The sequence below is a fragment of the Mixophyes fleayi genome, chromosome 6 (genome assembly GCF_038048845.1).
Source record: "Mixophyes fleayi isolate aMixFle1 chromosome 6, aMixFle1.hap1, whole genome shotgun sequence".
Classification (NCBI taxonomy): Eukaryota; Metazoa; Chordata; class Amphibia; order Anura; family Limnodynastidae; genus Mixophyes; species Mixophyes fleayi.
Window position 1 is genome coordinate 85,874,583 of NC_134407.1, and position 72,089 is coordinate 85,946,671.

Sequence of the window (72,089 nt, forward strand, 5' to 3'; positions counted from 1 at the left end):
ACAAATATACGATAGTATACATCTTTAAAATAGATATAATCCTCTAATCTAAACATTGTTTACATTGTCATACATAATAATAAGTGTAAAACATTGCCTCGTCGAACCTATTACCATTTCATGCAAAATCTGTCTTTTCCACCATATGCGGAAAACTATACTATTGTCAGTCGCTTATCTACAAATTCACTTACAGGTCCTTCAAGCAGTCAAACTCCCTTTTTTTAATATTTCTACGAATTCGCATTAGTCTCCGTTGTTCTTTATTTTTTAGGTCTGACCAACGCTTCTGTACTTCAAATGTTTTTATTTTCTTTCCAAGTTTCTCCTTAATTTATTTTAGTAATTTCTGCATTATTAGTTCCTTTCTGGTATTAACTCTTCGGTGTTTTCTCTTTTGGCAGTCGTAGTCATACTGGCGCAGTACTTTTACCATCATCTCAACCTCTTTTAGGCTCATTTTCACTTTTGCTATTTTCACGCTCATTAATTGTATCTCTTCTTTTCCTCCATCCTCCTCCACTACTTCTACAATTTTTTTCTATACATCTCGCACCCCCACCGACACCTGCTCCTCATCCGCCATCTTCTTACATCCCTCGGCGCCAGACAGGCTCCTCACTAATTTTATACACTCAGACATGGGCGTTCGTTTTAGTTGTGGACCTGTACAGAATGGTGCATTGTGGGTGAAGGTCATTCGTGTTTAATAATCTCATGTTTGGCGAATATATCAATATATTTAACCCTTAGTGGTCTGAGAAATACAAACGGATACTAGAAGCGTTTTACACCTTATATCCATTGCCACACAAGGTAAGTTGTGATTATTCATTTTTTTCTTGTACCAGTGTGCTTATTGTAACAACTGCATAAATATATATTTTGTGAATGTTGATATGTGTATATGCAAAATACTTTGGTTATACTTATTAGTATTATTTATGATACACTAATACTAGGACATAAAATGATACTGAAAATATTTTATAAATATAGTACCATGTATTGTAGAGTTTATTTGAAATTATCATTGGACAAAAGAAAACCATGACTCTTTCTTTTCATTTTTAAACAGAACCTGAAAATGTCATATGACCGCAATGCGGACCTCATGAGGGATTTCATTGAGACGTATAGGGCGCAGCCCTGTTTGTAGAAAATTAAATCAAAGGAATATTGTAATAGAATGTTATGTAATGTGGCTATGCAAGAACTTGTGAAAGCATGCCTGCTACATTACCCTGGAGCAAATCTGGAGTGGGCAAAGAGCAAAATAAAGAATCTTCGGACTATATACAAAATAGAACTAAATAATAATTTCTCTGGATCCACCTCTGCTCCGCTTTCTTTATCAGTTGGAGTATACCACAAGGCTCAGTCCTAGGTCCTCTGCTATTCTCTATCTACACCACTTCTCTTGGAAAACTAATAAGCTCCTTTGGATTTCAGTATTATCTCTATGCGGATGATACACAAATTTATCTATCCTCTCCTGATCTTTCACCATCTGTGTTGTCTTGCGTTACCGACTGTCTTTCTGCCATTTCATCTTGGATGTCTTCTCACCTACTCAAACTCAATCTTTCAAAAACTGAATTAATATTCCCACCCAAAAACAGAAGCTTCTTGCCTGACATTTCAATTTCTGTTGATAGCATGACCATAAATCCCACCCCGCCTAGGTGTAATCCTTGATTCACAACTGTCATTTATCCCCCACATCAACTCTATATCTAAATCATGTTACATACACCTAAAGAACATTTCCAGAATACGCACATATCTGACACAAGACACCGCAAAAAGTCAGACTTGAACCCCTACAATCTATTTTGCATGCAGCGGCTAGATTGATTTTTCTTACTAACCGCTTTTCCTCTGCTGAGCCACTCTGTCAGTCTCTACATTGGCAGCCTGTATTTCAACGAATCCAATATACAATTCTTCTACTAACATACAAGGCCATCAACAAAATTGCACCGACATACATTTCCTCACTGGTCTCGAAATATCTCCCCACTCGACACCTCCGTTCTGCACAAGATCTACGTCTCTCCTTCACTCTCATCACATCCTCCCATTCTCGGTTACAGGATTTTTTCCGGGCTGCACCCACGTTGTGGAATTCCCTCCCTTGCACAGTAAGACTTTCCTCTAGTCTTCAAACCTTCAAGCATTCACTGAAACCCCACCTCTTCAGACAAGGTTATGATATTCCTCAACCACCATCTTAATTTCCCTAGATTACCCTATTACCATCCTCTACACAGCTAACGCAAGACAACAACCCTCTGACCAACACTGCAACACACACCCACCACTCAATACTTTTACCTTTGCGTTATAGCTGGTCCATTGTGCAATATGATGTAGCACATGCCCTTGTGTTTCTCCCATTGTCCTATAGATTGTAAGCTTGTGAGCAGGGTTCTCTTACCTCTCTGTCTGTATGTATTACCCAGTATTGTTTTATCAATGTTTGTTCCCAATTGTAAAGCGCTACGGAATTTGCTGGCGCTATATAAATAAATGTTGATGATGATGATGATGATGATGAAGTTTGAGGCCTCAAAAAATCAGGGGCAGGTGCAGATGATGTTTATGTGCCAAAGCTGTGGTACTTTGACCTTCTGCACTTCATCCGTGAAAATGAAATTACACGCCAGTCCACCTGCAGCCTGGATACGGACAGTAGTTCTCCTACTGATGTGGTCCAAGCAGATGACATACCTCTTAGTGGAACTGTAAGTAAAATATATTATGGTGTTGCTGTGTAGCAGGTTTATTAAAGTAGAAATACATAACAATAAAGTTAACACACATAACATGCTTATGCACAATTGTTACATACACTCATTCTGACATGGCACTGCACCCTCCACGTTAAAATATTGAAGGTATGCCCCCCTGTTTAATTTAGCACTGGCACTTGCATTCCTAAGGTGGCACGACTCTAGAGGTGTCAAGCCAATTACCTGTTTCCTCAACATTGTTGTCCTCATAAGTATGTGAGCTGCGTACACAGATAGTTTTACGTCTTAAAAATTAATGCAGAACACAATAGGACATCGCCACTTTGTCTATCTTGTCCAAATGCAGATTAATAGCAGAATGAAAAACTCTGATTCTGTTACTGAGAACGCATTTTCAGCAACACACCTAGCTCATGACAGTCTATAATTAAATATCTTTCTGTAGACAGATTTCGTTACGGCTAAGTTTTCAATACATTGTTGTGCAATGCAAATGCTTCATCCGCCACAAACACAAAATTTAGTCCATATTTTGTATTACTTGCAGTACGAAGTTCATAGTTTGCTAATTTTGCATGAAAGGGAATCTGCTCCAATGCACCGCCATCAGACACTTTCCCATTTTTTCAATGTCCACAAATAATAATTCATAATTCCCATCCACTATGGCAATTAGAATGATGCTGAAAAATCCATTATAATTATAATAAAAAGATCCACTGTTGGATAGAGGCATAATTCAAACATTTTTCCCATCAATGACAGTACCACAGTTTGGAAAATTCCAGTGCTTCTCAAATTTGTTCGCAATAACTTGCCATTGTACCACCGTTGCAGGAAATTGAAACATAAAGATGAGTGAAAGATTTTAATTACATACATTTAATATTGTACTCTTTCGTTTTCTCTTCTTTTCAATACTCTGCCAGCTGTCCTATCACAAGAACTCATGATGGAATTTGATGACAAAGAAGAGACAACTACAACTATTGTATAGAGAACCCAGGTGACAGTCAATAGCCAGGATGTACCTGAGGTTGTAATTCCACCACAAATGCAACAGAAGAGGAAAAAAAAGGCTCTGTGAGGTTGATGAAAGTGATGAGCTAACTACATAGATGGTGGAATGCGCAAACACTTTGATGGCCAAAAAACTTGAACCACACACTCTTGACCTACTTGGACAAACACTAGCAAGCAAAATGAAAAGTGCTAGTAGACCGATACAAGAGAAAATGGAGCGTTTGGTGTGAGACCTCTTGTGTAGGGCTACCAAGGAAGATTTGTACCCGCATACAATTCTAACACCAGCAAACCACAGCCAGACACTTTCGTACACATTTCAGCATACACAGATGCAGCATGGCAGTATAGGAGGACAATATTTATTGCCAAAACCATTCCTGACTTCTACCCCTATACCCAGCTCAAACATGCAACACTTCAGTGGAAGGTCATCACAAATGGATAATAGAGAACTGTTGCAATATGAACAACTTTAAACTCTATATTTTTATTGGTTTGTACTTTATAAATTTAATATATAATGTAAATTTTATGTATGTAAATAAAATTATACATTTATATATAAAAAAGACTATTTATGTTTACCAACCTTCATATACTGTTCATGGAGAACTTCAATGATAGCATCACAGGTCTCAGGTATTATCAAACCCAGAGCTTGCGGTGAAATTGCTGTATTTTAGATCAGCCAGTGTCTTTCCTGTTGCCAGAAATCTTAGGGTAGCAACCAGTCTCTGCTCAGCAGATATGGATCTCCTTAAACTGGTGTCTTCCTTCTGGACAGCAAAATGGGCAAGTGGTTAGCACTTCTGCCTCACAGCACTGGGGTCATGAGTTCGATCCCCGACCATGGCCTTACCTATGTGGAGTTTGTATGTTCTCCCTATGTTTGCGTGGGTTTCCTCCGGGTACTCTGGTTTTCTCCCTCACTCCAAAAACATACCGGTAGGTTAATTGGCTGCTATCAAAATTGTACATGGTAGTAAATGTATGAAGAAAATGTGTTGCCTTCGCTTTTTATGAGGTTTGGGGTGGTTACTATTGAACATGCTCTGCCCCTTATTTATATTTCTTGGGGATATCGTTACATAGTCGTTTAAGTGTGTACAAATTTCTAACCTTTGCTCATGACAATATGGCGGTGAAAAGTCACTTACCGGACTATCGGTCTTTCGTTAATCGTCTAAAACGTGACTAGTGTCTATGCATTAATCGTCCGAGCGATCGGACCTCTTGTCGAAAAGACTGTCATTGTAGATAACACATCGGTCTGAAAATTCTTCAGTGTGTACCTAGCCTTAGTCTAGCCCTGCAGCTGGGGCAAGTGATACAGCAGAAAAACAAGTAACTTTGAGATGCTCAGAGCTTGATTCGGATGTGGTTGCGTTTACTTGAGATTGGCACACCCATACTGTACTTTCACTATGGCAAAATACCCTTTCATGCTCCGTTCACTCCCCAAAATCGTAGGCTGAAGTAAGTGTCTTTTGTGTTTGAAGACGGAATGGACAGGGCTGTGTTTACTGGTGTATGTGCCGGTTCTGGGCATCCGTAGAGTGATTTTGTGTACAATGGGCCTGATTCATTAAGGAAAGTTAAGCAAAAAAATTGAGGAAGTTTTCTTACTCAAGTTATCTGGACAAAACCATGTTGCAATGCAAGGGGTGAAAATTAGTTTATTATTTTGTACATAAGGAAAATACTGCCTGTTTTTTCAAGTACAACACAAATACTTGATAGCTTATTTGTACACTGAAATTTAAAGTTGATCTAGAACATGCCCTACCCCAAATATAAATGTCATCACATTTTAAATTTACCCCCCCCCCTCCAATGCAACATGGTTTTGCCTTACTTAATTACTTTTGCTTAACTTTCCTTAATGAATCAGGCCCAATATGCTCAAATTGGCAGATACGTGCTTTGAAGAATCAGACCCACTATGTTTATTATTTAACTGTATAACATATGTTATATAGTGTGTGCATTGAAGTGATGTAATGTATTTGCTGGGGGAGGTGAGGTAAGCATAAAAGGAAGAAATTAATGTTAAGTAGTAAGATATGAAAAATATTGTCACGGTTCTCAAACAGAAGTACAGCTAGGAGTCATGAATTCGGTGAAAAACACTGTGTTTATTTGCAGAGAGGTGATAACAGGTAATAAGGAGCAGTGATAAATACCAGGTTCCAGCTGATGCAGCAAGTAGCATGAAATGTCCAGAAACAATCAGGTAAGGACAACAGGAAATGACATCAGGATTAGGACAACAGGAAAGGACATCACAGGATGGGACAACAATAACCAGCAATGACTGCTGGGAGGAACAGGTATATATAAGGGGAATGAGACACACCCAGGTGCATGAGATAATTAGTGAACATACAGGTTAACTCCTTAAGCACAAGAATAATGCACAATAGCAGCACCTCTGGGGAAAAGAGGTACTGCTGGAACACAAAATAGAAATACAAATAATAGAATGACAAAAAGGCAGGAGCTGCCATGCAAAGCAGCATGTAATGCATACGCTGTAGGCAGATCATGACAAATATATATAATTTTGTTTTAAAGTAGAAAACAATTAAAAATAAATAACTATTAAAGAAAGGAAACTGCTTTATTTTAATAATAAAGCAATTTTCTGGTGGTAAGAATGCCATTCTGAGATGGAGGTATTTGTATGGCTGCTTTCTTTGTTAAATAGGTTTCCCATATTTTGCATGATTAAGCTTCGCCAGACAGACCCGGTGATAGCAATGGCCAGCAAATGCCTGTGAGTGCTACCAAGAGCAGGAAGACCTTGTTAAATAGGGAGAAGCCCTAAATTTGCCATAAAAAAAACAAAACATTTTCGACATATTAAGAACATACTTGCCTACTCTCCCGGAATTCCCGCCATTGAATTTCGGCATTTTATAGTGGGGGGCTATGCTGACGTCACACCTCCTCCTACCCTGTCACATGACTTCTCCCCGGGATCTCCAGGGTGAGAAGTTTTTAAAGTTGGCATGTATGATGAAGAGCTTTTCCTTATTTGATAAATAGACCACTAATATGTACCATCTGACATTTCTGTAAACTCAGACAATTCCCATGAGAATACAAATGTTTTCTTTATCTTAATACAACATTATAGAAAAATGCAAAAATATTGGGCCTGATTCATTAAGGAAAGTAAAGCAAAAATTTTTTAGTAACTTTGCACCTTGGCAAAACCATGTTGCATTGGAGGGGGAACAGATTTAAAATGTGATGGCAGATTTATAGATGGGGTAAGGCATAGCATATCCTAGATCAATAAAACTTACTCATTTTTTCCCCTTACTTTCCTTAATGAATCGGGCCCATTGTCCATATACACAAACATTTCTAGAAATCCATATGGGAAATGAGAACACCAACAAAGGTATGGCCAGAATCTGCAAAGTATGTTTGTGTTAACACTTTTGCTAACACCTTTTGTGTGTACAATTGAAAATCTGTTCTAATATTGGAATCATTTCATAAGTAATCATGCTCTAATATTTAATATTTAAAGCAACTAACGAAGACAGATTTAAATATTTGACACCAACAAAAAGTGCTAAAAATTCACAGCAATGAACATTTTGCTTATGCCACTAAATAGGTTATAGATAGAATTGACTCTGCTTCACTGTGAACAAAGCTAATTCCAACAGTTGTAGCTACTGCTTCACTACCCCTCCTCCAAAGCACCTGCTTATATAGTATTGGTTCATTGACAATCACATGATTGTCACACCCCTTTCACGCCTTCGCAGTTGATGCTCACATCAGCAAAACAATCTGGTACAGTAAGGGGAAGTTCCCAAAGCCCTTGAAGCATTTGGTGACAATGCTGAATTCCTCGCTGTCTAAAAACTTGTCAGACCCACTATGCACAATCTGCACGTACATGTTCCATATGTGAAAAAGACTAAATAAGTAAACAAAAAAACTCTGGTTTTGCCATGTGTGGCTCCTGTGAATCGGTTTGAAAAGTAGATTGAGAAAGCAATCCTGGAAGACATCAAAATGCTTGCAATAAGTAACACTGTTTTGACTTTGGATAAGTAAATTAGTGCTGAATTTCTTTGGCAATTCCTAAGATGTGGCTTTTGCTGGAGATACTTTTTTTTTTAACAAGTACTAAACCAAAGTAAATTACATTTGAATAGAAATATGATTCAACAGAATTTTAAAGCAGCATAAATATTTCAGAACTGAAAAAACAAATAAAATCAGTGCAACAGATCATCTGAAAAATCAAATTTTATGTCTAGACATTTTTTTAGTTAGCTTATCACATGGTTACCTCAACCAATGCTACATTAACACCTAGGGGTATATTTACTAAACGGCGGGTTTGAAAAAGTGGAGGTGTTGCCTATAGCAACCAATCAGATTCTAGCTTTCATTTATTTAGTGCATTCTACAGAATGACAGCTAGAATATGATTGGTTGCTATAGGCAACATCTCCACTTTTTCAAACTCGCAGTTTAGTAAATCTAGCCCCTAGGGTAAATTTATGAACTTCCAATTTTTTCAACTGAACGCTATTTGCTGAGTTTGCAATTAAACATTTAAAGCGGCAATGGCTTTAAAGGCATTGTTTTGCGGGTTTATAAAATAAAAAAAATGGATTAATAGTTAATTATTATTATTTGAGGTTTGAATGTAAAACCTGCGGTGATGTGTGGCGGTTTCAAATTGCCTAAAACGCCGGCGGCTTATTTAGAGCTGTCAGAAAATCGCCAGTAAAAAAACAGTTTTATAGCAAATACCTGCTTCTGATAGGCTAGTTAACGCAAACATGCTGTTCGTGCTATCTTGCCATTCATAACATAAGAGAAGGCACTGTTGAGTTACGAATTATTGTGGCAATCATTATTTATTGATATTATAATTAACTTATAGCAAATTTGTATCTTTCATTACATTATGGGGCAATATGAATATACAATTATATTAAGGATAAATAATATTTGATTTCCAATGTGACATTAATTATTTATGATGGGGACACTTATTATTTCATGATGGGAGCACCATTTTGATTGCACACATTTGGCGCTACAAGTGCCTAACTGTACATTGGCACAAGTGCACGCTGGCACTTGTAGTGCCATATAAGTGTTACTCCATGATAAAAAGAATATTTCTCGTTAGCAACCAAATATCATGATGTGAGTTCTCTGTACAGCGCTGCGTAATTAGTGACACTATATAAATGATGATGATGATATTGCCCCTTTAATATAATGAAATATAAAATTTGCCCCATAAGTTAATTATAAATTAATTTTGTGTCCATAATCAATAAATATAGATTATCCCCATAATTGTTAAGTCAACAGTGCATTATCTAATGTTATGATTGGGAAGATAGCTCCTAGTAAAGCAGGATGGGGTTTATGATGATAGTGTGACACTATGTCGCTGTGAGGAATATGCAAGGGACAAATAGCAGAGTAGTAGCTGTGCAAAAAAACGTGAATGTTTATATTAATCTACTACATTTATTTTTAAATGTATTGTGCACCCAGTGTTGCAGGCTGAAGTGGCAGAAAATAAGTGGTAAGTGGCACCTTGGTAGCTCTAGGATTGGGGTCTAGATTTAGGACTAGAGTTAACATTAAACAAAATTTAGGATAAATAATTAGCATTTGTTTTATGTCCAGAGATGATCAGTATTAAATAAACTAGAGAATAGAAGCGCAAAAAATATATTCTCCTCGACAATTATATATATACCACCAACACAATATTCTATTAAAACATTTTATTAAAAAACAATTATATATAACCATAAATCAAATTATAGATTACTCATAGGATGATGGAGGAATAAGCAGTAATAAAATTCAGAGCTCAAATACACAAAAGAGAAAAAAAGCAGGTATTAAATATAACAGTCTCTGATTGTAAAACTCGATGGTGCACATGGGATAAAATAGTCCATTAAACAGTGGATAGCAAAGAGGTTTCTTTAACTATATCAGCAGTCCAATAGAGATTAACTCTTAATCTGTGCCGTATAACAATTTATAACTCATGGACAAAACGATGGTTTCCAATAATTGTGGAACTATAAATCTCTCCAACACTTGTATGTGTGAGATGACAATCCAGAATTAGCAGTCAACAGATTGTCTCCTATTTAGAATTATACTCACTAAAGCTGGGTACACACTACAAAAATTTCGACCAACTTTGTATGCCGAGCGATTTTGCATTCGACCGATGGTCCGATCGCTCGGTCCATGGACTGCATACACACTAGCCTTGTTTAGGACGATAAAGGGAAGAGCGGACGTCCCGTTAGCGACTTTTTACAGCCATGTTGTCGTGATCAATGATTTCAATTTCATACACACTGCAGCGACATTTGCGGAAAATGTACGAGATACCAAAGACATTAGCATAAAGGGGCAGAGCTTTCGCTATAGTTAACTCCCAAAGCTGCCTAAAAAGAGAAGGCAACACTGTCTCTTCATTCATTTCTATAAAATAGAAGTTTAGTAAAATACATTAAATTTAGAAAAACATTTAACTGCTAAAGTGGAATGCAATGAATATTCCCTAAAAATAAAATCCCTTCGTAAGTAATGGAATGCTCCATTCTCGGCGTGCATCATCTCTGATTGGTCCACAGCAGAAAGAAATGCCCATGTCAGAGTGTATTAAATGACAGAGGAACCTGTTTGGCGCCGAGGAACGTCAGAAGATGGCGAGTGAGCAAGTGGCAGTGGGGGTTAAGGTTGAGAAGGTGGCAGTGGGGGTTAAGGTTGAGGAGAAGATGTCAGTGGGGGTTGCAGCTATGGAGACGGAGACGAAGACAGAGTCAGAGATGGTGCAGGAAGGGCCAAAAAATGTTGGAAAAGTTAAGGTGGGGGATGGAGATACTCAAGAAGAGCAAAGAGCAAATCCAATGAGCCCAAGATAGGTGGAGATGATGGTCAAAGTACTGGACCAGTACGACAACGACATTAAAAAAGGTCAGTAGCACATGTAGTGTACCTGTAGTGTAGATGTAGTGTCACATAAAGCAATGTAAAAGGCTAATTTATAGCCTATTTTTTTTTATGTCAGAACGAAGAATTAACGGTGAGAAGGCCTGTTTAGATACCACTGATACCACTAATGTTACACCTGTTAGCAAACAAGGAAAAATTTAAAAAGAAAAGAAAAAAGAAAAATATACTAAATAAGTTCTACACAAAGGTATTTCAGTGAACATTTGTAGACATGTAAATGCTTTGGGCACATACCTGTACTGTTATAATAACCAAAATGGCGCCTGTTTTCCAGAATGCTCAGAGGTTAAGCCCGCTATTATTGCGATTTCGCCACAGGGACCAAAATATAAACTGATCTCGAACAGTGTGCAAGGTGAGAAAATGAGAGTATTTATGTCGTTGAAAATAAATTACAAATATTGAAGTTAAATGTTAAACATTTTTTATTTCCTTGTTTCGTAGATAAAGAAATCAAAGGGAATAGAAACCACATCAAGACCTGTTCTGCCCCAAACCAGTAGCACCTTTAAAAATACTAAATACTAAAAATAATACTCTGCAGTATTCAGCTCTTTGATTGGTATGGGCGCGCTCACTTTTCATGCGGATCTCTCTGTGTGTGTTAAAATTTTTGCACTTTTTCCAGCAATAAAAATGTTGCTTGAACACTGTGTGGTTTATTCTGGGTACTTCACAATTATAAGTTAATAAAGGTTAGTATAACTTTAATAGGTTATAAAGGTATAAGTGTATAAAGACGCAAAGGGTAATAACACACGTGCTTTACACAAGTGTAATGGTCTTCAGCCAGACAGGTGCAATATACATCGATACAAAACACAGTGATGTGCGGATTCCGCACCAGGTGGGACTGGGATTGACAAATTTACATACACACGCCCCCCAGGTCGAGGAAGTATCGGAGGATTGACGTGGATCAGTCGGAAGTTTATACACACTACACAGCGGAAACGAGATTGGACCGGAAATATTAAACGGTATGACCAACCAAATGAGGCAATAATAGTCCATTTGGGCAGACTTTCGACCATCGTGTCACTGTACACACTGACCCGACTATTGAACAAGCTGTCGTATGTCGGCTGTTTGAGCCGATTATTGGACGAAAACAGTGTAGTGTGTACCCAGCTTAAGACAGCCATCTCATTACCCAGTTCTGTGGGTGATGTATGCTCCAAGCTCACCTCCAACGGCGACAGCGGTTAGCTATATTCTTTCCTCGGTCTACAGCACCTGGTATTCCCAGGTGGTCTCCCTTCCAAGTACTAACCAGGCCCTGCCCTGCTTTGCTTCCAAGATCAGACGAGATAGGTCTTGTTCAGGGTGGTGTGGCTGTAGATGGTAATAAAGGGTATATGATGAAAGCCTCAATCAGATGTCCATAGCATAAGTAGTTGATATTGATAGGGCACAGCAATCAAGTTTGAATAGCTGGATCAAAATTAATCTCTCTTATGCCACGAAAAAAAGACAGTGAGCACAAGAGCGCTTGTACCTCCAAACAATAACTTGTGGTTTCCTCAGAGATCAGTATTACCTGGTCAACAACTCACTTGAAAGATGAGAATCTGTGGAAGAAAGCTGACTTATCACTACAGAACTGTGATAAAAACCTTCTTATGTCTCTTCTGGCTCATTAGTAGGAAGTTTAATTGTGGGCCTTCTATCCTGGTGCCCTGTATAATATAAAAGCATTACCTATTAGAAGAATTCATCATGGCTCATTCAAGATTGTAAGTTTCCGAGGAGGGCCTTCTTACCTCTCTGTCTGTTTGTATTGCCCAGTATTGTTTTATTACTGTGGCCAGTGGCAGGCTGCCCCGGGGGGCAGGGGGGCATCGGCCCCCCGGGCCGCTCGGTCAGGCCGCTATTAGGGCCGGGGGGTAGGCCGACCGGCCGCCCCCCCCCGGCTACAAAATACAATTCTTTCCCCCTGATGACATCAGAGGCGGCCGCGTCAGCACACAGGCGGCCGCATCACATGACAGGGGATGCGGCCGCGTCATCAATGACGCGGCCGCATCCCTTTTCATGAGATGCGGCCGCCTGTGTGCCCCCCGGCCACGCCTCTCCCAGCCCGCGTCTGTCTGTGGCTGTTCCCAATTCTAAAGTGCTATGGAATTTGCTGGTTCTATATAAGTAAATGTTGTTGATGATGATTATGAAGTCAGCAAAGGCTTGTAGAAGTAATGCAAACCTAAGGTCACTGCAGTTTAATGCTAGCAACACACATCAAATGTTAAAAAAAAAATCAATGTAGGTATTACTGATATGTTTATCAATAAATACACTACTGGAATGCTATGCAAAAATAAAATGCCAGAGAGAACAATGGATTCTAGAAGCAGACTTAATTAACAGCTGTCACCGCTGGATGTTTATTGTTAAAATGTTCCACCTCATAGGTGCAAGCAAAAGTGAGCAAAAATTTCAGTATCGTAAATTCCATTATTGTGGACAGAAACACCTAACTGAATCTAACTCCTAGGGGCATACTCAATTAGGATTCACAGCTGCGCCTATAAAGTGCCATTATGGTACCGCAACATCGCGGATTTCTGTGCGCAGCCCTAAGGAGTGAGCACAGAAAGCCGCAATGTTGCAGTACCGGAACCCATGCAGCCACGCATAATAGCGGCTGCGAATCCTACTTGAATATGCCCCTTAGGGGGAATTTAATTAGAAAGTATCTTGCGGTCATTCTGGAGACACTTTATGGCAATGATTTTAACAGAAATCTCAGCTCATTTTTCAGATTCAATTAGCAGCACTATTCTTTAAAACAACATGGCTGCAGGATTTGACAGAAAATCTCTGCTGTGAGCAAAAATCAGCGGAGAAATTACCATGCTAACGGTAATAATGCGCAGCTACGTTATTCTTTAGAACGTAGCTAATTGAATCTGCCCTCTAGTGTCTTAACCATTTATATGCATTTTACAAGCATATAAAACAAATTTTAAAATTGGCAATGGGTTTTATCTCTAATTGACACAGAGGACACATTATATAGAGGCTTATTCAAGTCATTGTGATATGCGGCCAAACACCACCACAATGTTCAGTCACACACAATTCTGGGTACTATGGAACCTAACATTGAGGATTTCCTTCACAAACACATAAATCATTCCAACATGTGGCATTAATAAAATTGCATATATTAAATGCAAAATCAATGTGTTCTTTATGTACAATTTAACAAAAAACAGCAGACACTACTGAACCTTCACAATACACCAGTGAGCGCCAATGTGTCCTGGTTTTTCTAGGCCATCTCCAGTTCTCCAACTGAAAATCCCTTTATCCAAATATCAATTATCAGGAATAGCACTACTGATGTACCAAAACTAAAACTATTAAGAACTTGGACAATTGTTTTACTGTATTTGGCACCAAAAATTGAGGAAAGAGTAACTTATAAAAAGCAAGCAAACAACAGGTCACACAGGTGAGCCATACTACTTGCACTACACACTACTGTTGCATATTAAAAATAATAATGCACAAGTCCTGAGTCTCTTGGACAAGTGTTTATATGACCTTTAGAGACAGTCTGTGTGAGGAGTCTGCGCAGTACGGAGGGTGTGGAAATCCACATGCTCGTGCTTGTCACCGCCCCCTCCGGCCTCGCGCTCGGGGCATACCCTATATAGGCGGCTGCTCTGACGTCTCTCCTCTACCACCCGGCTCCTCTCCTGTATCAGTGTCCCGGCTTCAGTCAGACTCCGCCAGCCCGTAGCCATGTATCGCTATCTGGGAGAACTCGTGTCCCGGAGCGGCGGGGCTCTGGCCTCCTGCACAGTCGATACGGCCCTGCCGGCCGCTGCTACCCCGCTCCTCCGCCGCTACAGCCAGGCTGTGGACCAGGAGGACGACCCGAACTTCTTTAAGATGGTGGAGGGTTTCTTCGACCGGGGCGCCGGTATCGTGGAGGACAAGCTGGTGGAGGACTTGCGCACCCGTGAGACGGAGGAGCAGAAACGGAAGCGGGTGAAGGGCATCTTGCGTATCATCAAGCCCTGTAACCACGTCCTGAGTGTCAGCTTCCCCATCAAGCGGGATAACGGTGACTGGGAGGTGATAGAGGGCTACCGGGCCCAGCACAGCCAGCACCGCACACCCTGCAAGGGAGGTGAGTGTAACCTCGGTACCGGAATGTATTCTGCTATTCGTGCTCGGTGGCTGCTGGTGTCTCATAAGTCCAGTAATCACAACACCCCCCCAGATGTTCTGGAGCTGACCCACACGCCAATGACCTAAAGCTGTGCACGTAGATGGTCCGCTCTAAAGCCTAACGTTATACGTCAGATCGCCTACACCCTGGCACTAGAATTTTGTAAGACAAGGATCATCCAGATAGTATGGTTACTCCATAGTGGCTGTGTAGTAGAATACATTCTTTGTTGTGTGCTTTTCTAACCTTACTACCCTTTTGTTCCTTTGGTCCCAATCCGATGTAGCGTACCCTAAATGATCTTCCTTCATGTGTGCTTTCAACCTGGAATTCCTATTACTTAATGGTGTTTGATAGTATGCTGTTTAGCCTATCCAGCAGTGCTCAGCTGCTGGGGTCATAATATGTAGGTTGAGTTGCTGTGACTGTTATTTAATGTATATGGCAAATGGTTGCTAAGTATACCACTGTCTCCACACAATAGTGTAATGTGAAGGGTAATTGAAGGTTTATTGGCCCCTTTTGGGTTTGCAAGAATAGTTGTGGTTTCCTTGGTTTTTTTTTTTTTTTTTTTTGTGCTTCCCAAATTCTTTATTGTTGCCACATCTGTTCTAGTTTTTAATGTGTTTGAGTAAAGCTCCCTAATAGAGGAAATCTGTAAATGAATGATGTGTGGTATGCTGGGATTGAGATAAGGTTGGAATACCAGTGTACTAATATGAACAGGCTGGTATAGCACCTGACCTTCCAATGTGACCAGTTTCACCTGGAATAAAATGCGCTCATTAGTTTGCAGTTTCTCCATTTTTTTTTTTTATTTTTTTTTAATAAATGTTTAAAAATACAATGTGTATGAAAAACCTTTAAAATAAGTAAAAGCAATAGAGAAGCATGTATAGCAAAATGTTTTGTGCTCATGTACTAGACAGGAACCCAAGGATGCATAATATACTGGTCACCTGCTTTGATTCCTGACCAGGTTCTTATCTGTGTAAAGTTTGTATGGTCTCCCTGTGTCTGTGTGGGTTTCCTCCCACACTCCAAAAACATACTAGTAGGTTAATTGGCTGCTAATAAATTTACCTTCCTCTCTGTTATGGAATTAAGACTAAGCTCCAATGGGGCAGGGACCGATGTGAGTTTTCTGTACAGCACTGTGGAATTAGTGGCGCTATATCAATCGCTGTTGACTCTGCCCCTGTGTCTAAAGTCTATCACTCATACACTAGCATTAACCTACCGCATGTTTTCAGACTCTAGCACCTGGAAGAAACCCATGGAAACAGGAGGTGGAAGTAGAAACTCCAACCAGATAGTACAGCAGTCAATTAGACACTGGCTCCAGCACTTTTAACCTTTAATAGCAACTTCAACTTTATGCATGAGGTGCTATGTTGCATGCAGGACAATAAATTTATTTTGCCTAGCTGCGACTCAAGTTGAATTGCTCACCATACTTTTTTGTGCATGGTTCATTTTCGTTACTGCTCCTAATGTTTGGCCCTGGTTTATGCTAACCTCACACTGTTTAACATGAAGTGCATACCTAAAGGTTGCACATATATTTTTGTATGTTTTCTGCAAGCCAGGTGTTTTCTTACAAAATGTTGTTGCTGCAAGGCAGAGTTTCAAAAGAAGCAACATTTCTGAAGGTATAAGATAAGGATATGGTGTAAACATCTGGCTAACAAATGTTGCACAAGATTTACAGAAACCATTGATGGGTATAACTGAATCTTTCCTTGTCTTGTATATTTAAATCCTGAAACTTACATTTTCAAAAATTATCAGTCTTATCCTGATATTTTACTGCAATTCTGTTGCAGTAAAGCTATTCTCTCCAGCCTCATTAGATGGCTTAAGCTCTCTACACCCCTTTTAGGGCAGTGTCCTGATTGTATTTCACACAGGTCAAAAATCTGTGTGCAGTTTGAGTTGCTAGGACATAACTTCCTCTGTGTATGAATCCAGACAGTACTTGTTACTACAACTCTGCAAAGCTATCGTTTGAACCTTCCCTGCCCCTAACATGATGACCAAGTCTATGCTTTTTGGCCTTACTCAGACGCCATCTAGACGCTGTCGTAAAGATGAGTGAAGAGTTGTAGTTGTGTTAACAAACCGCTTAAACCTTCCATTACAGAGGTGCAATTGATTGTCATATTAACATTGAGTAATGTATTTTACCTTCCTAGCTCATATGTGAAAACTAAAAAATTGCGTTTTTTTTTTTTTTTTCCATTTATGTTCACTTTGGCTTAACTTTTATTTCTGAGTTCAGAAAGCTTTTGGTTTATAGCCAATGGAATATTTTACTATTGAAACTAGCAAAGTAGTGAGTCATACAATTCAGTTTTTTCTTTTTTTCTTTTTCCATTTCTTTAAGAATGTATATGGATTTGCAACCAAAAACCAGCACATCTGCAGTGTTGAGAGGCTTGGTGTATTTGAAGTCAAGATGTAGCTTATTTTTATTACATATAGCAGCTAGGGGTGTTTTTTTTTTTTTTTTTTTTTTTTAATCAAGACAGAGCCTTGTGAGCAGAGGGCTAAACATCAGTAGGCTATTGGTGCAAAGTTTAGATCCATAAACTTGTCCTCTAATTTGTTCATTTTCTTTTTTCAGGTATTCGTTACAGCACAGATGTCAGTGTTGATGAAGTAAAAGCTTTAGCATCTTTAATGACCTACAAATGTGCAGTAGTAGGTAAGGTTTTTTTCATTCCATTTGATTACCCATTAATGTCTGGAGGGTATACGCAGATATTTGTTTTTTTTTTTTTTTTGCAGTCAAATTTTGAAAGTTTTATACACTTTTTGAAACTGATAAGGCTTTCTTTTTCTAGTATATTGTAACAAATATAGTTTGTGGAGGACAGTTAGCCACAATTCAAAAATATATTTTTGCATAACTGTTCCTGAAGCTACTTTTTGGCAATAGGTGCAATCCAAAAAAACCTGCAAATTTCAACTAACAAACATTCCTTTATGTGAGGAGGGGTGAAAAGTCAGGAAGCTTTGAATTCTGATGCTGGGTAACAATACATTTTTGAAATGGTGAAGTGCATTCCTAAATGGAGTACATACCTTTTTGTAAGCCAGGTGTACAAGATGCCAGCTTCTTGTCTCCTCTGTAGCACTCGTACAGCAACTGTTGAAATTTAAGCTATTCTGCATTAGCAGGCTGCATGGATGTCTGCATAGCAAGGACTGCCCTCATTTTCTTCACAAGATCTGCTTGTGCCATCTACTTTTTCTTACGTTCTGGAAGTGGATGATGGAGAATGCTGGTTATAAAAAGGATTCCTTTATATGACAAGCATGTACTCGTAACACACTTGCACGTAACTGCAATCAAGCAGAACACTGCACAAATCTAAGAGCAGAGGCTTTAACATCAATCATGTATAATTTACATGGGAAGTGAACTTTCTCTAGTAAATGCTTGCTAAAAAGTTAGAACACATTTAAAACAGAAGGTTCATTTTTTTTTTTTCTTTTAGCCCACCTCATTGCCAGTAGTTAAGTGATCTGATTCAACATGGAGTATTCTGCTGTGCTTGCATCTCTGGTGTACTTCCATTGCATGCCGTTGCCAAAAATTCTGGTGTGCAGTCTTCACTGGTTTCTAGGAAGGGGAAGCTGTTAATGGTACGCTTTTAAAGTTCTGGAACGAAAGTTGAACCAGCTTCCTTCATTCTGTCAGTGAACAGGAAGAGAAATGAGATGGATGAAGTAGTTAGTTTAGTAAAGTGTCTTTGTACTAATTGCTATTCAGCATGACTTGCGTTACTGATGTTCTTAGCCTTGTCATGTCCAATCTGTATTTTGGCTATATTCGAAACTGCTTCTCTTGCTGTTATGGAAATATAGGTAGCATGTGGGCATTTCCTTCCAGTTTTCTGGACAGATACTTATAAGATTGTTTATATGCAACATTTCAATTAAACTTTTTCAGATGTGCCCTTTGGTGGAGCTAAAGCTGGTGTGAAAATCAACACTAAGAATTACTCTGTAAGTCTTTGTATCCCTTCTCCCCCACTATTTGTGCATATTTTTACAATAGGACCCAAGTAGACTTGTAAAAGCTTTTAAAAATGAAATTAAAATCTAAGCAAACTTGATGCCACATGCTTGCACTCTTGTGTTTCAAAACTGCTTAAAACTCATTTAAAGTAAATTGTTCTTGGTCTTTAAATGAATAAACCCACAGTGGCTAATCACTAAAAGATCATTTTGGGTGCTATTATCTAAAGTAAAATCTGGTCCCAAAAGATTACTAACCTGGGGACTGGCATACAGGTGATTCAGTGAGTCCCCTTATACGGTGCCCTTGCTCAGTGCTCGCTACAATACTTTCATAGATGTTTCCTGTGGACATGTCTATAGTGTTCTGTTTTTCTTATTGCAAATGGCAACTAGTGCCCAACAGTTTCCTTCATCAAAAGGAAGACTTTGGATATAGTGGAAAATGAATTGTCAACAAAGCTTTGTTTCTGTTCAGAGTAAGTCATTTTAAACACTGTTGTAAATCCTGTGTCAATACAATGCTAAGTCTTTATTTTTATACATTATTCTAATAACCTCTGCAGGGTGGGAGTAGCTAATCGTTTCTTAACTCTAGGTTAAGCTCAGCGCTAAAGACTCCTATCTTCTGTTAACTTTCCAAACAGGCAGTATGCTCTCCAGCGAGCTGCGCATGCACAAAGCATTGTACATATTGAATCTCACAAACACTAGACCCACCTGGTAATTAATCCTTTTGGACCATGTTTAGTGATATTCTACCCAAAACTGAATTTAAAATGGTTAGTGGTTAGCACTTCTGCCTCACAGCACTGGGGTCTTGAGTTTGATTACCAACCATGGCCTTATTCCTAAGGAGTTTGTATGTTCTCCCTGTGTTTGCATGGGTTTCCTCTGGGTGCTCCAGTTACCTTCCACACTCCAAAAACATACTAGTAGGTAAATTGGCTGCTATCAGATTGAACCTAGGCTCTCTGTCTGTGTGTATGTTAGGGAATTTAAACTAAACTCCAACGGGGCAGAGACTGATGTGAGTGTCTGTACAGTGCTGCAGAATTAGTGGCGCTATATAAATAGATGAAGTCTCATTTATCTGTTGTGTAGTTTTGTTCCCTGTAGTGTAATGATCCTGGCTTTTTTTTTCTATGTAAAACAGGATGCAGAACTTGAAAAGATAACCAGAAGGTTTACTATCGAGCTTGCAAAGAAAGGCTTTATTGGTAAGTCGGTGCTGCAGTTGTATATTAAAAGTGCTCCGGTATGTTGAATGTAGATGATAAAACAATAATTTTAATTATTAAAAATGATAGTGTAGATAGTGAACTAATGATTTTAAACTTTAATACCCAAAGCTACGTCCCATGCAAAGTTTAATCCCCCCCCCCCCCCCCTCCAGTAATGCTCTGTCATCTGTCAATATTAATGTGAGCACTTTCTACCTCAATATTAATGAAGCTTCTAGTGCTTAAATGACCATAATCTTTAAACTTCTAAGCCTGATCTTATCTACCCAACTTGACTGAAACTCTTATATTTTTATATCGGTCCAATTATAATACTTGTCTGTCTTCACCTGATTAAAGTGGTCACAGTTGCAGTCAGACCACAGTCCACATATCCTACATCTTTGGTATTCTCAGTATTTAAGCTTATCTGCTCAATAAAGATCTATAGTTCCTTTGGGGAAAGGTGATGATCCCAAAGCAATATATAAAATGGGTATTCATCAGCCCATTATAAACTAGAAATATTGTTGGCTACTTACATTTATGTAATGGTTGGGGACCCATATATCCTGTGTGGCTGTTACTTTCACATGGCTCCAGCAAAGAACACACCCATTAATGTTTTGATTTTGTAACGTCGCCATGATACTCATGCCTTGCCAGTGTCGTCCTTAAGGGGATTACGCAAATGTAAATTTGCTGGTTTTCAGCCATGTGGTAATACATCTAGGTTGGCTATAAATTAGATTTTAATATAACTTAAATGACTTCTTTTCTTCCACATAGGACCCGGTATTGATGTCCCTGCACCTGATATGAGTACCGGGGAGAGGGAGATGTCATGGATAGCAGACACATATGCTAACACAATTGGACATACAGTGAGTTTGTTGATGCAGTTTCTTCTATATGCTTTGTATTTAGTGGTGGAGGGGTGTTTAAATCTCCAGTTTGTCTATGAAAATTTGACCTACATCTTGCTCTTGGATAGCAGCATGAGATGATGAACATTATGCTCGGTTAGTGATTAGGCTAAATATCCATGTAGCCCATGGTTAGGTGGATTTTGGGAAGTTGCTGTGCAGCAGTGGAGTTGTCAAATAGTGAGTTGATCTCTGGAGTTATGGGAAGTGCATGAGATGTAGTTGAGTGACCACAAGAAAATACTACTTGTGTTTTTTTCCTTTTTGCCTTCAGTGCTCTTTCTAGTGTTCAAAGTGTAACAGGTCACTCATTTGATCAAAAGTCTGCTGCATTCAGCATGTGACTAAAATCTAACTTTAGCATGCCTTGGATGTGGTGGTACATTCTTAATGGTACATAGTTTGTTAAAAAAAAACATGGGGAAACCATGAACACTGTAGAACTTGTTTGAGATATCTTTGGTATTGAGACAATTCTACACATCTACTGGCAAAGTGGCCAGCACGTTATTGTTAGGCGCCACAAGATTTCCGCAGCGTCTTACACTGTACAAACAGTAGTCTATACAGGGTGAAACAGTACAGAACAATAAACAAAAATACCAATAATTCAGAAACTCCAGGCAGGCTGTTGCAATAAGCACGGAGCAGAAGAACAGGTGAGGATACAGGAGGGAAGAGGGCCCTGCTCATGTGAGCTTACATCCTAAAGGAGGGTAGACAGAATCAGGCACAAGGGGAGCCAGAAGGGAGAGCGAGTAGCGGAGGTGAGGGGTTAAGTAGATGGTTGGTAGGCTATGCAGAAGAGGTGCATTTTTAGTGCATGTTTGAAGCAGCACAAAGTAGGAGACATTAAACAACTTTAATTGTTCTAAGTTGGTGGCAAAGCTCTGAAAAGGGAGTGTTCAGTAGCATATATGGTGCATACAATTTTTGGCACTGCTCCCAGAAAAGCAGTGTTCTTGTGCTGTTCTGCCAATGAATCTGCCTTCTCTCTTCAGAGCTCTCCAAATGGGTCTGACTGTTACATTGGGTGGAGGTTCTATAATGCTTTTAACAGTTCTGGTTTTACTGTGTGCATGGGTTACTGCACTTGAGTGGGTGGGCTATTTTTACAGTTTTTTTCCTTTACACCTTTCTGAGATTAGAAATGTGAGTGTTTAACTGGCTAACCATATTTCACTCTTCTTGCAGGATATCAATGCACATGCATGTGTTACTGGAAAGCCTATCAGTCAAGGAGGTATCCATGGGCGTGTGTCTGCTACAGGTCGAGGTGTTTTCCATGGCATTGAGAATTTCATCAACGAGGCTTCATATATGAGCCAACTGGGAATGACTCCTGGGTTTGGTGACAAAACATTTGCCATTCAGGTGACTAATTTGTTTGATATAGTACTGGTTAAGTTTTTGGATAGAGTATTTTAAACACAACCTATGATAGTTTCCATATTCAAGACCTTTGGGCAATAATCCTAAAGAAATTGTATTCTTGTCTAGTCTTTTATATGTAAAGCATGAATGCAAAAACCCAATCGTTTCATCATCTTGCTATGGGGCATGCTCCTTCGTGTGCTTTTGCCTTATAATATATACGCACACGCACACACGATTTGCCTTCCAATACAGCTGTGGACTTTGCCTGTGTGCCTCAGACTACACTAAAGTTTTCTCCCCAAGAAGTATTAATATAAGCTGCACCTGTTATTTATTCCTATTATAACATTAGTGTCCATGGGGCATACTACCATAATGAAGTGTGGCCTAACTCTCTTGTAACTTGTTTACTTTGGAATCTGCAATCAATTGCCACTAGTAAAATAAAAAAGTTGGGTCTTTAATACAATGTTTATACTTCACAGGGATTTGGTAATGTGGGTCTACATTCTATGCGTTACCTTCATCGCTTTGGTGCCAAGTGTGTTGCCATTGGTGAAATAGATGGGACTATTTGGAATCCAGATGGTATTGACCCTAAAGAGCTTGAGGACTATAAACTGGTGAGTTTCTTTTGTTTAGATGTAAAATGTTCTTATACTCTTACTGTCACGCTTATATACTATAGATAAACTTAGACATGGGTAACATAGCATAAAAGAACAATGACAATTACTTGGAACACTTTGATCATACCAGTGGTGGAAATGGTATATTAACCTTGTGCTTTGTCTAATCCGTATCACTATTTTACTGGATTGGTTTGTAATGTGATAAACAAATTTCCCCCAAAAATTGAAGTGAATACATTTATGCTGAATAGACCCAGTGTCTGTTTAGTGAATGTAGTTACTTGCTTAACTCATGGTTGGTTAATATCTTGTCTGTATGTGAAGTAGATCTTCAATTTGTCATCAAGGCAGGTGTGTGAGTAGGCATCCTATCAGTCCTTCAGAAGACTAGAATGTATAATTGCAGGTGATATTTGATACACTCTACTACAGTGAATCTAAAAGGTTAAAACATTGGGTAGGCTACTGTTCTAAAACTAATGTTTTGGTATGCAACCGTTAAGGCCCTTGTAAGTATAACTATCTCAAGTAAAAATGTTTAAGCTCATTTCCAAAGAATGAGCAGAGAACTAGTAATACACCATGCTTTGGATGAACAAAAATATTAGTTTACTATTCGTACTTTAATTAAATTAAACCATGTCTTTTGGGGTTTTTTATTGGAAAGGTTCCAACTTGCAGTGGTGTAAGAGTGCAAATATAAAACTTGGACTAATGAAATTACAGTGAAGCTTATAAAAAACAAGTACAAATACTAGTTACAAATGTTAATAGTACACTGCAGACTTAAAAATTCAATTCACACCTTGCCATTTTATTTATTTTGGGACAAGTGGGAGAGGGATGAAATAATGCAGGGGGTAGAATGTTAAAGGTTGGATAAAGTATTATAAGATATAAGGGCAGTGAGAGAAAGTATAGGGAAAGTAAGAGCAAAGTATCTTGATAGGTGTCTAGGCTGCTATTGATCGATGGTGCAAGAGTTTAAGCTACTTTAAGATGAGACCTGAATTAATAAAGGGTAAATGAAAGCTGAAATAGCAACCGTTCCAAAACTTATAGAAAGTCTGAAGAACATTTTTTTCATTGCCATGCGATGAGCGTGTAAATTGTGTTCAAGGCTTCCAAGTAAGCTGACTGAAGGAGACTTTCAGACTCTAACTATCTGACAGGTGGCAGCTGAAATGCTTTCAAAGTTTGAAGTTGTGGATGACATTATTTTCACTTTACCTTTGCACTTTCCCACCAAACCTGTAAAAGATGACCTGTGAACAAGATCTCCAGCATCTAAAACCCAAAGTTATAGCAATAATGGTTTATTTGGGAACACTTGCACTGCTGACAGCTTTCTTTGACAACCTGGGTGAATATTTGACTAGTTCACTATCTCTAACAGCAACACGGGACAATTGTTGGATTCCCGAAGGCTCGGCCATATGATGGAAACATCCTAGAAGCAGACTGTGACATCCTTATACCAGCAGCCAGTGAGAAACAACTTACAAAGTCTAATGCACACAAAATAAAGGCAAAGGTATAGTAAATGTCGTATTCTATTACCATCTGCATGGTTCCATAATCAGTCTGACAATCTTTGTTGTTTTGTCAGATTATTGCAGAAGGTGCTAATGGTCCTACAACTCCTGAAGCTGATAAAATCTTCCTGGAGAGAAATATCATGGTCATTCCAGTAAGTAATCTTACTGTATGTAAAGATACTAAAGATTGGTTTACATTTGTGCACTCAATATGTCTAGATGTTTCACACAACTTGGATTAGGTATTTTATTTATTGCAATCATGATAGAAAACTAAATCTTACAGTAGTCAAATCAATATTCAAGCTCCATGTGAACTATTAATAGCAGGGAAGTCTATCTAGTAACACACCTACTGGAAACTAAAAGTGGTCCTTTGGACCTTGCCATTTTTAAGAAGTGGAAACATAATTTCAGAAAGTCTTCTCCTGCTATGGGATATGGGTACATTTTTATTTCAAAAGGACTTTAAATACTGAAGTGTCTGCTATTGCTGACTGGTTAAAGGGGATATTTTTTCTGGAGTTTCTAAGGTTGGCTGCATGTAAGTGTATGTAGAGGCTATAGAACTCTTAACAATGAAGGACTCCATATTGTTTTCTGCTGTACAATATTAGTCACAACAGCCCCATAATTACCTGAAACATGGTAAAGATGACCCTGGAGCAGAGCTAGAGTCGAGATTTACAGTAACTTAAAACATTATTCAAGAAGTTGTAACACTTCCTGGAACTGCCATTTCTTTCATTTAATAATGCTGTCTTAAAGAGTACTTTTATCTGAACTAACATTAAACTTGTTTTGTAGGACTTGTATTTGAATGCTGGCGGTGTAACAGTGTCTTATTTTGAATGGCTGAAGAACCTCAACCATGTGAGCTATGGCCGGTTAACCTTCAAATATGAGCGGGACTCAAACTACCATTTACTCAGTATGTATTAGTTCTCAGAAATTGAATTTATTTCTCCCCCTGAGCCCCTTCCTGTGACTTTAACTAACTTTTTATTTAAATCTTAGTGTCTGTCCAGGAAAGCTTGGAAAGAAAGTTTGGAAAACATGGTGGATCTATTCCAGTAGTGCCAACTGCAGAGTTCCAGGCTAGAATATCTGTAAGTGACTCTTCATTACCAAACTAACAAAGGGATCCTTTTAGGAATCTTTACCCCTGGTCATGTTTTATAGCTTTGGTTTTCATATTGGAACATTGCATTTTGACATTCATGCAAGTTGCAGGTTTGTTTTTTTAATAAACTGCTAGACAGGCTCACTTCAGACTTGTAATCAACCATTCTTAACTTTCAGAATAAAATAATGGTTTAGTGTAATGGTAATTTGATAATTAGAGTGGTTTTTCTATGGGGATATTTTGTTACTCCCACATGGGTGAGGGTTTGTGAAATCCTTTAGTGCAACACTTTATCCAGTAGATTTAGTTGGTGAGTCATAAAGATTACTTTAACAGTGTATTCTTTAAAAGGGCAAATGTAAGTTTCTTTTGTACTTGACAAACTCATCTGATGTGAAAAAAATCTGTGATTATGCATAATGCTTTATTGCCTAAATATGCACAATACATGTTTGTTAAACTTGTGGACAATAGAAGATTACTTCTGAAGGGGAAATCTGAAAATTAGAGCATACTGCAATGGGAGCTAGGTGACTCCTATTTGGGGAGAATGGGAGTGGTTAATGCAAAGGTAATGGTCTCTGGATCAAGCAAATTAGTGTATTGGGGTTGCTTAACATGTAAAAGGTAAATCGAAAGTGTAAGAGCCTAGAATGGAAGCTCAAAGAGCAAGACTAAAAAGTACATGCTTTTCATTGTACTTTTACACTGAAATGCCAAATGTTTGATATTTGCAATGTTTATGCACATTGGACCCATGTGTGCATCTTATGCATGCTACCCTATGATATTGAATTGTACAATAGTTTCAGTTCTCCATTGACACTTAGTTTTAGTCTGATATGTTTAGTGTCTTTTCCACAATGTCAGTGAGCAGTAAATGTGTTCTCTTTACAGGGTGCTTCTGAAAAAGATATTGTTCACTCCGGCTTGGCCTACACCATGGAACGATCAGCAAGGGTAAGCTTTCAAACATTACATTTTATTTCCCAGACCCACCACTTCCCCATCCCATTTTTTTTTTTTTTTTTTTTTTTTTTTTAAATGCTCTCTGTAGCAGATGTTGAACCCTTTGATTTTCTTTAAATAAGTTCTACATGACAGTTGATTATTGCTGTCTTGGGTTAAGTTGATGTATTTGTTGCAATCGCAAAACACAGATCCTGAAAGTGCTAAATCACCTAATGGTTTTTATTCCTAGATGTATGTCCAGCATTTTACTGGCTTTCACTGAACTAGTTTGCTAAATGCCATAACTTTCTAATCTGCATTATACTGTCTAAAATCAGCAATTTGTAATTCTTACATTATATTGCAGCAAATCATGCGCACAGCAATGAAGTACAACCTGGGCTTGGACCTCAGAACTGCTGCCTATGTGAATGCCATTGAGAAAGTATTCAAAGTGTACAATGAGGCCGGCCTGACCTTCACCTAAACAAGGACGCATGCTGGATGATCATCCTTTACCCTCATCATGAAAGATATCCTATATAAGTTTACATATAACCACAAGACTTCAATTGTTTTCCTCATAGAGGATCCTACTTCCGAATGCTTCCGTCCATGTTGTCTTTATTTTGTAAGCATTACACTATTGGTGTATACATCAAGTTATTCTAAAAGCATAGGAAAGTCATGTGACTACATCTAGTGGCCTTGTTGGTACATAATGGGGCTAATATACACTAGACACGGTTAGGCTCTCCCCAGGACTACTCTGAAGCCCAAGCTTGATTGGGAAGTTGGAGTAAATCTGCCACAAAGCAATGTTTAAATGTCTGATTTTACTAATATGTAAAATAGGTTAACATTGTTAATCCCCCCCCCCCCCCCCCTTCCTTCCTAAGCATATAGCTGTTGCAATGTAATTTAACTTTGCCTGTGTCATGTGGAACTTCAAATGTTTTGAGAAAAAATTTCGGGGAAAACCTTGCATAAATGCACTTGACAATGGGACAGGCCCTGTGTGGAGTGTTTCAGGAGAGTCCTTCGATGACTTGTTTGCACATTGACCTCTGCTGGCCACCTTTTTTTAACATATTGCTGCTCTTATGGTTTATTTTATCATGTTTCAAACTTAATGATCAGCCTGATCTGACTTGCTTCCTTTAAATATATTCTGATATTAGCCATTCTTTTCACAGTAAAACTCGATGCATTTTTTTGCATTTTTTTTTTTTCTATTAACCTTGTGCTAGAGATCTTATGCCATTGTTGCTATTGGTGCATCTTGCCTCCTGTAGTGATATTCAGAGGATAACTTTATAACAGTTTGAAGCTTATATATTTTGTTACCATTTATCATTTTTATAAAGAATTTAGTCTGGTCACACAGGAATCTTATTTTGCATTAGTAGCCATGGCCATGTATAGGTTTAACTTTTCCATAAGCGACCAAAATCGTCTGCTTAAATTTATTTCTCTTTTATTTTTTTTCTGAGGCCTTTCATTTATGTGAACGATTTTTACAATGTACTGCCACTGTAGTTCCAAAGATGCTTTTCACAGACTTTAGAATTTTGTAACAGCATGACCGATGAACAAATACTATATATTAAAAGTCCTTCTTTACAAAATCTGGATTGTGTTTTTTATGGTTTCAGTTATTTAAATGGTGGTAGTTGCTAGAAGAAGTCCAGTCCTAATTTTATATAAAACCAGGCTTGGCTTCAAATATGTTCTATTAACTCACCTATGCGTGATATGAAGAAATCCAGAAAGCATGAACTGTTGGTATCCCTTGAGGACTGAGTTTGGACACCTGTTCTCAGTCTGTTCTCCTTTATCCACTTTGGAAATGCTTATTGCACCAGCAGAAGGTTTCATGTGAAATATCCCATTATGTTTGACATCTGCAGAATGCTTCTTGACACTGCATTATTTCTCATAGGTTCATACTTTAAAGTTTAAAGGGTGAAATGACTACATTTATGCTCTACTTATGGAATTGGGAATCTGCACACCACATCATAATAGTGGAAACCTTTAAAGCAATTTAAACACCACGCACGCTTGGAAGGCTTTTTGGATTCAGCCAAACCCCTCCCCTGGAAGGTACATAATAACTCCTCCTTTCCTTGCTTATTGGGTTTTTATCTTTCCTGTTTTGTTTCTTTAGAAGCTAGGCAGACCAGCTAGCTTTATTTCTTTTGCTCGATTATAGTTTACCTTTGTCCCCAGAGAGCATTCATTTGTATTGGCACACCAGGACAATTGGTGGATCCCCTGGGCCACTTTACTAAAGTACTAAATGCAGAAGGTAAGATTTGGAATTTGAAAACCACATGCTGAGGTGACTGATGTAATATCAGGGGTTGGCACTCAAGTAGAAAGGGGTCTGCACACTTTTGCTTCAGTGTCCCAAACACAGCTTGCAGGTTGGAACCTGCCCCTTAAACCTCTAAAGAACATCTGTTCTAGGTAAGCATTGGTAAGGGGTTTCTTAGTCTAATTCCTCCTTTTATTGGGCCGATGAACTGAAAGATGCTCTGGAAATTACATAAGTGTGTTGTGGGTCTGTTGATCATTATTCAGTGATTTATAGGGAGGCCTTTTAGGCTTTAGAATGCAACTTTAATGAAAATAGTCTGTTGCAAACCACAGACCAATTTAAGGTATTAATGAATTGGCTAAAAAAAATTGAAGGCAGGCATCCTAAGGGGTTAAAAGGACAGGATATCACATGGGCTTGGACTGGGATTATGTACAGATTATTGTAGATGTTCATGTGAGGCAAGATCATTTCATACTGTAGGGCAGGGTTTCCCAAACCCAGTCCTCAGGGCTCCCCAACAGTGCAGGTTTTCCATATCTCCTTGCTGGAGCAAAGGTGTATTCATTACTGACTGACACATTGTAACAGATCCACAGGTAGTCCTAATTATGTCATGTGATCCAGAAAATCTGCACTGTTGGGGAGGACTGGGTTTGGGAAACCCTGCTGTAGGGGCTAAAGAGGAAAGTGACATATGTCCACAAGAACATTTGGGCTAAATAGCTCTGCTGTGGATAGACTTCTTTTAAAGGGGTTTCATTAACTGTTTGCTTATGATGTATTGTTTGAAATGTTTATGATATTGGGGACTAGAATTGTATTCAGACTTGTTGCTTATTCTTTGCTCACAAATATTTTAATGATGCATTGTGACTGCATAATCAGATGTCACTTCATTCATTTGGTGTCCTTGTATTGGACTGGGGGGTTTGTCCTGTGACCGAGAGAAGAGTATCTAGAGACTATCTGCACCTCATTCTACCAACTCCCACCTCTAGGGGTGGTACATAATTTTCTTTTTCTTGAACTGCATGGTACACCTCCAATACTTCCCTCCATATTTATTAGTGTATATTTAAGACCCTGCTTATGAAGCCATGTAAATGCCTCTAAAGTCTGCTTAAAGACCTTAATGGAGCTATTTAAAAGAAATAATCATGTAAACATAATTTTCATACTTAACCAGCCACTTGTTTTTCTGACTGCAGGAGTTCAAATGGGGGCAAAAAACAAACAAGACCTCCACTGCTACTTACTGCTGGGGAGGGGTTTGATGAGGTCATGAAGCACTACCCCTTTCCATCCACTACACACCAGCCAACTCTAAAAAGGGGCTAGGGCAGTGGATCCCAAACTTTTTCAGTTCAAGGCACCCCTAAGCCAAAATAATAACCAAGTAATCCCCTGCCTTGCTTACCAGTGGCCCTGGCCTAGGAACCCCTGTGAGATCACTGAGGCACCCCAGGGAGTCTAGGCACAGTTTGGGAACCACTGGGCTTAGGGTACTGCCACAGAATCAGGTGACTGTTCTGTTGAAAAAGGAGTCTCCTGAGAAGGTATTCTGATTGTGTGATTACCAGAGAATAATCCCAACACTGCAGGAATCATTAGGTCCAGGGATGGGGAGGGTCTTGCAACCATCACCATATTCTGGCCTCAATAAATTAAGTAGTAGCAAACCTTTCTTTCAAAGAATATGATCCCTTATTTGTTGTTGTGCTCACTAACAAGAATACACTGCAGAATAACTGAGGAGCCCAGTATGTGGGAGGGTTTTTATAATACTCATCCATGCTCCAAGAAACTATGGGACCTCATTTAAAAGCTGATACTCCTCTTTTTATTGTCTGATCACCATGGCATAACACCGTACACTACAGAGGAAGTTTATAGGTTCAGAGAGCCAGAGCTGCCAAGAGAATTTTTGGGCCCCAGTACAGAAAATTCCCCTAGTATTAAAATGGTGTTGCTCTCATCTACCTGTTTAATGCAGCTTTTGCACCCTGATACTGGATTCTTGCATGGATTCTAGAATGTTGTGACCTGTAGGAAAATGTAAATATGGAAAACTGAGCAATAAGTGAACACCATACATAACACATCATGCATTGCAATAAAATATTACAAGTATTTTGTACCTGACCCCTTCCCCTCATCAGCACCCCTGGGAGGAGGGGTGTAATAATGTCCAGCTCTCCTATTGTTACTTCAGTAAACACAGGTACCCTTATTTGATGTTTCCCATTTTTAAATATGGGCCAAATGTTCTTTCCACACATTTTATGCATTTCATTCAAGTCATGCTAAATAGGGGGAAATGCATTTCCACTTGAAGTGTTCATTTTATTCTGAAAACATGTTCGTCCTCTTTGTGCTTTTGGAAAGGTGGATTGACGTTAACGCAAGAACTACAAATACTCTTGATGGTGTTTATATTTTCTTTGCTTATACACACTGTTGCAACAATCTAATGCGATCTGCTGAAAGTTCAAAGTCTTCTGGAAATAAAAACCAAGGTATAATTTGTGTGGGTACTGCATCAACAAATTATTGATGCTGAATTGTGACCAATTCAAAATAAACTCCGCACAGGGGTGAGAGCCTCAGTGAAGAAGGGGTTAAAATTAGCTGGACATGGGTGAGATCTCCATTATGACTTTACATCAATCTCTACAGCATCAGTAGATGTTTCATTTCTAAACAGAATGAGGAACACGTACTTAAATATGGGAATCCTTCCTTCATGTTAGTGATGAGGTGAAAATGTATTTTATGGTAGTTGGCATTAAATCGAGTAATGTTTCTTACAAACTTGAAACTGGGCTTAATTTGTTAAAAGAACCTGTTGTGAGCTGTGCTTTGAATACTATATACATAATCATGTACAGCCCTTCTGCTGTTTACAGAAGTAACATTTAATTGCAAGGCAGAATTTTTTGAAAATGCCTCCAAGCTTAAAGTTATTTTAGAAGTCTAAACTCACAAAAGTAAAAAATCACAAACCCTTGATGCTTGTCATTATAACATTAGCGCAGCTGAAAAAATTTCCTCTCCCAAACTTAAAAAAATACATAAACAAACCTGCAACTTTCTGTCTAAGTAGACAACTCGCGTTTTTGAATCGGTTGTCCCGTCAAGTAAGCAGTTACCTCTTTTAGAAAAACACTTAAGGTTAAGCAACATAAGTCTTTATTATCGGTTTCGGAAAATAGCAGACTGAGTTATGTTGATAACACCCCCCCTATTTAACTTTATAGTATAAGAGTCTTGATCACTTCTTCCAAACACCAGGGACCTTGTCTTTGACCTGCCCGCTCACTTGGTCACATGTATTTTGAACAGCTTCACATCCTTGGTCGATCACTATTGAATAAAAGCAAACTGGTTACATAATCTCTCAAATATGAAAGGAAAAAACTTAGTGGATGCTATAATCTGATGCTTGCTTCCAGTGAGTATCTGCTACGTGGGACCTGCATTGAAGGGCTACATATGTAACATTGTTACTACCAGAGGGGGTACATATTTAGAAGGAGAAGATGGTACCTCATTGAATGCTATAACCGCCTGAACACAGATTGCTATCTTTTGGTGTCGACTTAATGTATATGACTTATGTGAATTGAAGCATGTCTTCACTTGGTTGTGAGTGATAGGGGCCATTGTTTAATGTTCTTGGCCACCTGAATACTGTACATAGTATTCAAATAGAATATTTTACACCAGGTTTTCCATTTTTGACAGGAAATACTGTGGCATTAACAAAAGCTCCCTTTTATGTACAGGGAAGCCTTGGCAGGGAAGAGACATCTGCCCTCTTACCTCTCTGTATGTATTACACAGTATTGTTTTATTACTGTTTGTTCCCAATTGTAAAGCGCTATGAGATCTGCTGGTGCTATATAATAAAATGAGGATGATCTGCAGGGTCTGGCTGGTCCCATAGAGGGCTAACTTGGGCCAGGTCACTGGATCACCTGCATTTATTTCCCTCTAAAATGTTCCTAATAGGCTGCTGAGTCGACCTTGCCCAAATTCCCCCCCCCCCCCCCCTGCCCACGTGCTAAAATTTTCCAGCCCTCCGCTGAACATCTGTAATAAAGAGTGCCTTGCACCTGGGCTCTATAAATCCATCATAATGTACACATATTTGGTATCTCTAGACTCTGAATTTGATGAATCATGTTGGGGGCCAACCTATTTTTTCAGAGGAAATACCGATCATGGAAAAAATGTGAATCTTACTAAGGAACACAAGAGTTTAGCTTAATCAACACATATCAAGTGTAGTCCGATTACTGTCCTGAAGCCCCATGATAACTAGCACTGATGCCAGACTCCAGTAGTTTAACAATTGCATTTTATAAGTCAAGTAAAATACAGAAGTTCTTTATACTTGCTAAGTTAAAGAGATGGGAGGTGACTTTTTAATTACCATTTGCTGTTTATAAGGCGTTGTTTCAGAAAACATACATGCTTGCCTTTTTATACATTTAATTGTGTTTGACGTTGCCTAAGGTGGTAAGCTGTGGAAATATGGGTGTCTAGATAGATTACCTCTTCCAAACAAATAGGTCTTGATAATTTAACATTTTGCTTGAACAATATTTTTACATTTGGAAGCACTCTGGTATTGCTAAAACTATGCAGCTTACCAGCATTCTCTCATTTAGGATATCTACATATATAGAAAATGTTGGTATAAACCTACCTTGTTGACCTACATCTTTGCCTTTATCAACACAGTCCTGGACTACTTGTTCTCCTTGCTTAACTGGGGAGACAAAAGAAAAAAAAATGTTTCTTTTTGTTCTGAGTAATACAGACACTGCTTCAATCTATGAAGGCAGCAGCAGTGCTAGTGCTTTATCCTGTAATAATGTATCACCTGGACAAATTGCACAGGATATGCCTACTTCCCTTCTGTTTGGGAATCGGTGACCACCAGCCACTGGCCTGAGTTTGGGAAAATGAAAAGCTGTAGTGTATAAAGAAGTACCTTAGATATTCAATGGTTGCTTTAAAAATGTTGTGATGCAGGTAAAAAGGTGGTCGGGGGAGATACTTCGTACAGCTGCATTTTTACAATGTACTTATGAAATAGTGAGGCACAAGCAGTAAGCAAAACCTCTACTGTTTTAAAAGACTTTGTTGTAGAAGCTTATGAACTTAAATAGAGACTTACTCCCAGGTGCATGGTTCATTTTCATTCCCTAAACACTGCTTCTGAGAGCACATAAGTAAAGCTATGCAAACTAGTTTTTAATGTATTGCATTCTTGCCTATTTCTTTGCAGCAAACGTTTTACTAACCATAGAAGTTATACATTTTTCTTCTACTATGCACACATTGGGTGTATAAGTCAACAATTATTTGGTTTTTGACAATTTCCCTCTAGGTTAGTACAAATGTGGGCTGCATGGACACTTGAATATGGCAACCATAACTAATGATGATGGCGTGGGCAGCATTTTCATGTGCTACATACAAATGTGAAAGAACAAATAACACAAATGGTAACTACTGGTCACCACTGCAACTGGCCCAACAAAGCCAAAAACCCAATTTGTTTAGAACAAAAGCCCTCACAAGCTTACAATGTCTATGGAATAGCCAGTAAAAGGGAAGGCATCTACTTCGTACAAGGTCTACAAAGGAGCTGGCATCATTTTTCATCTGCTAAGCTGCGTGTGCATTGCTGTGAAAACAACAAAGTTGTTCATCAGGGCTAATGCTGCAGAAAAACAGAATGTTAAAGTATAGAACAGACTTCTTTTGTCTGAATTTAAAATGGACGTGGGATACATAGTCCACCTTTGAAAATCATAACTTCATTGTATTACCTGGCTACATTTTTTTTCTTTCAAGGTTATATTGTTACTTCTTTCAAAGTGAATAAACAATTATTTGCACACTGCTGGGGCAAATCTTACCTGTTTCCTGGGTTTTCTGCTGGGCTTTATTTAAAAAGCTAGACATGGTTCAGCTGTGTGGTTTCTGGCAGTAACACGATGAATTTCCCTGTAATATTGTTAGTACAGCAGTGTGCGCTCCTTTATAACTCGGAGGGCTCCTCCCAATAACAGCTAGGTACAACATTTCTCATAGTCATTTCAGACAAGCATTGCTCATACAGCAGGCATGCTCTAATTGGTGATTACAGTGAAAAGTAATAGCTGTGTTTCTTGAGTACCTCCCAAAGAATTAACTTTATGATTTTGTACTTTTCCACATCAAACTTGCTAATATTTCCAGAATTTGTTTTTTTCTAAGCAGCTCCATTTGAATTTTAGAAGAGTAACCCAATATGCAATAAGTTATTGCATGGCAAAATCCATTTTTCATAGTAACTTGGCCATTTGGAGAAAGTGACTACACAATGCTTGAAATGGGAGAAACGTCCTCTGCATACTGTATGGATTGATCTTTTCTGCCTAAGATACATAGAAATGTAAATTGAGAATAGCTTCATTTCATGTCCTTATGGCTTGTTTTATAGTTTATTTTTATTTGTATCTGTAAAATATTCCTCTAGAGTTTGCCAAGTGTGTTTTGGCCCTTGTACTCCCCTTCCCCCGAATAATGCTAAATTACTTCTCAGCTTGCACAACACAATATGCCTGTCCTTAGGGGCAGCAGTGGCTCTTTCCTTGCATAGCATGTATGTTTCAACTTGAAACAGTGAGAAAAACATTAGCTCAATTTATCGGGTTGAGACGTGTACAGTAGTGATACTGTATCGTATGTTCTGCTATGGCCGGGCCAGTGAGGCTAGAGAATATTGGCTTCTGGTCTAACTAGGGGCTCTAATGATGTCATTCTAGCCCTGACCTGATCCATTTTGGAATTTTGTAGACATCAGCATGAAGAGGCTTGGATGGTTCTACTCTGGCTTCTATTTTTTTTTAGGTCTCTCTTCTTTAATTTAAGCTTTTGGGTTTTTGTCTATTAGTTAAGATTTTTCTTGACCTAGTTTCTGAGTAAGTCGTGACTTCTGATTTCCAGGCAATACCATGGACAATTTATTATCTTTGCAGAGACAGGTCATAGTGGAATCTTAAGCCATGGAAAATATAGTGACCAAGGAATCAGACAAGGATGGAGTTGTGTAGTCCATATACCCATGGGTTTGTACAGGCACTTGGATCCTAATCTAATTTTCAAGAGACAACTTGATAACTTGCAGGACAGTAGAGTGGTCGGGCTTTGTTACCAATATGGAGTTTGTATGTGGAATTTGTCTGGATTACCTGTTTTACACTTGCAAAATATACAAAACAATCTTTCTCTCCTAGCCGCCCGATTGCCAATTTGTTAAGATGTTTGGATTTTTGTGGGATTGTTCACACTTGCTTGGATTTTTTCATCGGATCAGAGGTGTGAGGCTGCAGTGCACAGTTAATTTTATGCTGCTAAACTGTCTCACATTGGACATATTAGATCACAGAGCTCTTGGTCTTACAAGATTAGGTAAATCCTTCTCATGAGACTAATCTTTTCTCCGCACTCTGCAGGAAGCTTCAACCAATAGTGATGTGAGAATTATAAGGTAAGTACAGCGGTGGCCTTATGTGTCTGGGTGTGGGGGGGGGGGGGGGGGTGACAGAAAAATGTGGTGGTCAAAATCATGCTCTCTTGTGTTTTGGTTACAATGATGTTGAATACTACTCAGATGGTTCTGGTTGATGTTTTATTTGATGATGGTTCTATGAAATATCACATTTACATATATTTTATTGGCCATATACAACCACAACCACATAAGTCAAACCCCATCTGCACAGTTTTTGCCAAGGACCATTTTTCTGTTGCTGCCGCATTGGTGGAAGGGCCTTGGCTTGTTTCTTTTGCTTTCACTCCAGACCAAAAGTTGTCAGCCCTCCACTGCTTGTCATCCAGGGCCGGACTGGCCATCTGGCACTTCTGGCAAATGCCAGAAGGGCCGATGGCTAGATGGGCCGATCAGCTGTCCGCATCTTCTTCTTTTTTTTTCCAGCAGTCACAGCGCTCACTCCGCTGGTGACTATTTCGATGTGGAACCACCCCTGCACGGCAGCCCAATGGACCTGCAGACAGGACCAGTCACTCCCCGGCGTTCTTGTCAGGAGTCATATGGTTTGACTCATAACATATGCACCCCTCCCTGGCTTGGTTGGTTGGCTGTAATCACATGGTCTGAGTGGGGGGAGTGGCAGCTGCAGCGTGGATTTCGGGTGTATGTGTATTAGCAAGCAGACAGCAGAGCAGTCAGTTACACCTCACACACACACCATGCTAACTGTGCCCTGTGCTGTGAGCAGGAAAATAAGGTGAGGTTAGTGTACAAATAATATTTCATGTGTCAGCTCTGTGCCTCTGTATTATAATCTGCCATGGAGCAGTGTAAGAACATTAGTGAGCCTAGAGAAATATTGGATGGATGTTAGTAAAGATTAAACATGCATTGTCTGACTATTGGTAAGCAAGTAAATGAGCACTGTGTATGTATATTATTTATTAATGATCATGCAATGTGGGTAAAACTTAGTGATCAGATAAAGTGATCTATTTTTATGATAATTACCATTTTTTTTATATCGCCGCTTATCGCAGTTTCACTGCTATTTATGAACTTTATCTCTGGAAGACCAGCAGTAAAAATTGTCATTTTTCCGAGCAGCAGTATGTTAATATTATGTGTGTGTGTGTGTGTGTGTGTGTCCGCAGTATGTTAATATAGTGTGTGTGTGTGTGTGTGTGTGTGTGGCGCGCAGTATGTTAATATAGTGTGTGTGTGTGTGGCCGCAGTATGTTAATATAGTGTGTGTGTGGCCGCAGTATGTTAATATAGTGTGTGTGTGTGTGGCCGCAGTATGTTAATATAGTGTGTGTGTGTGTGGCCGCAGTATGTTAATATAGTGTGTGTGTGTGTGTGGCCGCAGTATGTTAATATAGTGTGTGTGTGTGGCTGCAGTATGTTAATATAGTGTGTGTGTGGCCGCAGTATGTTGATATAGTGTGTGTGTGTTTGTGTGGCCGCAGTATGTTAATATAGTGTGTGTGTGTGGCCGCAGTTTGATAATATAGTGTGTGTGAGCGGCCGCTGTATGTTAATATAGTGTGTAAGGGAAGGGAAGATCTTAAAAAAAAAAAAATGTGGGACGTAAGCTATTTAATGGTGGAGTGTAGGTGGGGGCTAATTATTTAAGGTGCCTTTAATTTAATTTAATGCTGGGGTGGTTTGGGGCTATTAATTGAACATGGGGCTGATTTTGGGGAGGAGGGCTATTTATTAAATGTGAATATGAATTATTTAATGCCATGGAGCAGTGTAAGAACATTAGTGAGCCTAGAGAAATATTGGATGGATGTTAGTAAAGATTAAACATGCATTGTCTGACTATTGGTAAGCAAGTAAATGAGCACTGTGTATGTATATTATTTATTAATGATCATGCAATGTGGGTAAAACTTAGTGATCAGATAAAGTGATCTATTTTTATGATAATTACCATTTTTTTTATATCGCCGCTTATCGCAGTTTCACTGCTATTTATGAACTTTATCTCTGGAAGACCAGCAGTAAAAATTGTCATTTTTCCGAGCAGCAGTATGTTAATATTATGTGTGTGTGTGTGTGTGTGTGTGTCCGCAGTATGTTAATATAGTGTGTGTGTGTGTGTGTGTGTGTGTGGCGCGCAGTATGTTAATATAGTGTGTGTGTGTGTGGCCGCAGTATGTTAATATAGTGTGTGTGTGGCCGCAGTATGTTAATATAGTGTGTGTGTGTGTGGCCGCAGTATGTTAATATAGTGTGTGTGTGTGTGGCCGCAGTATGTTAATATAGTGTGTGTGTGTGTGTGGCCGCAGTATGTTAATATAGTGTGTGTGTGTGGCTGCAGTATGTTAATATAGTGTGTGTGTGGCCGCAGTATGTTGATATAGTGTGTGTGTGTTTGTGTGGCCGCAGTATGTTAATATAGTGTGTGTGTGTGGCCGCAGTTTGATAATATAGTGTGTGTGAGCGGCCGCTGTATGTTAATATAGTGTGTAAGGGAAGGGAAGATCTTAAAAAAAAAAAAATGTGGGACGTAAGCTATTTAATGGTGGAGTGTAGGTGGGGGCTAATTATTTAAGGTGCCTTTAATTTAATTTAATGCTGGGGTGGTTTGGGGCTATTAATTGAACATGGGGCTGATTTTGGGGAGGAGGGCTATTTATTAAATGTGAATATGAATTATTTAATGCCGGTGATGGTTTTGGAAAATGGGTATATTTATTAAAGGTAAATGCTATTTAGTTTATTGCTGGGACTGTTTGGGGGGGGGGGGGGATTGGTTTTGATTAAATGGGTATACTGTTAATTTAATGTTGGGGCTGGTTGGAGGGAAATAGGTCTTATTAAATGTGATTATTATTATTGTTGAGAATTGAGGGAGGCATAATTACAAAACGTGGGTGCTATTGATTTAACACTGGGGCTGGTTGGAGTTTTCTAAATCTCATGTACCCATTTTTTTTCCAAAATAGGGCATCCAACATTTCAGGATCAAGACGAGCAGGAACTGAGCTAAAGACACCAGCAGTCACAGGTGGTGAAAGTGACCAAGACAGGTAGGAGAGAGCAGGACAATCTGCCAACTGTTCTGAATCTGGTGGGACAGTCCTGAATTTGGGTGACTGTCTTGCTTAGTCAGGATTTGGTCCGACTGCATGGAGAGTTGGGAGGTATGTCCCGCTTCACAACGTACTGCTCGTGAAGGCAGAGCTGTGTGCATCTAACAGTAGGGCACACAGTATTGCCTGTGTATTTGTCTAAAATTTGTCTAAAATGATAACCATGTTACATAATAGGGGCCCTGCTGTCTTTAAAACCCTGGGCTCCCCCGAGCGTTAATCCAGCTCTGGTTAGCAGGAGGGAGCTGATAGCTGCTCCCAGTCCCCTGACAGAACACAAACTGCAGAGCAGCTCTAAGTCTCACAACATTTTGTAATCTCGTGAGACTAGGAGCTTCCCTGCTCACTCTACAGGAAGTTCCCACCCTGATGGACGTCAGCAGCACCAGATGCATAGATAAGTACAGTGGGCTGGGGGTGTCATAATGTGTCTGGGAGGGTGTGATGTGGCTGGGAGGGCGTGATAAATGTAATGTTTTATTATAATGTATGTATCAATGCCCCATATTGACCACACCCCCAGCACAATGTGGTCACACCCATTTTGGCAACGTCGCACAGCGGCGGCTCACAGTTTCTTTGCTACTCGTCTAAGGAGGGGAGTCCCAAAAGTTCACTGTAACCAGGCCCCAAATTTCTCTTCCTGTCCTGTACATACCATTATCTGATACTGGTAAGCCCTATGCTGCAAATAGAGAGTCAAGCTGCGTATAATATATTTGTATCTCACAGGACACTGTATAAGAATGACCTTTGCAAAAAGTACTGTAATATTATTATCATCTGAATCTGAGGTGGGCCTGTGTGCTTTAAATGCCAGGGCTGATTTTTAGTCCCAGTCCGGCCCTGTTGTCATCCAACATGAATATTCCCTTTGAGTTTATACAGACTGTGTGTAATAAATCTATGTTCTATTATAATGTATACATTACATCCTGTGCAGTTGGTGCTATGTACTGTGTTCAATTATTGTTCAGCTGTTCATATTTCATGTACCTATACACTTTCCATACAGATTCCAACATTCCAGAATCCAGATAAGAAATGAGCAGCAGGTTGTGAAATCTGCAATAACAGGAAGGAGAGAGCCAGACAGTCCACAAACAGCCTTGCATTTTTACCTCTCCTAATTTTATTTCCCAACCTCTTGGTCTCTTTTTTTCCTCTTTTTCTCCCCCTCTCCCGTCTTGTCTTTTCTTACCTTCCTCAATGTCCTGTACATCCCCCTGCTGCGATTCTACAGACCATCATACCCCCTGACTTCCCTAATGTGGCCACACCGCTTAGATGAACTGTTCTAATTGTCTATGGAGGTGGAATGAAACAAAAATGCCAAGGAGAGAACATGAAAAAAGAGCTTACTAAATGCAAGTAGGTGGACTCTGCCAGGGCCATCTTAACAACATTATGGGCCCCCGGGCAAAGCAGCGCACTGGGGCCTCTAGATATAGATATATAGATACAGATATAGATATATAGAGATAGAGATAGATAGATGTACTTGCTCAGTGACCCTTGAAGGTTTTTTTTGCAGGTTTTTTTCTTTTGCAGGATTATTTATTCTCATTAAGAGCCGTGCCTATGGGGCCCCCTTGCCTGTGGGGCCCCCGGGCAGCTGCCCATCGTGCCCAATGGAAAAGATGGCCCTGGACTCTGCTTCCAGGTAAAGCCTCAAACTGCACATTTCTCCCTGGTGGCTTTCTTCACAGATCTTTTAAGTCACAGATCTGTCATGAAAAACAAAGGGATGCATAAAAGCAATATGCAGGCTGAGATGAGGAGTCTGTAAGCACTGAGTTCTATGCTCTCCCAATCGAATGGAGGTGGCTTTTCTGTATATCCATAGTGCACAAGGGAGGTTTTTTTAACAGGTATTTTTTGATAACACCAAGAACACATTTTGCTTATATGTGGTCATTTTAGGAACCAACTGCACTAACATACTGGGACCTAGAAATAATGATTTCATCCTGTCAAACAAACTAACATGATGAGCATTAAAAAACGGTTTCTGCATACAATAATTTGTATCTTGTATCAAACAGGTTCTCATGTAAAACAAATGTGATTCTTCATGTACATGTTGTCCAATTCAAATCTGGACACCTCTTTGTTTAAAGCTTTGCATTACTTTTCTCATTCACTTTAGTGACAAATGGCAATGCAAATTTTAAGGACCATGGCTTTAAAGAAGTATGCTTTTTCCATCCCTTTACACCTTGAGAATAATCATCATACCTGAAGTGCAGCTTTTTAGAACAATACTTTTAGTAGACAAAAATGAATATGAATACTTCAATATATGGCCAGAATAGCCTGTATATGTTGTAGCTTTAGGGTTTTGCAAGAGCCCTATAGCACTATTATTTCATATGAAAGTAACTGGACTGATGCCTGGTTGATGGTGGTGATGAAAATGCCTGACATTTCTATTGGTGGCCCTGTTTGTTTCTCCCTTTCAGAATTTGTTACTGGTCCAAATGAAGCAGTTACATCACTAGATGAGTATTCCAGATTGCTAGATTCCCTGGACTAAAACTCTTAAGTTCTCTAAATCAGGACTGGATGGACCTGGGTAATTTTTTTGGGTTGAATTGGCCTGTACATGAACTAGTGTCCCCTGAGGATCTTATCGCTGTGAAGTCAGTGCTAGCTGAACCTTTCCACTCCCGAGAACGTATTAAACCATGGATGTGATGTGAGTGAGGTCTCTGTACAGCGCTGCGGAATTAGTGGCGCTATATAATGAAATAAATGATGATGATGATGTCTTTGCAACATGTACCTCTGAGCAGAGTCTATTTATGCAACCATGGTGTGAGGATATTAAAGGTCCCTTGCAAATAATACAGGTTCTCAAAATCATAAAGAGAATATACTCAGACAAATACAATTAATAATGCAGTTCATTCCCAGAGAGCTGTCTATTTATGTCAACCTGGGACTAATCTTATGCTACACACCTTCTGAGGCAAGCTAATGCTTTCCTGTATTTCCTCATTATTTTACATACTGAAAACCAGCACTTCTCATGTGCCTGGAAACTGGGTAAAGTATTACAGAATCCAGGTAAATGAAAAGCAAGTTTGTGTCTCCTGGAATTCATAAAATATGATGCAATAGACAATTTAAATAAATATACTAAAATATTTCCATATTTCATTTCAGTAATATTTTTCAAAATAGTTGTGTTCATGGCAAGTTCTATAGAATTAGAATTCAACTAGGATATAATATGAGTACCAATTGTATGACATGTGTCCCCTAAGGCTGGTTGGTTGCTGACCAATATTTACACAGAGATATAATTTACTTAATCATGTATCGCATGAATGCAGTTTTTGTTTATGATGGACTCGCCCATAAGGACATCTGGTCCTGCAATAGAAAACACCTTTGTGTGTAATTGTTTCAGCAAGCCACTCCTATGCCATTCTGTTTAACAAAATAATTATCTTTGTGATGAGAATGGGAATGGGAATCAGTGGCAGCCTGGCTAATTTTAGCTGGGGGGCAAGTATACCACACTGGCGCATGAGCTGTTGCCCATCCCTAAAAGGTTGTTTTAGGTGTAAAATTCTGGGACTTATTTATCAAAGGGCATAAATGTCTTTGGAGAAAAACGGGTGTTCTTGCTGGCTGACTTGTTTCCACTTATATAGTAATAGGATTATTATAGACAATAACCCCTGTTGGGAGAGCCAATTTATCAATCATCATGTCGGCGCACCCTGTTCTGGTAATACCAGTATCAAAAAAATGCTTTATTCATAGAATAAAACCTTATTTTTAATGCAGTACTGCTTTTACTAAAAGGAAAGATACTTACTAATCAAATGGACATCACTGTAGCTCACCAGCACTGTGCCACTTCTTCAAGTAGAAGAGCTATAGTGATGTCCATATAATTAATAAGTACCCCAAAAAATGTAATAAACTTCACTTAAATAAGTTTCATTTGCATTTAAAACAGCATTTTATATAAGTTTTGCTATCTATATTTTAAATATTCTCCATCTGAACAGGTATTTTCAAGAGTGCAATGCTACATTGTTGGGCCCCATAGCCTGGAGATGTTGTCCATCCTCCCTCTCTGCTCTTCTGAGCATGTGGGGGCCTGCACTTGAGCAGCAAAGCCCTATTATGGGTTCACTGCACTTGCTCTGTGATTTTAATAGATCACAAGCAATAGCAGAGCTACAGCCATTGCAGGTTGTGCAGCTATGGACCCCCATCTCACCTCTAGGCAACATAGCTTCTGCTCTCCCTACAGCGGCATGGATACGTGCAACTCAAAATGCTGTGTATATAATCAAATTATGCTCAAAGCGAATCGTGATGCAAATGCTGTACAAATATGTCAGTCATCATCAACCTGATGATAATGACTGGCCTTTAAAGTGTAAAAAAATATTAAGTAATAAATAAATGACAAGGACGCCCCCATCCAAAAGTACTTAGGCTACAGGGGAAAAAAACAGTATTGGGTCCTACAGCAAAAGCTGAAATCAACACTAGGCTATGCTGGACTGGTGGGAACCAACCCATCTGGTAAATCTAGTCATGTTCCGATTAATACCAGGGCTGGTGGGGATTTGGGTAACAAGTTGAAATTAAAAAACCTTTAATTTAGTGTATGGAACAAGTCCCACTTCTGATTAAAGTGCTGAGGGCACAGAAACTTTTCAATGTTTCAACCTCTACACAGAATTACAACCCGGACTGGGATTATTTCTGAATACAAGGCTTTTGGTTTTATACTGTTGTTCATTACAACAATTGGGGTTTGGGATTTTCTTCCTAATCACAGGTGGTTAACAGGAGGGACATTGATTTGGAGACTGGTGGAAAAAAAACTAGTAAATTTTAATTTCAATTCAATAGAGATGTGCGCTGACCCTCGTGTTTCGGTTTAAAACCGGTGTTGGCTTTGCTACTGGTTTTGTCAAACAAACGCGAAAGGTTTTGGGTTTGGATCTGGATTTATTTTAAAATAGTGAAAAATAGGTAAAATAATGTCACTTTGAACTGTTTTTACTCCCATATTACTATTTATAGCATTAGCATTAATTTCCAGTCTTATTTTCTAATGATCCCTTCACAACATTTCCAATTTTCACTAATGTTGGCCAAAGACTGCAGAGAGCTTTCTTAATTCCCCCAAACCTCCTTCGCATGTTCAGACTCACTATTACTGTAATTTAATGCATAAATAACCATGTGGACACCAACGTAAATTTTGCAAAGGGTCACAGTTTTTATTTAAACAAAAATGGTGGCGGAGAGAGCAATTTGAGTCAGCTAACAACTAATAGTAAAACCAAACAGTGAAAGGTCAAATTGCCATTACACCACTGGTCCCAGGATATAATCCTTTACAATGTTATGGCTTCCTAATAACTGTCATAAGCTTTTAGAACTAGCAGGAGAGGTCTTCTCCTATAGCAGCCCATAGATTTAGATAAACTCACAGGTACTCAGATACCCCCTATTCAGAAGTCAGCAATGATTTCATTTAAAAAGCTGCACACTGGTTGCCTGTCACCAGCCGGGACGCCGCCCTGGCATCAGAGTGAGTACACCACTTCTTGGGGACTGCCTGTCCTGCAAGTCTCAGGCAGTCCCCTTTACCACAGGGTTGGACGAAGCTTACCCCGGGTCAATGATTTTTCCTTCCTTCCTCCCACATACGTATTTACAAGTCCCCAGCATTGCCGCACAGAACATATAAGGAAAACAAGGTAAGAAAGCCCTGCTCTTGACTGCAGATGAATGCTCTGGCAATATATTGTGTGCCTATCCTTTGAATTTTTGTTGTATGGGTGCAGGCAACTTTCGCATCTCAGCATCCTCATTTATTTATATAGCGGCAAGGTATTGAAAGCCATGCTCTTAGCAGCCGATGAATACTCTGCCAATGTATTGTGTGTCTAATCTTTGAATTTTTGTAGCATGTGTCCAGGCCACCTTCGTCTCTCAGCATTTACTTATGTAGCGACAGAAAATTAGGTAGCTTTTTACAGTTTGGTATCTGCTTGTCTAAATATCTACTGATGCCTCTGTCATTGTCATAATGACATAATGTCATAATGACATTGGATTTTTACTGCCACTTCATTCCACATAATGCCTGCTGTATAAAGTTTCAAATTTAGTGTGTGCATAGCGTTTCAACATTTGTATCTCTTGCACTTTACACTAACTTTTGTTTGTTGTTTAATTTATCCAGTGGGCTTGCTTCAGTTCCTCACACACAAACTCCCTTTTTTAAATATAGATTTCACTGAAAGACAAGTATTGGAAAATAGAAAAGATTAGAAAATATTGTTTCACTTGTCACTGCCCCACACAAGATTACTTTCAATTTTAAAAGAAAGAAATCTGTTTGTTTTTTGGATTCTGCTGCTAATTGTCTGACAGCCAAAGCACAATGTTTTTCTCAAAGAATATACTAGTTAGTTCAGAATGATATCTATCTAGCTCAGCCTGTATATACTGTCTAGCGTTATTATATATGCAATGCATTATCAACCACCAGTAGGCACTAGTCTATGTAAAGTGTATTTAAGATGAAACTAAAAGCAATTAATCAGCAAACTATTGTAGCTGACTATGCTCTACAGAACTGCTTCACAATAATGACAGGATTCTACTGATTTCCTATGTCCCTGGTCTACCCTTAACACCATTTTATGAGCAGAGCACCGCAGCTAACTTCCTCCCTATACGCTGTATGTTCTAAAATGACACTTGAGAGAATGAGGGCGGACTATATATTACAGATGTTCACTGACCTCCGTGTTTTGGTTTTGGATCTGGATTAAGTTTGTGTTTTGGTTTTGACAAAACTGCCCTCGCGTGTTTTGGTTTTGGATCTGTATTTCTTTAGAAAAATAGCTAAAATATGCTAAAATCACATAATTTTGCTCTTTTTTTTGTTCCCACATTATTATTATTCTCGACAAAACTAATTTTCAGTCATTTCCAGTCAATTTTGACCACCTCACAGGTCACAATATTATTTTCATCCACTTTGAGACAAAGACTGCAGCGAGCTAGCTGGATGCTAAGCGACAGAGCAATGACACAAACACATGACAGTTCATAGCACATCTAAGAAACATTTCCACACAGCAGTGGCAGAAAAGAAAAGTGGTACAAGATGGAACTGTCCTTCTGCCCTCCCACCCACCCTTATGTAAGATATTGAAAAGGACATGTACAGTTTAACAAACCAAGCACTCCAGTGACAAGAAGTGCCACTTTTGTAGCTGAAGTGCTTGGTTTGTTTGGGCACCCACAAAACAAGCTGCCAATAGCTTAGCTGCCTTAAGCCTAACAGTGCTGTCAATGAACTCTACATTATTAAACCATGGATGCTAGTGCGGCATCTTTAATCTCCTTCTCCTCTGTGGATACCTCCCTCTTATCCCTGAAGAACTACCAAACTTATGTAGACACAGTAATGGATATTACAACTGAAGTGGCATTAGATCTGCTTCAGACACGGAACATGTGTATTTTCGAGAGCTTGTACACCAGAGATACACTGCGCTTCAGAATAATAATATAGAGGAGGCCATGAGGCACAATGATAAACATGTCCTGTCTAAAGAACAGCTAAGAGACCTGAAAAAACAAATGGGTGTGTCACTGGACCCTGCATACTAAGCTTTGCAAGATGAAGAGGAGAAGAACCCTGTCACCCAGAGCACTCCTATAACACAGTGGGAGATGGTGAACCCAGTAAAAAACTAAGTATGTGGTCACACGTATGAGAGAGAAGCATTTGAAAGGCTGATTGACAAGAAGCTTCAGAAGGGTAAATCCGCCAGGTGTCCAAAAATTGGCTGTGATCAATCTGACATGAGTATATCGGATCTTGTTCCAGACAATGCACCAAAAAAAGCCATTGAAGTTCAAAGCAAAAAGGAAGATCATCACTGTGCTTTGAATCAGCCCCAATTTCCCAAAAATGAAAATATAGCTAGGTACCTTTGACATAAAGTGCAGATTACAAACACTTTGTGCAATACTAATGAAACAGCAGCAAAGTGTAAGGTTTGAGTAATACATATACACGTCTATTTACACATACATGCTTACATTTCTTCTGCAAGCAACGTTGTTCTTTATTAATAAAACTGTTGTCTTTATACCATTCAAAAAATGTAATAATAATCCTCCACCATTCTTTGGAAAGTTGATAGTAGGATCAGGTAGAGTTACAGCAAAGGTGTCACTAAATATGGTCAATTCTTTTACAGTAGCCCAGACCAGATGTCAAAATGTTGTGCTGGGTCATCTGCATGATCAATGGGTGTCTTTGAGTTTTGCAAAGCACACAACAGTATATAGCACATGTAGGTAACACTGGTACATAGCAGTAGCTGAAAGGAAAAGTGGTGCAAGATGGAATTGTCCTTGGGCCCTCTCACCCACCCTTATGTTGGATCTTAAAAAGGACATGCACACTTTGACAAACCAAGCACTTCAGCGACAAGGAGTGCCACTTTTGTGGCTGATGTGCTTGGTTTGTTTGGGCCCCCACAAAACAAGCTAACAATGGCCTAAATGCACCTAAGCTAACAGTGCTGTTAATGAACTGTGGCAAGATGTTGTTGTCATAATCCTCAGCCTCATACTCACCTTTATCAGTGTGTACATCCTCCTCACACATTATTAATTCATCCCCACTGGAATCCACTATTACAGAAGTCTCTGTTCTTTGATGTAATTGGTGGGAAAGCTCTACCTCGTTGAAATGGTAGTTCATTTTGATGAACATCATCTTTTCCACATTTTGAGGAAGTAACTAACTCCCTACGCCGATCGCTGACAAGATTCCCGGCTGTGTTGAAAACTCATTCTGAGTACACAGTGGAGGGTGGGCAGCTTAGATAGTGCAAAGCTGGTTTGTACATGGGTCTCCAAATTCCTTTTTTTCCCTCCCATAATGTAAAGGGACTGTTTGATGTAAAATAATCCTCTACCATCCTTTGGATGTTGATAGTAGGATCATGTGGAGCTACGGCAGAGGTGTCACATTTTTTTGGTCAATTCTTTTAGACCAGACCAGATGTCAAAATGTAGTGCTGAGTCATCTGCATCATCCCTGGGTCTCTTGGGAAAGTTTTTTCGAGCAGCAGTTGACTGAGAGACTGAAGGAGGAGACGCCGTCCTGTCATGTAACACTTGAGCTGTCATCTTGCTCACCAGCAGCTCCTTGCATCTCTTGAGATCTGGGTCAGACATAGCTCCTAAACCTAGGATCAAGCACAGGCGCCAAAATGTAGTTTTCCGATTTCAAGATTTTGATAACTCTTGGATCCTGGCGAAGCGAATAAAATACTTGATCTACAAGTCCGACATACTTATCGTAATTTCTTTGTTTTATCTCCTCCTTCAATTTCTCAAGGTGCTTTTCCAAAAGTGTAATTAAGGGAATCACTTCACACAAGCTAGCAGTGTCTGAACTCACTTCACAGGTGACAACTTCGAATGATTTCACAACTTTGCACAATACGGAAAGTATTTTTCACTTCACTGGACTAAAGTATATTACCCCTACTTTCATAATGTCATGGCTTGTTGAGTAAGCGTGGATGGCTTTTTGCTGTTCCTCCATCCTCAGAAGCATATAAAGGGTGGAATTCCACCATGTTACCACCTCTTGCTTCAGTTAGTGGCAGGACAAATTGTATTCTTCTTGTAGCTGCTGCAATCTTGTACAAGCTGTTGCAGACTGCCTAAAGTGTCCCGAAATATTTGGGGATACAGATAGCATCTCCTGCATGTAATTGGCATTTTTTTAAAAGTTCTGTACCACCAACTTATTTGTGTGAGCAAAATAGGGAATGTGATGTAATTCACCCCGCTGTAATGTTCTCACAATATTGGTGGTATTATCAGAAATTAAATCACATATCCTCAGGAGAGTCCAAGCGGGATAAGCCATGTTGCAATGACATCCATTAGTTTTCCGAAAAGGTTGTCAGCAGTATGCTTCTTAGTGAAGCCGCTGATACAAGAGTAGCCTGCCTCTGAAAGATCTGCTGTTGTTTGTTAGATGCTGCTGCTGTTCCTGCTGCTGAAGGTGATTCACCAACCCAGTGGGCTGTCAGTCATAAAATCTTTACTTTGGCTAGTTCTACTTGACCACATATCTGTGGTTAAGTGTGCCCACTGTACACTACTTGGGTAGAATGGCATTTTGTAGCACAATAATTTTGTTTTTTGTAATCTCCTGGTACAGATGAGGAATTTCTTGTCTAATAAAATGGTGTTGAGATAGAAGTTGGTAACGGGGACATAGGACCTCAATTAACTGTATAAAACCTGCTGCATAAATAGTTGATATTGGACACAGATCTAATACAGCATAGTCGCCATGTCACCTGTGAGCCGCTGTGCGACTGGGTGACAGCTGTCATACATGCTTCCTCTTGCAAAGGATTGTTTAACAGTCAATTGTTGTAAACTACTAGTAGTCTTCTTCTTGGTCTGCTTCTGGGTTGAAGATCCACCTCCAGCAGCAGGAGCAGCAGTATCGGGCAGACAGTGTTGGGGCTGAGTCTGGGGCTGTCACTATCAGTTAAATTGTCATTCCAATTCTGCAGACTGCTTACACACTGCAGAACTGGAATGACATCGTTCCAAAGTTGAACAATCATTGCAGGGTACACACTACTGTGATATTGGGCCAACCGGACATTTATCGTCTGTGGGCCCGATAGTTGTTTGAAAACACTGTAGTGAGTACCCAGCCTTAGATAATAAGAAGTACAGTTGATTCATGTATTGCAGCATTCCATAGATTGTTGGTTTGGCAAGTGCTAACTATGATAAACATTGCAACAAAATCATAAAAGTAAGTCACAACACCAGTTTGTGGTTAATTACCAGTTATTGCAATAGGAACAAACCATACATTTTTGCGCTGTCTCCAGTCTTACCACATGAAAGCTAAATAAAGAGGCCCCAGATTAGATGTAAGTCACAAACCTCTCCATAACAATGGTATCCTTTTAATACTACTAAAGACAAATCATCTGAAAGAGTACAGTAATGGTATGTGTGTTCTATATTCTACATCTAGTACAAAAGTTCAATATACAGTGCGTGCATAGACGTGTCACCATTACACTGCTCTAGAATGAAGAGACTCTTTGACCTTCTGTCTAAGCCTCCTGCTTTGCTTGAAAGACAGGATACCCCTTGTTTCAAAGAGGAGAGTATCCCGTTTTAATTGCAATATAAAGTTTAAAAGTGCAAGTTTAAAAATAAATAAATGTTAGCATCAACCTACTAAGAGCCGCTATGCTACGAGCTCTGTAGCTTCATCTGGGCTGGTTACTAATCAGCTGGTTTGCTGTTTCCTGTTGAGAGCATCACTCTCATTATATTTCAGTCATGGCTGGTTGCCTGGACGCTTGGGCTCTATTGGGGAAATCACATAATTGCAATTAACCTATTGCATGCAGGCAGCTCGCCTCCTAGGGAGCTCCCTCATTGGGCCTCATGAGTTTAAATTGTAGAGAGGGCTTAGCCCGATGGTTATAATGTTTTTGCCCTGCATTGCGTGAAGTCTGCTGTGTTGCTGATATTACATTCTGTTGGATTACCTGCTGCCTGATCCTGCTTGTTCCAGGATATTCCTTTACTACTGTCTGTTTCGACCCTTGGCTTTGTTTTTTCGACCTTCTTCGCTTGGTGCCTGCCATGATCTTCTGGATTGACCTTGGTATTCCTGTTTGCTGCCTGTCCTGGAATGTTTGCACCGGTATTGGTTATGCTGTGCATACTGTCTGATGTAGAGCCTCCATAATCCATCGCTACTGGGTTTCTAAGATAAAATTTTACTACTCTGAGTACCAGACCTGGGGGCATCTGAGTACCTTTGAGTATAACACTCTCTATGGGAAAGGCGGGTTGCTGTAGCTGAAGACCTCTAATTGCTCTATTTATATAGTTTTCAGTGGGTGCTTTACCATAACCTAATGATTTAAATAGTAATCATCACATTTCCCTAACATTAGTCCTAAATCTGAATCTCCAAATTTTAAACCTAGACCTAGGCCAAGCTTTAATCCAAACTTCTTTATACTATTCTTAGTTAATGTTTCCAAATTAAGACTTAAATCTGCACACCAAAACAGTTTAACCTAAAGTGGAAATGCTAAAATAAAAGCTTCCAAATGTAGTAATGTGATTTTAATGCTAGGAAAACCCCAGTGACACATAATGTATTTATTAAGAAACAAAACAGGTCTACCAGTGCCAAAAGTACATTTTTTTTAAAGATCATGACATCTTGTGGACATTCTATGAATTGCAATTAGTCCCCATTAAGTGTCCGAACCTGAAAGAGCAGCCTGGATGATTTTTGCTCATTTGAAATAATGTTGATAAACATATAGAGGGGGGTTACTTTGGGAAGAATATGGTTTTACATTTATATGTGAAAAAAAACCCCAAGAAATTATATTCAAAGATGACTCATTTAGAGTTGGACATATGTTGGACATTGGTAATATACATCACCTTTAGAGGCGGAACTGAAGAGGAAAGAGCAGTTAAGCGTAGGCTGAGTACAGTAAGGACATGCTCACATATGTTATCCCTGTCACTGTGGGTGGTGTTAAGGTGCATGGGTAAGGCAATGAACCTCCTTCTCTAGCGCTGGATAGCACCTGGACATGGATGTAGATGACAAAGGATCCCAGCACATGCAGGTTTTTCAACAGTCTCTTTACAGGTGCTGGGACATAGGTGTGGTGACTTAGAGATGCAGTGCAAACAGATGTCTCATTGATTTAGGTGCCATACCATCTCTATTACACACTCTTTTATTCAAACCGCATTCACCCTCCAGCACAATTCATGCAAAGAAATAAATACAATATATATAACTCCTTTCTCCCTCCAGCACAGTTCTTTCAGGAATGACACAAATATGGTTGCAAGTATGTTTCCACATTAACTCCTCCAGCACAAACTGTCTCCAAGGGGTAAATGTATCAAGCTGAGAGTTTTAGGTGGGTTTGAAAAGTGGAGATGTTGCAGTCAATCAGATTGTAGCTATCATTTATTTAGTAAATTCTACAAAATGATAACTAGAATTTAATTGGTTGCTATAGGTAACATCTCCAGTTTTGTAACCTGCCGGAAACTCTCGGCTTGATACATTTAGCCCCAGATGTTATTTGAGCGGTCACATATCATGTTACATGCCAGGTAATCCTAGCCATAGTGGTTCCGCACATCCACTTGCAGGTCACATGTCAGCCTGTCCCTGCATTCCATCTGCAGGCACAATTAGGCTGTGCTGTGTCCTTTCCTGCTACCAACATACGCAGGCCCCACACTGGACTCTCAGTGTTGTTTATCTCCCACACACACACATGCAGCTCTGACATTGTACGCATAGCTCCGTTTAGCTCTCAGCTGCAGTTCATCCCTCCTTAGTGGGGAAGATATCATACAAATGTTTGAAATAAGTTTAGGCTCTGGCACTCTATCTCCAGTGTACTGTAAGCCTCCTTCTCCCCTGTTCTCTGTAGAGAACAGGAGAGAAGGTGGCTGCAGAGAACAGTGGGGGGGGGACGGGACTGGTGGCACAGCCAAAATGATCCGATTCTCCATGCCCCGTCACCGTACTCCCACCTTTTTCCCCTTTAGTTCTCCTGGAATGCAACTTGGTAAGGTTGGCAAGTATGAAATACTATAAAACATAAATAAGTATTTAACTATAATTATTAAAAAAATCAGGGGGAAGGGGGGCTGTCTCTTGCCCAGGCCTCTAATATATCTAGTTACAGCTCTGACAATTACCCCCTACTTACTCTGTGAAGAGGGCTATCCTCCTTTACCCTCTAGATGTTGGGGTCTCTCTTTTGCAATGGGGGCTCACCACCTGACACACTTGGGCAGGGCTGCAATCAAAAACTGTGGTGCCCAGTACTAATTAATATGGCAGGGCCCCCACATTTCCTCTTTGCTGTACATGCCCCCCTCCCTCATCACAGTAAATGCCCCCTTCCTCATCACAGTACGTCTCTCCCCACCCTGCCTCATTACAGTAAATGCTCCATTCCCCACCTTAATGCAATATATGCTCCACTTCCCCCTCATCATAGTAAATGTTTCGCTCAACACCCTTCATCAAATTAAATGCTCCACTCACTCCTTCATCACAGTAAATGTCTACTCCTTTATCATAATAAATGAACCGCTCCGCCCTTATCATAAAAATGCTTCGCTCTCCCCCTTTCAGAATAAATGCTCCACTCCCCCCTTTCAGAATAAATGCAGAGTTCACTTACCTGTTCTTCACACAATGCGGCAGCTTCCAGTCACGATATGGACCAGGGAGTGTGCAGAGTGGTGATGTCATCAGTGCGTGCCGCACGCTCCCTGTCTATCAGTGACCGGGAGTCACCGCATCATGGAGGGAGACAGGTGGTCACACTAAGGGGCCTGGACATCTGTCTTGATCCCCTAGACTGTCCGGGCTTCTCACAGCTGAACTGGCCGTACTCCCCTGATAGTGGCCCTGCTCTTGGGGTCTTGTTCTCTAGGCTTGTGGGCTCAGAGATTGCTCCCCTCTGTATATTCACTCCCATTCTGAGGTAATGGCTCTATCAAATCTGTCCCCTTTCATTTATATTCTCTCAGCTATGATGTCCTTTGACCTATGATGGCAGCCGGCCACAGACCCACTCCCAAATTTGCCAGGGGGTCCCAGGACCTCCTCCTACATCTCAGTCTTATGTTGAGATGAGGGAGTGTACCTATTGTGCCTCTGGATCTTAGTGCTGGTGCCACACATTCAGTCACTGGATGTGAATAACAACACTTATTTACATTACACGTAAATGAGATTAAATTAGATGTGGATACATAAGCAGATATGCCTGTCAGAAGGCGTATTTCGTGTATGCTGGAGGGCTGGTGCCAATATGCACATTGATGCTGATGATTATCAGCAGCACTATGTTGCTGCTTCTGATTAGCTGATTGTGTATTGACCCCACCAGCTGATAGTAATTAATGTATCTTGCAGTTATATTATAGGAAGTTGCTGCTATCTGTTGACATTAATTAATTGACATTTCTATGTGGTCTACTGCAGAATAGATTACTATTTATTTAATTTTATTTATTGTCTTTGCATTTGTTTTTGGTTACATTTTATATGTCTTGTATATGACTCTTGTATAAAAATAGGGTAATGTGACTTTAGCATTTACAACCAACATTGTCAAGCCACATCTCTATTCCTTGCTAGTGTAGGGCATAAGAATACATACTTGCTTTGCACAAATACTTTTGGTAAAGAACCATGGAACCATATGTGCACAAATGCGCTTTTATTACTTGCATCTTTTCCTACATATGCTAAAACCACAATTGTATCCAGCTCTAAATGAGCATCATAGTGTTAATAAAACTTTACTGAGGATTATAATAATGTGAAGGGTTGAACTCATAAAGTACCTGCAGGCATGCTTTGTGGTCATGGGAAGCTTTTTGGGTTATTTTTCGACCAACAAGTATCCAATAGTTTTAGCGGCACACATACTTGCAAAGTCTCCTGAATTTTGAAGAGTAGACCACACTCCCGGATCCCATTGCTTCTCTTGTAAAAAGCATAATCGTGGCCTGCCCCCTCACTGCACTAAGGTCATTGCGCAACAGGGGGTGGAGCCGTTATTGTACTAATTGAGTTATCACTCCTCCTGCTCTTGTCCTTTGGACCTCCCCTCTGATATCTCCCAGAGAGGATCTCAAAAAAGTAGACAAGTATGGAGATATATAGACCTGCCTTAGTGACAGCTAGATTGATATACAGTCCCTGACTATCTGTTAGTAAACAGAGAAAGTTGATTATTTTATTAGCTATAAACATTAAAAATACAATAGGAAACACAACGTAACAACAGGTTATCTGGAAACAAAAATCAAGTCCCCCCACAAACAATATTTGTTTATTTTCTGAACTGTTCTGAGCACCTGTTTACTTGAGGTTTTTTAAAGATCAGCCATTTTGCTTGTGGTAATGGTGAAGTATGGTAGTTAATTAAGTCATTCGAACACTTACTTGCCCTCACAGGCAACAAATAATGTTATCTATATTAATAACTGCAGAATGTGACAAAATTTATGTTTTCACAGTTTCCTCTAAACTGTGCAGACTAGAAACAGAAAAAAATGTTTTATGCAACATGTTTTTCAGACCACATGATGCACTTTTTTTGCCAAATATAAAAAAAGTTGCCTTATATTTTATGGTTCATATACTGAACCTCTGCTGTGCGTCTTACTCCAAGTCTTGAGAACATTAATGACACACATATCTAATGACTCGGCGGCCTTTATGATGCTTCAACTCAGTTGTTGCCATTCTGCCATTTCCCTATGTTACAACAGTATGATCAAAACAAAGCAACTTTTTAATTTTGAGGAGCAATTCATATAGCACAAAATATTTTGATAGTTTAATTAACTTTAATTTACTATCTGGTACATGTACTTCTGCTACTTCTGACTATATCAATTTATTTATTTTTGTGATTTTCTGCCATGTCTTAATTATTATAGAGCAAAGTTATTTATTACCATTGCTGTGGGAAAGAACACATAGGTGCTTTCGTGATACAATTATTTCCAGCGCTGCATTATATCTCAGGAAAACTCTGCCTGATGAATAAATACGTGGTTGAAAAGCTCAGAAAGATAAAACAATGCAATTAGTGAAACTTGGGCATGTACATTCCAATGCATTTCTGTTATTAGAATGTGGACAACCCATTGAAGAGTTTCAACTATTACTTTGAGGTGTCTTTACTAGTAAAGTATTTTGTTTTGTTGGCAAAACTCATAAAAAAGCTAATAAAGCTAAATGTAAATAAAGATTAAGCTCCAGATAATGGCTTTAATTGCACAATAGTTTATTACAGTTTAAGTCATTTTTATGCAAAATTGTATATTTAAAGTGACAATATTATTGACTCATTGTTTTATACAATAAATCAAATAAATTCAATACTAGCACTTTCTGTACAAGTGTTTACTTCTTCTTGAAACCACATTTCACTTGTCCGACTGCCTTGTCTCCAGCTTCTTTAGCAACCTGGCATCCTTTGTCTATAGCTAGAATGGGAGAAAACAGACAGTATTGGTACATGTAAAGTGACTTCTTATGATTGATAAACATTGGAAATGTTTTATTGACTATCCCATAGCAGGCAAAATGTAATTTGTGCATATTACATGTGGGTTCCATTTCAGTCATTTATAAAATGTATCAGCAAAGTAGAAAGCATAAATGTAGTCTTTTACCAAGCTTTGCATTTCTTTAAATTAATTCCTTCCATTTTGTTACCCCAAAAACCTTTTGCATGGGCAACTTTCCCAGGTTGCCTCATAATATATTTATGAGCAATCTGCATATAGGAATATATTACATATATTAATGCTTACCCTGTGTAGTGAGCAAAACAGGACAGTTCAGAAGTTTTCATGAAATAGAAGTCTACAATTTTGGTAGGTGACAATGGATGTGTTTGTGAAGAGGTATAATATTGTGTTCCTGCCATGAAGTTGTGAGTGTAATACTGTATGTGTTTAATGAGGGCAGCATGGTTTATGGGTATGTGTCTGTTTTGTGTGGGGTCGTAGGTAGCAATGTAGTGTAGGTTGTTGTATAGTGTGGGGCTCAGTATTGTGTAGGATGCAACATATATTTTATCACAGTGTGCAAAATATAGCATAGAATGGGTGTCATCATTGTGTGGGGTGTAGTTTGTGGCGTACTGTCAATATTGTTCGGGATGGCAGTGTTGTGTAGAATTTTGCAAGTATAGGTGTCATTATTTTGTGAGATGGTGTGGTGTATGCTGTAGCATAGGGGTATATTTATCAAATGGCAATAAGCTCTATTGCTGGCAAAAAATAGGTGTCTTAGTTGGCAATAAGGCTGGTTATTACAAATGAAATGAGTTACCACTTGCGATAATCCTGGGATGAGTTTGCATGAGGAAGCCTATTTAACATATATTACTGCCAGGGATCTATTTATGACCCCTCACATTTTCTCTACATTGATTTTCATTTCTTATTGTAGTGATAAGAAATTAGTTAACGTAGCTATTTATTAAAATACTTCAGCCGGGAGAGCAGCTCTGATAAGAGCCTGTCCTGGCAACTAGTCTATAGTAAAGTCATCACAATCACCAGCATTTTACTTCCAGGTTCTAACCTGACTTATGCACTGTGGCCGCATGCTTGGAAAACAAATAGTGAATGGTGGGACGTTTCCTCATGATTTAATGCTTTATAAATAGGCCCATAAACATGTCTATTCTTGAAATCAATACATTAATACTTTCAATTTTTAAAATAAATGAAATATGTTTTTAAACTTTTTTTCCTTCACATTAGTGAAATTGAAAGCTCAAATTTGTGATTTCCACTGTGCATGCGAAATTCGGCAACCCGGTTCCCGCATGCGCACAACTGCCGAGATTGGCCCAGTGAAACGGTAGATTAACTCTTACTGTTTCATGCTCAGTGATGGTTTTTCATGAACACTAGCGATAAGTGATAAGAAGTTATACTTAATAGCTGTGATTAGGAGACTAATAATAAATACAAAACATGTTGTATTAATATGTTTTACTTGCCTTCTCCAGCAATTTTTTGTCCTTCTTGCACACATTGGTTGGCAGTATCTTGCACTGTGTCTGTTCCTTGTTTTACTGCAATCACAGGGAAATGTATATTAGAAAAGGGCAGTATTATGCAAGTATAGTGTTGCCTTGGTGTGAGCTAATATATATATATATATATATATATATATATATATATATAGATATATAGATAAGATAGATAGATAGGCATTTTGAGAAAAGAGGGCGATCATTAAGAAAATACAATTCATATATATTTCAAGTTGGAGGTAAGTTGAAGCAACATTAAATGAGTCAATATAAAATATCTGTTTGCAGTGTAATCACTAATACTAAGGAAAGTAAAGTAAATAAAGCATTGTCAAGAAGGTTCGTTAGAGAGAGGCTATTCTTTAATTTTTTTCTTAAGACACATTCCCATCTGTGATATATCCATATATATACTACTTTAAAAATGCTTAAATTTAGGGCTATAAAAATCTGTTTTCTTTGACTATGTCTGAAGAGGCTCTTACATTGCCAATGCCATCTATCTAGAGCAGGCTGCATCTCTAGATACGCATCTCAGGAGGTGTATCATTTGCAGCTTGTGTAAAGATAAGTGCTGATAATGAAAAAATACACTATAACACACTACATGTAATATTTTAAAATATATACTCACCCAAATCCCTTGTTTTTCATTTTATTATTCTTCAAATTCCAAATGGAATACTTTCCTCTGTCCTAATGTAACTTGATAGGAAAAAAATGAAAAACCCTGCTCAAATGATGAGTGAAGTGAATGAATAAAACGGGTCAAGACACAAATAGCCAATCAGAGACAATCCAGTCTGAATAGCTATTCACATATTGATCCTTCAAGATTAATTACGTTTCTCGTTTAATCAGGGTTTTTTTTATTTTTTTCATACCTGATTACCTTAGGACAGAAGAGAAGAAGAATCTATATGGATTCTGAAGACTATTAAAGTGGAAAGAGAGGGATTTGGTTGAGTATTTATTTCAAAATATTACAGCATGCGGTGCGTGTTTTTTTTTACTCTTAGGTATGTTTATTGAGGTATGTGGAACTGCATTTTCTGGTACCCTTTGATTCTGCATAGGATGCTGAAGCATACCCAAGTTTTAGCATGCCCAAGCATGCAGGGGTTGTTGGCACTTGGTTCCACAAACATACTAAATTATTTTAACAATTTAAACCATTATACTAGCACCAACCACCCAGAGGTACCAGGAGGATGCCAGTGCTATATAGGGCTGCTTTGGTCTGGGGGAGCCCACACATTTTTTTGCATAGGGAATTCCACCCCAGGCTGACTAGGTTGGGACTGGTATCACTTTATTTCAAGGGGACCCCACACTGCGGGTATCCTTGCTATAGTGTGACCAGGCCAGCCTTGCAAAGCTTGGTGCTGGTTGCTGCTTTTGCAGGGGGGGGGGTTCAATATATATTGTCCCCCCTGCTTTAGTGTTCACCAGCCAAGGCTATAACACTGGTGCCGGTTACTTATTTTAAATGGGGGGGGGGGGTCACATTTTTTTAAATTATTGTGTTAATTATTATTTTTTCCATGGCAGTCATCATTGCTGATGTTGATGAGTTACTCTGGCCGCATCCGGACCTGTGTGTGCTCAGAAGAAGCCTGTGCTCTTCTCTTCTGAGCATGGCGATCCAGGTCCCCTTCTTGTCTCAAGGTTTCTTTGGATACTTGTTTAGTGTGGAAGTAAAAAGAAAGAAAATGAATATTTATAAGCAAATATGCCAAAGGAATATAGGAAAGTTTTAGTCATCTGTAGTTCTTTCTCTAACCAGTTGTCAGTGAAGCAGGGATAGAGAGATCATAGCCATGTTTGCAGGACAGTTGTGCAGGACACAACTGGGTGTGGTAAGAGGGACTTGTTTGTTGTGCGTGCAAAACAAAGGTAAAAAGAATAGAGAGCCTTAGGCATCCCTCACTTAGGCAGAGGTGCAGTTCCACCTGCAAGGAGAGCATTAAAGATAATTGCAAAACCTGAATCCTCAGGGCACACCCTAAGCCGACAGACATATATCTCACTGACTCTCATTGTCATATACTGACATGAATTTCAACATAAGTTATGTTGTAGAGTAGCTCAAGCATCTGAAAAGGTCAAAGCAATTTTCCACCCCCAAAACATTTTTTCTTCCTTCTACTGAAACTGCTAGTTTTCCCAGCTACCGCAGCGTGATAATTTATGTAATATACTTCTACTTGTCAACAAAGATGCAGATATTTGGCAAAGTCTTTTGTGTGTATCGTAGGAAGTCAGCAGACAGGTTTCCTGAGAACCTCAATAGACATTGGTTGACAGCATCAATTTTTTAATATATGTGATGCATACTAGAAAAGATACAGAACATTGTAATAAATCAGCAGTAAACGGTGGCCCTTATCTAGATTATTTGCTTTATATTTGTTACAGATTTATTATTTTAAATAAGCATTTTTCAAAATGAAAATATAGCATTAAGTAACATTTTATTTCTGTAATGAAACAATGCTTTGAGGCCAAGTTTAAATAAAAAAATAAAGATTAACGACCAAAAACCAATTGAATATAATAATTTAATACATAGCGTAATATATTACCAGTTAGCCATTATTGAGCTATTTTCTTTTTGACATACAGTTAATTTTGGGTAATTTGCTTATATCACTGATGAGATTGCTGCCTGTGTGGGCAGTATTAAATATACCTCAAAGATTCCCATGACTCTTCCTCACATAGAGCCATTCTTGCAATGAGGAAAAGTGCGAAATCAGATTAGCTCTGTCTATTTGGCTCACAACCTGCTTCTTCCCTGACTCTCCTCTTACCAGCTGCATTCTGCAATAACCGATTGCAGGATGAAGCTCTGTGATACGAGTTACCTGCTCCTGTTCCAGCAGGTATTGGGACTACAGTGTAAGTGGAGTAATGACAGGAGAGGTAAAGTAAGCTGTGTGGCTTGCATTAAAAGTGCTGCCTCAGGTGGCACAAACAGGGTTTGAAATAGAAATTTAGACTTGGCGGTATGGAAAAGGAAAGTGAATATAACTTGATTAAGTTTTGCAATCAAAGCAGTAGGAGAAATGGCAATATGGCATATCACCATATACCGGCCCTCTTAGACCACTATCTATAATATAAAAGCCTAGTGGCGTGTGTCTCTGTGTGAAAAAAAAAACCCAAGCTGCAGCGCCACCTGCTGGACGGAGTTATACACTGGCCTACTAAATTCTTAGTGTGTGTGGGGAAAAAAACTCAGAAAGGGCTGAAATTTGGTATACTAAAATGTTTTTAATTTGTTAATTTAATTTGTTAATTGTTAAAAGTGTTTATAAAGATTTTAAAAAAATATATATATATTTCTTGAAGGAGAAGTGACAGTTGGGAGTGGTTGGTGGTTGCCGGGGGTGACAGTTGGGAGTGGTTGGTGGTTGCCGGGGGTGACAGTTGGGAGTGGTTGGTGGTTGCCGGGGGTGACAGAGCGAGAGGAGTGTGATACTCAGGACCGCTGAGAGAGATCCCTGTGTTTGGATAGACATCTGGATAGATGTGGCGATAAAGATGAAGGATGAGGTGATGGAGAATAATTATGAGGTGATGACATGTGGACAAAACCACGTTAAAAAAGGGCGCTTGCGTCGGGAAGTAACGCTCTTCCCCTAAGGAGGCCTGGGCTATGGCCCAAATGCATGACAAGAACCTTTTTAACACCTCAAGTAGCTTGATTTGACTAGAATGCATGAGTATCATGCACGGGTTAACTTGTATATGTATATATATATATATATATACACACACACACACACACACACTCACTCACTCAGTAGCCACTTTATTAGGTACACCTGTGCACCTGCCCATTAATGAAAATATATAATCAGCAAATTATATGGCAGCAGCTCAATGCATAAAAGCCTGCAGACATGGACAAGAGATTCAGTTGTTGTTCAGACAAAACACCAGAATGGGCAATAAATGTGATCTAAGTGACTTTGACTGTGGAATGATTGTTGGTGCCATACAGGGTTGTTTGAGTACCTCAACAACTGCTGATCTCTTGGGACCCCCATGTACAACAGAATCTAGAGTTTGCAGGGAATGATGAACAAAATAAAAAACATCCAGTGAGTGGCAGTTCTATGGGTAAAAATGCCTTGTTAATGAGAAAGATTAGAGGAGAATGGCCAGACTGGTTCAAAGTGACAGTAACTCAAATTATCATGTATTGCAACAGTGACATGAAGAGGAGCATCTCTGAATGAACAGCACATCGAACCTTGAAATGGATGGGCTATGGCAGCAGAAGACCACACCGGGGTCCACTCCTGTGAGCAAAGCACAGGAATCTGAGGATACAGTGGTCACAGTCTTACCAAAACTGTACAGGTGAAGATTGGAAAAATGTTGTCTGGTCTAATCTGCAACAACTCTGTGATGTCATCATGTGAAGATGGGCCAGAATCTTTAAGGAATGTTTCCAGCAATCCATGCTGTGAAGGATCCAGGCTGCTCTGTGGGCAAAGGAAAGTCCTCCCCCGTACTAGACAGGTGCAACTAAAAAGTGTCCTCTAAGTGTGTATTATATATATATATATATATATATATATATATATATATATATATATATATATAGTGCTAGATACTGTATATATAAAATGAATGGTATTTTATAAGTATTATGCGCAAAGAATGTCAGCTGCATCTTTCTTTAAACAAATACAGAGGTGTACACTAAACACATTTGACGTATTTCTTTCCATTTTATGCCTGCCCCAGTTCTGCAATAATTACTACACTGTCTCTATTGTTTTTTCCCATGTGTATGCTTTTACACATGGACAGAGAGCTGAAAATATCTGTATTATCATGTAGTTTTACAGTGAAACTAGGTCACAAAGCTTACAGTAAGCTTTTGTTTTTTAATGCTTATAGCTTTGTGCAAATTCTTGTTTTTTTCTTTCAAATGGTCTTCTAAGATGAAACTTTGATGGTATCGAATAAACTGTTTCAGTATGTCCCGCAGAAATTGGGAGCTATGTGATTAGATGCGGCACATCGGTACATCTGAAGAGGTCGAACTGAAATTATTTAAAGCGTCTGTATTCTAGTCATGCCACAAAAGGCTAAGGATGTTACAATGTGTCAAGCAATTGCTCCTACTGAATCTGATCAGTTTTATAAAAAAATCTGTTATTTCGTAAAAGATGTAATCACAATGTGTGTCCTGGAATTGAAAATGTAAGTAATTGTTTATAAAGAAAATTGTCCATTCTAAAATGGGAAAAATGGTAGGTTCTATGGCATTTGGCAATGAAAGTAAAGTTCATGTTGCTATGGATTCCAGCTAATTCATTATTTAAAAATGAGAATGATTAAATTATTTGACACAAAAAAAACTTTATTCCAAGATCACTACAGTCCAAAATGTTATGCAGCTAACTGCACTGTTTGTCAAAACATATTTAACATTATTGTAACTTTAAGGACAGGTAGAAAATATACTTTAAAACATGCAAAATCTTACTATATATAAAAGCTTTTGGTTTTGTTAATATGGAGCTATGTGTGATTAATATGCAGCTATCCTCTTATTACAAGATAAATAAATATTTCTTACCTAAGTCGCTTGTATTTAGATCAAGTCCAGCCCCTTTCTTTAAAAAAGACATATTGAAGTCTGAATCACTTGAAATTGACACCTCAGGAAAATAGAACAAGTCACAAGATAAACAAAACTGTTTAGAAGAGACACCAGTGATGTGTTTTTATGTGTGGTGAGATGCCCCTCCTTGTGTCCTCCGGCAAAATGTCCCCATTGGTCCACATTTTAACACACCATAGCATCTGTCTGGTTGTCATAATTAGGATATCAACAAGTGGCGGAACTAATTTTTGAGCAGCATTGTTTTCTATTCCCTGCAGGCTGGGTGGATAATTCATACTGGAACATTCCAGGCTGGTAGAAGAGACTTTGCCTCTGGCAGTAAAACATATTTTTACATAATTTAATGCACTTTTGGTGTGTGGCTTTTTTTATCTATTAATTTTGTAGCAGTCAATCACTCTCACATCATCCATGCTTTCATTTTCTTCTACTTGATTCTCATGCTGTTTGTATTAAAGAAATGTATTGTAAAGTGAACTTATTACCCCCACATAAGTTACAATGGTGTCATTAAAGCCTGTAAAACTAATTAGTCAATTTTAGTGGATCTAATAGATCAAACTTGTCCTCAGGTCTCCCTGGTATTGCATGTTTTGTGGATCTCCTCGTAGATTTGTGTAACAATTAGAGTTTCAATAGTCCTGACCTGAGAAAATCCAAGTTTAAAAATAATTGGCCTAGATGAATACATAATCTCCAACATTTAGGGATTTCACAGGAAAACACTGTCTTTGAAACATATCCCGGGCTGCGCCCAATATATCCGCTCTAGCCCACAACATGCATAGAGGCCATGTGTCTCATTTATTAAACCAGGAATGGTGAGTGGTATTTGGTGTTAAAAACACCATGGAGTGATATAATTACTTTTTCTTTCATCTAACCATTTCACATTGACAGTCTTTATTTTTACATTACTAGAATATGCTTAGTCTGGCTTCTCACATTAATTTGCATATTGCAGCCATTGGAAGTTATTACTTGGAAGTCCATTCAAGTGAGCTAGTAGTGCCAGTTTTTTAATCAATTAAAATCTGTGGGCATTTTATAAGGCTTCCCCCTATACAGCTCCTATTGGAAGAGGCCTTGGGGAAGACCCAGAACACACTTGAGAGATTTTATGTTCCAGTTGGCCTGGGATAGCCTGTTCCCCCTGTGATCCCCACCAGGAGAAGCGATGGGAAGATAATGATATTTATTGAAGGGCAAAAATCGCTATGCATCAAGAATGTACCGCCGGCGATAGCTAAGCTCTGTCTTGCTGGCAAAAGCCTATTTAGCAAGGAACAGTGGTACAATTCTGAGATAGCGATAACAGAAGAAAATCAGTGAAAAAAATCTTTATTATTGAATTTTTTTAAACTATTTTTATTTATTTTTTTACATCTATTTTTCAGCTTTGGCAAAGTGGTAAATTAACTTTTAATGCTCAAGACCACTATTGCAAAGCTGCCTTTGTGAGATTTTACTAATAAATGATGATAGGTGATAGGTGATAGCAAATCTGCCCTCTTTCCATATATTAATAAAGAGACCCCTAATTTATTTGCACATTATTTTTCTATAAACATCTGATAACACACATGGGCATCAATTCCTGGTGAAGATTCCCATTTCTATATATTGTTGTGCTTGTTACTATAATCAACAGTGAAATGGGCTGGTGGTGTTTCTAGCCTACAAAAGGCCCTGGTGCATCCAAAGCATATTCCCCTCTTATTAGGAACACCTCTATTAAAACCAAAGGATACAAGTATGACTGAGATTCAAGTCTTTTGTTGGTAGGTAAGACTACCTCTACAAGTAGGTTGGTAGATAGTGGTTCTTCTCTGAAGACACAAGGTAAAAAATCCAAGAAATGGACTTTGTTACTAGTTCCTTTATATACCCAATCAGATTTACAGGTTTTACTATCTGTCTCTATATCAGCCTTAAAGGGAGGGGAATACCAGGACACCCATTGCCCAAAAGCCAGTGCTCTGATCTTCTGAGTATGTATGGTAATCCAGGTCCCCTTCTTGTCTCAGAAGAAAGGTGGAGGACCTTGACAAGGTGGACCAGCAATAACGGTTCCCCATCAGCTCTGGGCCCTGTGGCGGCCTAAGCAGTGGTGGTAGTTTTGATTAGACCTGAAGAAGAAAGACTCTCGAAAACTTGCCTTAAATGTAGCTGTTAATGTAAATAAATCAAATGCTACAGTATGAGTCAAAATTCTTTTTTTCTCTTTTTGAATTATTTGTTTGTTATAAGTTAAAATAGTTTTTGCATGCTTTTTATTTTACTTTTTACTTTATAGCCTTCTGCAGCAAAATCTATAGTCCAGTCACTTTGGCCATTTTGTGGATTTTGTTGTATCCTAAGCTAGTGTGTCATAGATTAAATATTTAGTCCTGCTTTATCTTGCTTTATAACCTGGATGTAAAAATCTGTAATTATTAATACAATTGAGAGTTAATCCTAATCCTAAATAAACTAAATGGGCCTGATTCATTAGGGCACGCAAATTTGATGCCCGTATTTAGGCTTTGCATGCACCCAAATTATTTTTATTAAAGTAATGTGGTTAAAAAGTGGGTGTTTTTTTTGTAGTTTATTTAAATTTTACTTTGTGGGACTACAGGTCACAGCGAGCCCTGGGTGTTAATGGTTGCACTTGCGTTGCTCCAAGTGCCAGCATGCCCTGGTTGTCATGGGTATGCTGGTGCTTGTAATTCTACAAGTGCCATCATGCCCAGACTGTTAATGGCAGCCTGGGACTTGTAGTTCCACAAAGTAAAATGGTGTTTTTCTCTCTTTCTTTCTTTTTCCACACTTTATTACCCTACACCCACCGCCCCAGGAGTATATGAAGAGCCCTTGTGCTTTCAGCATGGGGCTGGAAATTCCTAGAGGGGGGGGTCCGCAAAAAATAATTGTGCTGAACAGTCTGGGATTGGTTGTTATTATGGCAGGGGGACCCCTGCAGCATGTTCCCCTACTATAGTTTCACCAACCCCGGCTGGTTTGCCTAGTGCTGATTTTTGTGAATTTTTTTTCCCCCTGATTTCATGGAAACCAGCAGTAGGCTGGCAGCACTTGGGTTAATACTGTTTAGAGGGGAGACCCTACGCTTTTAAAAAAAATCTATTTTTAACACTTTATAGAGCCGGCGGGTCGACGAGCTGTATTGCTGGCCTACCCACTGGCTAAATTAGACTAGCCACCGAGCTGGAGCAAGAGAAACGGCAGAAAGACAGGATTACTTCCACGTGGCTTCGTGTGCTCGAGATTGGCATGCCACATTGTTCACTGCCTATGGCTTCCCTGCCCATTTCACTCCCTTTTATTGTAGGCTGTAGTAAGTGCCCTTTCCATGCTTTATAGCACAGTAAAGGGCTGTTTTACCAGCCGTATCTGCCAGTTCTGAGCAAATTCTGAGTGATTTTGCGTACCATATGCTCAAAATCAGTAGATGTGTGCCTTAATGAATCAGGCCCATTGTGTTTAAGGGTTTCTTTCGATACTTGTTTAGTGTGGAAGCAAAAACAAAGAAAATGAAAAATCATAAGCAAATATGCCAACGTATAGAAAAGTTTTAGTCATCTTTAGTTCTTTGTCTAACCAGTTGTCAGTCAAGTAGGTATAGAGAGATTATAGCCATGTTTTCGTACAGCAGGACACAATTGGGTGTGGTAAGAGGGACTGTAGGTTGTGAATGGAAGACAAGGGTGAAAGGATAGAGAGCCGCAGGCATCCCTCACTCGGGCAGAGGTGCAGTTGCACCTGCAAGGAAAGCATTAATGGTAATTGCAAAATGTCTGGGCACACCCTAAACAGACAGACATTTATCTCACTGAAACACTCATATACTGAGTTGACTTTCAATATGAGTTATGTGGCAGAGTAGATCAAGTATCTCAAAAGGTTAAAGCAATTTTCCACTCTCAAAACATTTTTCTTCTTTCTACTGAAACGCTAGTTATCCCAGCTACCTCAGTGTGATAATTTATGTACTGTAATTCTACTTGTCAACAAAGATGCACATGTTTAGGAAAGTCTTTTCTAAATGTTTGTTAATGTATTTTTTTAAATATATGTGATGCATACTAGAAAAAATGCAGAACATTGTAATAAATCAAAGGCACAGTGCCCCTTTTCTAGATTATTTAAATTTGTATACAGATAGATTATTTTAAATAAGCATTTTTCCAAATGAAAGTATAGCACTAAGTAACATTTTATTTCTGTAATGATAAAGAGCTTTGAGGCCCAGGGTTGGATCTGGGGGGAAGTTGGGGTGGGGTTGGTGATTGAGGCGATCCACTCCTTTCCCCCGAACACACTACAGCCTTCAGTGCAATAGGACGCACTGTCCTACTCCCTCATCCTTCCTTCCTCCTCCCTCGACCCTCCACTCACCTCCCTCCTCCTCACTGACTCTTGAACGTGATGTCGTCATCACATCCTGGAGGAGCCGCGCTGAGAGGAGCAGGTGGCAGAAATGAAAAGAGTTAGTAGGAGTGGGTACAGGAAAGGGGGGAGTATTCAGGAATAACCGATAAACTGCCCCCCCTCCATAAAAGAAAAGTCTAGATCTGCCCCTGTTGAGGCCAAGTTTAAATAAATAAATAAAGATTAAGGACCGAAGACCAATTGAATACAGTAATTAAATACATCTTGTAATATACAGTATTATTAGTCATTAATGAACAATTTTTTTTTCATTGCTTCAAATTAAATTATTTTTGACATACAGTTAATTTTAGCGGTGGTACTCATTAATTCCACGATAGACTGGTAAAAAAGACACATTCAAACACTGACCTAAAACACTGCCGACGAATGAAGAACCCGGCAGGTAACAATGACGTCACTTTCAAGCTCCACACTATGTTTGCGGCTGTTAACCCTTTTTTTTTAAGGAGGCACCTCCTGTGCAATCTATTAGGCTTTGTAAAGAAAATTGTATAGGCAGCGCCTCCTTAAAAAAACAGGTTAACAGCCGTAAAAACATAGTGTGGAGCTTGAAAGTGACATCATCGCTAACTGCCGGGTTCTACATTTGTCGGCTGTGTTTCAGGTCAGTGTTTGAACGTGTCAGTATTACCAGTCTTTTGTGGAATACACCTTTGGTGTATTCCTGAAGGGGTATCCGTTGTCGGGGATCCAGTAATCGTTTAAAGGTACCCCACCCAATTTTAGGTAATCTGCTTATATCATCTCTTGTGTGGGAAGAATTAGATATACCTTAAAAATTCATAGGACTCTCCCTCACACAGGGCCATGAGGAAAAGTGAGAACCCTCAGTTAGGCTAGCACTGTCCTATTGGCTCACATTCTGATTCTTCCCTGATCCTCCTGTTACCAGCTGCATTCTGGAATAACCAATTGCAGGAAGAAGCTCTATGATACAAGTCAACTGTTCCTGTTCCAACAATTAATGTATTGGGACCACAGTGAAGTGTAATGATAAGGAAGGGAAAGATAGCTGAGCGGGTTGCATTCAAACTGCTGCTTCAGGTGGCATAAACAGTGGTTGAACTGGAAATTTAGAAGTGGAAAATGAAAGTGAATGTAAAGCAGTAGGAGATGTGACAGTATGGCATAACACCATATACTTGTCCACTTTGGCCTATATAGATATACTTAATGGCAACTTTATTAGGTACTCCTGTACACCAACCCATTAATGAAAAATGGGGAATGGGGACGAAATGTGATCTAAAGTGACTTCAACTGTGGAATGATTGTTGGTGCCAGGTCGGGTGGTTTGAGTACCTCAGAAACTGCGTATCCACTGGGATTTCCATGCACAACATCTGGAGTGTACAAAGAATGGTGCACAAAATAAAATACATCCAATGAGTGGCATTTCTATGGGTGAAAATGCCTTGTTAATAAGAGAGTTCAGAGGAGAATTGCCAGACTGGTTCAAGGTGACAGTAACTCAAATAACCATGTATTACAACAGTTGCATAAAGAATAGCATCTCTGAATGAACAGCACATTGAACCTTGAAGTGGATGGCCTATGGCAGCAGAAGACCACTCCGTGTTCTAATCCGGTGAGCAAAGAACAGGCAACTCAGGCTACAGTAGTCAGTGGTAAAACCATATGCATCAAGGGGGAACTGCCGATTATAGCTATTTTCTATCTTGCTGGCAAAAGCCTATTTAGCAAGGTGTAGTGGTACAATCCTGAGATAGCTATAACAGAAGAGATGTTTGCAGAGAGCTGCCATTCCTGTACTATACGTATAATCTGAGAGAAACAACCTGACAGAAATGACAAAAGTCTCACTATACGTCATACCTCCCAACTGTGCGGATTTAGGCAGGACAGCATCGATTTGAGCGATCATGTCCTCATCATGACGTGACCACACACATACCGCTCCCTCCCTGCCTCCCTCGCCCATGATTTCCAGCCCTCCATAGTTTGGGGATATTCTATACATAGTAAGGAAAAAAGGCAATGATTAGTTTACTATTTTGAATAGCATATCTTTAACAAAGCAACTATCGAATTTGAAAGTACTCTCATTTTAACTCAAGAGGCATGGAAGCATAGGTTTTAAATGTATAATTTCACACTGCAACAAACCGGCAATACTTAAATTCTTGCTAGAGGTTTGAATAAAAAACTTCCTTTGTGATCCTGTAGATAGCACAGGCAATACATATCTACAGACATTTCCAAACATTTTTTTAAATTAAAGTTCCTTTATTGTACTTTGTAAGCCACATCACATTAAACCAAAACACATTGGAGGGTTTTTTTTTGGCCCCCACATGACTTCAGTGCTATAGACCCTGTTTATTTTTGTTTTTAAATTTCTGGCATGAGTCATCATTTTAAAATGGAATAAGTGCTATCAGCATTCTCCAGATTATGACTTTATTTATCTCAGTTCGCATGCAAAAAATACATTTCAAACAAACACCATGTACTGCAGAACATTAATTTATGTGAAAAACCAGCCCAACAACATTACTACAGACTAATAACTTCAAAACCAGTTGTCCTAGAATCTACAGCAAGCATTGCACAAAGTTGTTTTTAATGAAAATAGGTTTACAAATAAGGGGCCTGATTCATTAAGGATCTCAAATGAAGAGGATACTCATTTCAGTCTCCTGGACAAAACCATGTTACAATGGAAGGGGTGCAAATAAGTGTTCTGTTTTACACATAAGTTAAATACTGCCTGTTTTTTCAAGTAACACACAAATACTTGATAGCTTATTTGTGCACTGAAATTTAAAGTTGATATTTGTGTGTTACATAAAAAAACAGGCAGTATTTAACTTATGTGCAAAACAGAACACTTATTTGCACCCCTTCCATTGTAACATGGTTTTGTCCAGGAGACTGAAATGAGTATCCTCTTCATTTGAGATCCTTAATGAATCAGGCCCAAGGTTACTTATTTGTCCTTTAATTAAAAGAGCCACACATGGTCATTTACATACTGGCCAACATTACAAATGACAAAAGAGGAACACCTATTTTTTAAGTTATCAAAAGACACAGCTTACTATGTACAAAAAAAGTGAGTAAGTAGGATCTAAAAAAACAACAGTTGAAGTGAGGAAAATGCAATTTCCAGAGTATTTTGTTTTTTGAAGGTATGGACACTACTATTTACTTGTGTATGTTGCTTCATACACAGGAGGAAGATTGTGTTAAAAGATCAAGACATCTGACAATGCAGTTTATAATGTGTGTATTAAATAGCTATAATTATTCAAAATTGTTCTAAAAATTCTAACACAAACAATAAAGATTTGTAAAACTCTCGGAGCCATGCAAGTATTCCATCAATTTTCATGAGAAACAACTGTGTGATACTCAAGTCTGTGCATAGGTCATCACAATAGTTGGCAAAGCAATTAATCTCAGTATGGAAATATTAAATAAATTCGGCACAAGGGTACCCAGAAAAGAATAAAAA

At 39.0% G+C, this 72,089-nt stretch overlaps 1 protein-coding gene, 2 long non-coding RNA genes and 1 pseudogene across 3 annotated transcripts; 1 reads left to right on the forward strand and 3 right to left on the reverse strand.

Annotated features, from left to right (window-relative positions):
• Window positions 1-12,047: 12,047 nt before the first annotated feature.
• On the reverse strand, window positions 12,048-12,166 carry LOC142095613 (5S ribosomal RNA; annotated as a pseudogene).
• A 2,275-nt stretch (window positions 12,167-14,441) lies between these two features.
• On the forward strand, window positions 14,442-28,430 carry GLUD1 (glutamate dehydrogenase 1). Its single transcript, XM_075217004.1, has 13 exons — window positions 14,442-14,961; window positions 17,630-17,710; window positions 18,962-19,017; window positions 20,186-20,249; window positions 21,042-21,136; window positions 22,373-22,552; window positions 23,041-23,178; window positions 24,584-24,721; window positions 24,797-24,877; window positions 25,533-25,656; window positions 25,743-25,834; window positions 26,749-26,811; window positions 27,170-28,430. The coding sequence occupies exons 1-13, from the start codon at window positions 14,571-14,573 to the stop codon at window positions 27,287-27,289; spliced, it is 1,623 nt and encodes a 540-aa protein (XP_075073105.1). The 5' UTR covers window positions 14,442-14,570; the 3' UTR covers window positions 27,290-28,430.
• Window positions 28,431-32,300: 3,870 nt separating this feature from the next.
• Window positions 32,301-35,216, reverse strand: LOC142161418 (uncharacterized). The gene is made up of 3 exons (XR_012693394.1): window positions 35,062-35,216; window positions 33,840-33,902; window positions 32,301-32,491 (listed from the first exon to the last, which is right to left on the reverse strand). It is a non-coding gene; the product is annotated as an uncharacterized LOC142161418 (long non-coding RNA).
• Window positions 35,217-56,715: 21,499 nt separating this feature from the next.
• Window positions 56,716-64,242, reverse strand: LOC142161419 (uncharacterized). The gene is made up of 3 exons (XR_012693395.1): window positions 64,109-64,242; window positions 58,471-58,545; window positions 56,716-56,938 (listed from the first exon to the last, which is right to left on the reverse strand). It is a non-coding gene; the product is annotated as an uncharacterized LOC142161419 (long non-coding RNA).
• Between the last annotated feature and the right edge of the window lie 7,847 nt (window positions 64,243-72,089).

What these genes read in the sequence shown, in the direction of transcription:
- GLUD1 (XM_075217004.1), top strand. Translation starts at nt 14,571, where the DNA reads ATGTATCGCTATCTGGGAGAACTCGTGTCCCGGAGCGGCGGGGCTCTG. An exon ending in TCAACACTAAGAATTACTCT is followed by an intron (nt 19,018 to 20,185) that starts GTAAGTCTTTGT and finishes TATGTAAAACAG; the next exon opens with GATGCAGAACTTGAAAAGAT. An exon ending in AGTTCCAGGCTAGAATATCT is followed by an intron (nt 25,835 to 26,748) that starts GTAAGTGACTCT and finishes TTCTCTTTACAG; the next exon opens with GGTGCTTCTGAAAAAGATAT.